The sequence below is a fragment of the Bos taurus genome, chromosome 14, assembly GCF_002263795.3.
Source record: "Bos taurus isolate L1 Dominette 01449 registration number 42190680 breed Hereford chromosome 14, ARS-UCD2.0, whole genome shotgun sequence".
Taxonomy (NCBI): Eukaryota; Metazoa; Chordata; class Mammalia; order Artiodactyla; family Bovidae; genus Bos; species Bos taurus.
In genome coordinates, this window is record NC_037341.1 from 13,488,564 (window position 1) to 13,553,815 (window position 65,252).

The 65,252-nt window shown below is 40.7% G+C and overlaps 1 long non-coding RNA gene across 1 annotated transcript; it reads left to right on the forward strand.

Annotated features, from left to right (window-relative positions):
• The first annotated feature begins 17,481 nt into the window (after window positions 1–17,481).
• On the forward strand, window positions 17,482–30,085 carry LOC112449611 (uncharacterized). The gene is made up of 3 exons (XR_003038208.2): window positions 17,482–18,063; window positions 27,930–28,160; window positions 29,042–30,085. It is a non-coding gene; the product is annotated as an uncharacterized lncRNA (long non-coding RNA).
• Window positions 30,086–65,252: the final 35,167 nt, after the last annotated feature.

Consider the following 65,252-nt stretch of genomic DNA (forward strand, 5'->3'; position numbering starts at 1 on the left):
TAGACTTACTGTCGGGATTTCCCTGTGCGGCATCTGTGCAATGAAGATGAAGAAGGGAAGGTCAAACACAAGCACATTGGGGCTAATATTTTTTAAAAGAAAATGGACAGGGAGGTAGGAGCTCTGAGCTGTAATCTTGGTACTAATCAGTGAGCTGTTTGATCTTAAATAAGTGACAACTTTTCTAGCCGTCATTTTCATAATTTGTAAATAATGAAAAATGACCTCTATTGTTGATTGGATTTAATAAAGTTCAGTTCAGTTCAGTTCAGTCACTCAGTCGTGTCCGACTCTTTGTGACCCCATGGACTGCAGCACGCCAGGCCTCCCTGTCCATTACCAACTCCCAGAGTTTACCCAAACACATGTCCATTGAGTCGGTGATGCCATCCAACCATCTCATCCTCTGTCATCCTCTTCTCCTTCTGCCTTCAATCTTTCCCAGCATCAGGGTCTTTTCCAATGAGTCAGCTCTTCATATCAGGTGGCCAAAGTAGTGGAGTTTCAGCTTCAACATCAGTCCTTCCAATGAACACTCAGGACTGATCTCCTTTAGAATGGACTGGTTGGATCTCCTTGCAGTCCAAGGAACTCTCAAGTGTCTTCTCCAACACCACCAGTTCAAAAGCATCAATTCTTCAGCACTCAGCTTTCTTTATAGTCCAACTCTCACATCCATACATGACTACTGGAAAAACCATAGCCTTGACTAGATGGACCTTTGTTGGCAAAGTTAATAAAGTTATATACATTATATATATATATATATATAAACTTTGTTAATAATGTTACATATATATAAACTATATATATATATATACAAAACTGTGTAACTTTGATATCAGGGATATAATAGTGAGCAAAGAAATACATAATAAGTCCTATTATTGTGCTTACAGTCCTTTAGGGTGAAAAATCTTAAACGACTAATCCTGCTGTGTGTGTGTGTGTGCTCAGTTGCTTTAGTCATGTCCAGCTTTTTGTGATCCTATACACTGTAGCCCCAAGGCTCTTCTGTCCATGGGGATTCTCCAGGCAAGAATACTAGAGTGGACTGCCATGCCCTCCTCCAGGGAATCTTTCTGACCTAGAGATCAAACCTCCATCTGCCAGCCTGTCTTGCATTGAAGGCATATTCTTTACCCACTGAGCCACCTAGGAAGCCCTAATCCTTGTAATAAAGGTGTAACTATATTCTGAGCTCAGGGCTTGACAGTAAAGGAGTGTGGTTTCGATGAGAGCATAACTAAAGGGTACTGACTTGGTACAGCGGAAAGGCAGGGACGAGCTTGTCTACAAACTATCCTTTAGTTTGAGATCTTAAAAGAGATAGCAAAGTGAGAGAGAAACAATGGGTTGTGTCAAACTGATTTGAAAACAGTCTGTGCAATTTATCCCTGGGGTCTGAGGAATTGGTGGCTTTGGTAAAACTGGAAGAGGCGCCAGGGTGACTGGAACAAAGACGATGAAATTGGAGCAAGCGTTTCTGGAGGCAAAAAGAGGAGGAAGCAAAGCCAGGATTCAACAGTTTTACAGCATTATTGTCAGAGTTTTTGTTTTTCTTCCCAGTTGACAGGAGGAAATTTCAGTTTTTTTTCAGTTAGATGTTGCTGAAGATTTAAAGGGGACCACTGTATGCAAAATGCACATTTTGTGGACAATTAGAATAAATGTTCATTAAATGAGACCTATCTGTCAATTCAGTTCAGGGTTGGAAAAATCTTTATCTAAAAAAAATTTGACAATTGGGGAACTATTGTTTAAGTGGAAAAAATTTACTGCCTTGATTAAAAAATGTCAGAAATAGGTCTAGAATTTCATGAAAAGAAATTCAAGCCAATGTAGGTATCTGTCTATCTGCTGCTGCTAAGTCACTTCAGTCGTGTCCACTCTGTGCACCCCATAGATGGCAGCCCACCAGGCTCCCCCTCCCTGGGATTCTCCAGGCAAGAAACTGGAGTGGGTGCCATTTCCTTCTCCTGCAATGAATGAAAGTGAAAGTCGTCAGTTCATGTGTGTCCGACTCTTACGACCCCATGACTGCAGCCTACCAGGCGTCCTCCGTCCATCCGGATTTTCCAGGCAAGAGTACTGGAGTGGGGTGCATTGCCTTCCTCCGATTTATCTGATCACAACCCATAACTTGTAAGCAGTGTTACCCATCCAAGGATCATGTCCCTCTTGATAAAAAGTAATGAAGTCAATACATGGAAGGCGTGAGCATCAACAGTTACCCTGGGCCCCTTGATGCTCTCCTCCTGCTTTACACCTGTTGTACTGCGCCTTGTCCTACTTATGTGTTCACCCCTTATGCGGCATTCGTCTTTGTGATTCCTGGAAACTCTTTTTGCTCTTTTGGGGTTTTGCACAGTTTTGATTTTCGATCTTTTACCAAATTGACCCTTGCTGTTTTTCCTGTTGCCTAAAACTGCAATTTTCTCTGGCAAGTCTCTTCACTGCCCAGCACCTTGGTCTAGGGTCCTCTACCTTTCATTTTTTAGCCCTACCACATCTAACAACGGTCGTACAAGAACGATCTGCAGATTAGTCATTCCGTGAGTTGATGTCTGTGCATAATATAGTGGCATGTCGCAATATTGACGTAATATTGGTTGGCATAGTGGCTTTGCAGATTGGAATCATTTGTGTAATTCAGTTTTGGAAAGCCTAATTTGAATAATAGAAGGAGGTTGAACTGCGCTCAAACTAACGGTCATTAGCGAGATGAAGCCTCCTGCCAGCGAAAACTGATTTGCCTAGGCATATCGTTCCTGCTACATTCAAATTGTTTTACAGAGGTCTAGGGAAATAGTTATGAAGTCACTCCCTCAGTGGTGAATAGTTGTAAGTGCTTAAGTGTCACACGGTCAATACTTGCTTCTAGCCACGTTTTTTCTTCTTGACTTTTATGTTCCTGATCATTGTTCTTCCACCAATGAGTACAGGACACTCATGGGTTGTTGAGATCCCTCTATAAACACTCTACCTCAGGACAGCGTGTTCTCGTTTTTTAGCTTCATACTTCTCTTACTTAAAGGTTCAATGAATAAAAAGTCAGGGCCTTCTACTATTTCCTTTAAACTACGTTTATTTTTTTAGCTGCATACATTGGAATCTGTGCTCTTCTCTTCAAGCAACTACACAAAGCTTGTGATGCAAATTATTTTCGAATTATGTCCTGCATGTGCTAACACGAGGTGCACAGGGATTTTTTTATTTTTTTTTTTTAAGCTTGCGTTGAAAGATTTTTTTTTTTTTAAAGGTTAAATTTCAGAACCCAAGGAGCAAGAGTATTACTGGTTGGTGTTGTTTGGAGTTTTTTACCATAGACATTTGCCCGGAATTTCTTTGTTTTTTCTTTTCCAGTTTATTTTTTCAAAGTTTTGCATTGCTCCGATAATATTCTCTCTCATATACATTCTCTTAGGCCTTCGTATAGTGCACTACATTCTTGTGTCCTGACATCAAGTCGAGCTATCTATGGGACCTCATTAGTGATACGCATGGTCTTGATACTTGTCAGGAGCTCTCTGTCGCCTCTATGTATATCTCTTACTACACAACATCTCGTCTTGCTGCGTGTCTGGTGACTTGGCTTCGTCTCAATTCCTTACTCTAAGGTGCACAGACAGACATGAATGGAAACTTTAGTCACTAGTACACGTGGGGCGCTTGGGCAATTACACGGTTATTTTACCATATTCTCGTGCACCGTCTGATACTAAACATATGTGGGAGAATGAGTTCCTAAACTACCTGTCAGAAACGCGTGTGGGGTAGTCTCGATCTCGCTCTTCTTATTTTCCCTCAACACTTGCACCTTGACTCACAAGGTGCGATTCTCTCAGGCCTCTTTTGCCGTATCTGCTGATGCTTCATTATCAACAGCTGTTAGATGCGCTGCCTCTTAGGTTTACGTGTATTCAACTAGGTTCTCGTTAGAATTTGTGTTTGCGGCTACTATACATCTCCACCCACTATCCACTATGCGCAATTATTATTCTTTTTTAGATGATCAAATATGTGTGCATACTCAGTCTAGTCAGCTCGCTGGTGATAAATATAATACACAAGGATATGTAGGCCCATAGTGAGACATTGCTCTCGTTTTTATTTGTGATGTGGAGATTGACTTGTGTCTCACTGATTGTCTACAACATACACCCTCACATGCTCCATCTGTGCATTTTCTCTCCTTTATCCTATTGGTGCTCGCCATATTGTCCAATGGAGGTCTCTCTTTCACATATATTTTGAATAACCTATGATACTATATCACGTTTACCTGCGTTATACAAATTAAATATACAACATTATCATGTGCATAATACTTTGTGCTTATTTAAATATCAATTGGAGATATGCAGTGGCCTTTTGACACTTACTCCAGTAGGTTTGAGTCAAGGACTGGTTTACTCTCGTAATCTAGAGAGATGTTCACGTCTATCGCAATTGATCTCTCTCTATTATTTTACTCTGTCAGCTGTGTGGAGGGTTCATCACTTCCTAAACTTTTTTCCTTGCCAAAACCCATTCTAAATATTTTGCTTTTCCTTATTGAATAGTGGGTCACTTTTCTCTTTCCCATTTTCTTGGACCTTTTTGCTTATTGACTTCTGACTTACCCCTGTATAGTCTGAGTGCATACTCTACTATAAACCTTTCTTAAGGCTAGAGTGCTGCTGGCAGTTCCACAGGTGGTGCTCTCACTCTAAAGAGATTCTCTCTCCTTTTTTGTGACTCGTGTGTCAGCTCGTGTCGCGAGTTGGATGAGGGAGAGCTGCTTAAGTGGTTCTCCTCCCTCGGACCTCTGTGCAACGTGAGGTATCCGAATGTATTACTCCATTAGTACTCTCAAATCAACCAGGAGTGTTGCTGCATTTCGCTGTCTAGAACATAGTACATTTGAGTGCTAGTTTACTTGTTCTTAATCTCTCTTGCTCTCAAACTATATATATTATCATTGGGAAGATTAGGCGTTTTAGAGATTGTGTAGTATAGATCGGACTGTGTATAGTTTCACTATTCTTTTCATCACAGCTCTGTTCAAATTACGAGTGAGACCACAGATCTGTGGAGCTCTCATATTAGCGCAAATAAGAACTCTGACACAAGGATAGACTAGTGTGTTGGTGTTGAGATGAAGGGAATATCTCAGAGAGTAGAAAGTGTGGCCAGTGGGAATGTTAATCCTCGTGTAGGAAGGGGTTGTGGATAGATTATAGTGAAGGTTGTCCAGTGAAGATGCCATTTTTGATTTTCTTTTAGAGGGATAGTTGGCGAGTCACTGATACTTTAGAGATAATCAAACCAAAAGCCATCTCTGGATTTAAAAAAAAAATACACACTTTATATCTCAAATTTTGTCCCGGGAGAAGAGGCAGATTATCTTGGCCAAATGCTAGATGCTAATGGCCTTGCTTTTGAAGTAAATACCACATTTCCAGGCAAGTCATGGTTTTCTGGCCATGTATAATTGTGTAGAGGAAGTTTGAGACGATCTCACTCAGCGTGAATCTTCGCCAATAGCACTTTATTTTATTTCTTCCACCACGATGGTTACTTCGTTTTCAACTAACATACTAAAGCACAAGAGTCCCTGAAAATTATAGAAAATTCTGAGGTTGGACCTTTTTTCCCATTCTTGAGAAGGCTAATGTCTGTGTGATACTGTTATAGCTCTTGATGTGGGAACTATTAATTCTTTGCTATCTCAGTGAAAGCTTAGTGGCTAATAGGTAGCTTATAGGTTGTAAATTAGAATGTAACTATAAATGTATTGGGTATTTTGATTTGGAATCAAATGACTGTGGGGCTGTGTCCAGCTTACTAGACTAATAGAATCTCATTCTGTTCCTCAATTCCATCACCGCAAAAGACATCTCTCTAAATCCTGTCTCTTTACTTCTCCTATGCCTACTAGGTGTCCAAGTGTACAACATATATCTAACACTTAGTCTCCTCAGTAGTCAGTTTCGTCATGTTTGTGTTTGCGCTTTTGTATGTACATGTTTTTTGTGATTTGTCGTATGGGTGCGGATCCTAGTTTCTTCATGTTCTTCAGTTTTATGGCCAGGACTCTCTTTTTCAGAGGGACGAGAGCTTGGTTTCTTGCTCTCTCTTCCGCTTATAAACCCTTTTCCAGTGACTTCCTCCAGGAGGTTGATTTCAGTTGGATTAATTCGAAACTCCTTCATCTCTCTCTGTGTCTCCTGTATACTGTGAATGGTCTTGCTGCTGATTTGGCCTCTGTTACACTTTCCCACCATTTTTACTTCCATGTCTGATACCACCATTTCCTCCAGCTCTTTTTATTCACTCTTATAAACCCCGAGGCATTACAGTGGCTTTTTCTTGGGAAGTACATTTGCTTGAGGGTCTCTCGACATCGCTCACTCTCTCAGAGTCAGTGGAACTGATATAACCTTCAAACCTGATGAGACTCTGTAAACTAGTGTGCAGACAGGATCTCACCCTCGCCAGTGCGTGAACTAGTTACCAGCGTGCTCGTTCTCAGGCTCAGGACTTTGGAGCTTCTTGTGTGGCGTGACTGCCCTCGAAACCCACGGCGCCCTGAGTTCACCCTCCTGCCCTTAACCTGCTTGTGTATTCAGGGGCTAGCGAAGAATATAGCAAGCTCACTGAACACAGACAGTCCTAGTGGGTTCAGAATAGCAAGGTGATGTAAATATCGACGATATTTAATAATTGACAGAAAATAATGAAACTACATATCAGTCTTAATTATTAGTTGTAGATGACTCTCTTATTCACTCGGCTCGAAGTGTTGGTGTGTCAATGGTATCAACCTCCTTTTAGGCGCCCTCTCCACACAATTCTATACTATTATCTCTCATTATCCAATATGATTTACTTGCATTCTAAGAGATTGGTTGAATTTTAAATACTGGGTACTGTATTATGTGTCATACACACAGCTCACACTAAATGAGTGGGATTTTATCATAAAGAGAACAAATAGCGATACACTCAGGAAGAGAACTTTAAATGACAATAACCATAGAAACTTATTATAGATAGTGCCTGTCAAAATAAATCATAATACACTCAAGTGAACATTATTGAGTTAAGTCAGTTTAAAAATCAAAGCACAAGGATTCAATATAGAGTATTACAAGTCGCATCTAGCGATTAAATATAGACGATTTAATCCCCTTATTTTTGATAAATAACTTTCCTTTGTTATTATCTCCAATTTAGAGGAGGAATCACACCTTGTCCCTCTCTCTGTCTACCCATATTCTATTTTCCGGTTCCTCAGCACTAAGTGCAGTACCATTTCGGCTTCTTTCTCAATCCGCATGGTGATTCAGCCTGCAATCCACACTCGTTTTCGACTTTTCTCCACATCACATGTGACAGGTATCATAAACTCCATCATCAGGCACCAGTTTGTTTTTCCCCATTGTTTTTGTGAGCATATCCTCTCGCCCAAAAGCACCTTGCACAGTTGCATATGTAATAATTGTAGAGCCAAGTCAGATAAATCTGCTATGTTGATATGAATGCATTAAAACCTCAATGATCTGATCGTTTCTGACCTTGAACTCACTACAATGTCCTAACAGATGCGGAAAAAGCATAAACTATTGTTCTAGGCCCCTTTTAAGCCACGAATTATAAAATCATTAATGATTATATATGCATTTCTCTCTCGCGAAGAAAGCTTTGATTAATCCCAAAGATGATTGTGTGAGGCTACCCAATTGGTTCTTGAAACTGGGAGATTTCCTCCACCCAGAAGGACACTTTTGGACAATGTTCTGGAAACGTTTTTTTGATTTGTTCACAATTTGTGGGCGTGGTACAACTGGCATTCATGTGTGGAGGAATCCAGATGCTAGTTTAAGTATTTTCTACATTCACAATTCAGTTCCCCACAATAAAGGACATAAAAAAGTAACTTATCCAGGCCTCTACAAATACGATCACTCTCCGTGTGTGTCCCTCCGTAAAGACTGAGGAAACTCCTGGGGTTAGAAAGATATCAAAAGAGATTTATAGAATTTTTTACATATGGATTATATAAATATTTGATTACTAATGCATATTATGTTTGAGGCGCAATATGTGTGAGAAAACACATTAATCTCAAATTGGATTCGTTTGGTTGTATTAACTTAAATAAAATGTGCAAACGCTACAGAGAGTAGAAGAGCGCAAACAATGAGCTTCCTGGTTTTATAAAAATCAAAAAGACGACCTGACTAGATGAAACTGTCAAGGTAAATAAATTCCTTTCCTCAGCAAAATTGAGAGATAACAAAGAATTAGACAAATAGTAAAGTTTAATTTTGAATACCATGAAGGGTTGGGAAGATCCTCATTGAGTGTGCAAATGAGAGTTATGTAGAAAGATATGAGGATATAAATTTTGATTGGTCTCAATCTATCTCTTCTACGCATCATATAAAATTAATCATAACATAAAAGAGAATTTAGTACATATTATATAAGTACTGACTACAGACCTGTGACCATGTAATAAAAAAGGACAGATGAGCCTAGTGGGCGACTATGATACTGCATAACAGGGAAATTAAGAATTCCTAAGTGAGTCTATGATGTGACTAGTTAAGCAACATTTACAAATCTTCACTACGCCCTCCTTACTCCGCTCCTACTAAGAGGGATACAAATTAGAGGCCCCTAGATCTCTTACCGTGTGCTTTATCAATTTATTTTACTCTGAGATATCTCTACAATTTCCTATCAATACGCTTTATCTCGCTCCAAGGAAAAGAACGTAAAATACAGGGAAATATTTCAAAGGTTCACTGCCATCGCGTTTTTAGTGAGAGTATGTCTAACACACACCGCTTCGTCTAATTGCTGAGTGTAAGAGGCTCGTAAGATGGGAATAAGTGTAGCATCTCTCCGACTCTAAACTTCATTTTATTATATTAAGAACAGCCAAGTTTAATCTATTTGACACAAATATACAGTAATTAAATGTGGCCAACTAACAAATGATGCTTTATTAAATAGGTAGCATTCCTCACATAGTTACTCTACAATGATGCTTATGAAAATGTGTTCCTACGAGTGAATAGATTAAGAGATGAGAGTCTTTATGATATTCAAGAGTGCTCCTTAGTATGCTGTAAAAAAATAATTTTTTAAATTGTGTGGAAAGTTTTTTGACAATAGCTCTCTTAAACACCTATCCCTTATTCTCAGTGACCTTTCTATAATTCTTTCAAACTACCAGTGTAGTGCAAACTCGTGCGCTGTCACTCAAAAGAAAGTTGACAGCGGCATCGTATGTTGTTTTTAGTTTGATTAAGTCAGTGTCTGGAACTCTTTGAAGCTTTTATTGTGAACCCCATGCTGACTGTATAGTGTCCTTGACAGGGCTTCTGTTTTTTCACTCACTGCGCCAGCTATATTCTCTCCAAGGTGCAAGAGAGCGTGAGAGATACTGGAAATGGGAGAGTTGCTCAGATTTCCTTCTACTGAACGTGAAGGATTCATTTCCTGTACTCCTCTCTTTATGGGTGTCGAATCAACACCCGTGTCCTCCCCCTGTCACTCCAGATCTGTGTTTGTGTGCATCTCTCTTGATCCACATCACATCCCCCAGGGGGAAGGCCCCAGAAGAATGGTCCTCACCACAGCTTCATCAGAAGGAGTACCAGATAACCTACTACAATAGAATGATATCTTTGATGATAAAATTCATAAATCACATCATGTGTTTCTTTTAAATAGGAGTGAGGAAATACTTTATTGTTTAAAATCGCAACCACACACACACACACTACACACTACTCATAGCAAGGTCCAGATCTTTTCATTGAGAAGCCGGTTTAGTAAGCTAAGTAGGGGATATGCAGAGAGTATTGTTAAGCAGCCAAAGAACAAAGGAAAATCAAACTAGCAAAAAAAAAACCAATATTGTAATAGAAGTCAGAGCTTATTTTTTTGTGACCAGGATAATGGACCTATCACAAGCTTATGCTCGTCTGCGGCCAGTACAGTGAAACACATCTGCTCTATCTTCATAGTCGACGTCTTAATCTATTTTTTCATAGATTTTATTTTTGGCGGTGAGCCGTTACCATTGAGTGCCTGCTCTACGGAGGTGTATATAATAGGTACCTTGCCGTGCAATGTTGGGGAGACCCCGGGTTTTTGATCCCGGGTGTTAGGGAAGGTCCTGTGGGAGGAAGGAAATTTGCGCACACCCAACTCCGAGTTTATATATCTCTCGACCTCATGGAGTAATTCACTCTCATTGTGCAGACGTGGTGTTCTGACTGGGAAGTGAGGAAGTAGGACAGAGACACTACGGGAGGTTGAGGCTACGGAAAGTCACATAGGATCATATCAATAGAGTTGGAACACCGGAGGCCAAGAAGCTCTCGCCTTGGAGCAACGCTCAGGTCTTTTCTACACTCGTTCAACTTCATCTTTTTCACTTCTCAGAGATCTATGTCTTTTTCCTCTTACCATGAGTTTAGAGTAATGTTTTAGGTTTCTCTTTTATAGTGTTTGCAGGCTCAGCTTTTTTTAGGTGTACAGGCTCAGCATCCTGTCTCCCTCGTTTTCGTATGAGACACATAAAGGTCATCCTCTCAATAGGAATTCCCCAATAATCATCTTTTCTTGCCCTCACTGCACCAAAGTACGGTTCCCTGCACCAGCAGCATCAGCCAGGGGCTTATTTTTAGAAAAACCAAGAAGCTCGTGCGACCTAGTCCTTACTAATATCTGCCCAGCCAGCGTTGATGCATCGCTTTTGCTAAACACGAGGGAGAGTTGAAATACTATAGCATACGATCACATTATATCATTAACACTCTCATTATTCCCTTGAAGAGGCCGTGAAATCTTTTTTTTTTGATTAAGAGTACTACATTTCAGGGTTCATGCCAGATGCTCTCGTCTCACCTAGCTTTCTCCAGACTCGGCGACGTTGGAAAATAATATCTCTAAAATGCGCGGCTCCAATAGTGTGATCAGTAATTGATCCCCTTATTGGAGGAATGTATCCGGAGCCATATAAGGCATGTGCATGTTTATTAGGTTAAATCATTCACAAAGAGATCTGAGAGGTTAAGTTACTCCCAATGTCCCTCTAAGAATATAATTTCTTAGACATGGGATGTCTTAGAAAATCACTGGAACCAGACGAAATAATAGTTAGGGTATACACGTGAGTTTCTAGTTTATTATTGCCAGGGACGAGATATAGTCTCATATCTAGCTCTCTGTTTGTTAGAGGCTATTGCACACAAAGGCACCTCTCACTCTTGGAGAGTCATTTTGTCTCTTTCTAGCAAATAAGAGTTAAAGTATTAGCATATATAATAGATCACTTTCCTATCTCTAAGAGAGAAAAACTCTGGTAGGGACGTCTTATATTATATTGGGTGTAAAAATGACACATCAGAGAAGATAGAGAATTGTCTTTGCGACGTTTTCTACGCCTACTCTTTTCTTTTAAGCCAAGCGATTTCGCTTCATCTTCATGCGAGAATATAAGGAATTTGCTTTTATAAAAAAATTTCCATTCGATAGTAGCGAAGCGAGTGAGAGTGAGCTTATAGAGAAGGCACTGCTTGTGATATACTGTCGTGCAGCAATGAGGAAAAAGACTGGTTAATAAACCAGAGTGAAAACTGTCTTTTTCTGTGGGTGAGATAACTAGTGAGTTTTATTTCAACGACATAAGTAAATTCTATCCATTCTGAACCCTGAATAGTAGTGTGCTACGCCGTGGGAGAGAGTGTTCACAATATATGCACTAAATGTTTAAATTTCAGAGCGAGATATCGCAAAATGAACTTGATCTCTCAAAGATCATTTGTGTGCGATCCATGTAAGAGCAAGACGAACCCTACAGGCGTACACAGAGTGTGGCAGAAGGTGTAATGGAGGGCAGTTTGGTATGAAACATGCAACTTTAAACACCATGCATGGACTTTGTTTACCAGCAAAGCTAAAAACTAAAATGAAGCAGATGTCTAGTGGTGGTCGGATCTAAATAGGGTTGTGATCGTCCGTTATGTGTTAGAGAGCTAAAACCACACAACCTGAAGACCTCTCATGATAGCGCACAGGCCTATGTGATAAATGATTTGCACACATATTTATCTCTTGGTTTCTCAATCTGCTGCTACCATGAGCTCGAGCTTATTATGTGGCTCTCTCAGTCATCTCTCAACTCACTCTCTCTATTATCCCATGGTGTGAAAGAAGTATGCTATAATGTTATTTAAGTTAAGCCTTTCGCTCGAGAACATCTAGATACTTTTGAAGTAGTGGTGAGAGAAGAACTCTCTATGAGTGAGTGCATGAAAAACACATTTTCCCAATGTCATGAGCGTTGGTTCTATAAGACAACCTTCTGTGTTTTGTATTTCCTCTTCTTCTTTTTTTAAACAAGTCGATATTTAGTGTGAGGCAGGCTCATTGAGTCGTGTGCATATCGCTCAGCTGAGAGGCGACGTTGGAGCGTGCATATGGCATCCATCTGAGCGAAAGGACGAATGGCAACCCACTTCGTCATGTGAATCTCTTGCCATTGGACGCATACTTCTCCCCTCCAGTGGACAGACAGGAGGCCCTGGTGGTCGTGTCTTGCTGTCTATGGTAGTCGCACCAAGCAAATCGGCACAACTTGAAGCCACGACCCCTCTTACGCCAATCGGCCAGCTCAGCAAACAAGGCAGCAGGAGAGGCATTGCTAGGAGCAGTGCCAGTGTAAATGAGTACATGAGAATTAGGGTTGTAGAGGTCAGACAATTTTCTGTGTTTTATCTCAAGGCCTGTGCTTATTTAACTAACCTGTAGTGGCCTGTTAGTGAGTGACTTCTGTTGTCAGTATCAACTCAGTTTACCACATTTGAACTCTCCATTCGATGTATGGTGGCACCTCACTTCTGATTTTCTTGACTGGTGGGGACCTCTCAGACGAATGCTCTCGCTTTAAATCCTAGGACGGAACGAGTGTCACAATTGAATTTAGCATCATGTTTGGGGCATGATGCGATTCCGACAGGAGACAAAGACAAGCTCAGTGCGGTGATGGTTCCAAGCGTACATGTCTCTTCGTGGTTGCTGCGGCTGATTAATCCACTCGACGAGAGCGTTTTCGTATTCCTTCGAATGCTCAAATACACAGTTTTATGAGAAACTCCGGATGCTCGCCCGTATTATCCTTACATGGGGTTATTAGAAGCGGTAAGACCAGTTCCCAGCTGTGAGCGGAAGAAGTACATTGCCAGGCACTCAGTGCTAGACCTGTTCTTGATTGTGAGAAGAATTAAGCAATTGAACGATAGATGTGCCCCATGTCCGTCGTAATACTCCCCCTATCCCCTCGCACTGCCTGTCTCGAATCTTTGAGTGTAAGTGGCTATAAGCTCCTACATCCTTGATGAACGCCACGGTTGGCGTGGTGGGAGACGATGCAGATGATAAGGGGGTCACCTCTCTGCATTTGGCACTCTCTCGAGTGCTGTTCACTCATTACATGGGTGGTTATGGTCCACTATGCTTTCGTGGATTCCGAAAACTTATGAGCCTCTCTTTGCCGCGAGTATAAACCCCGAGGAGTGTAATATGATAGGTGCTGGGCTTGTCATCGCCGCCATGTTTGGGGTGCATAAATTCCACACTATATATCAATGTCTAGAAATTTATGTGCTTTATCAACGTTAATGCTATTTATTACTGTGTGTGCGCATTTTAGCTCTCTCGAGCACATACGAGCGGCGCAAATTCGGTTCATATTCAAGATTAGGGCAAAGCAATAATGTTGAGCAAGTCCCCCACTCAAACTGAGCGTTTCAGTAAAGAAAGAGAGAACACCTCCATCTCCTGTTACTCCAGGCCAGAAGGTACTCGGCTTCCGGGATGTAAATCTGAATTTTTCCTGTATTCGGTTTATTGGAAACCCTGTTGGCTTCTCTTTTATAAAAACGGAGAGGTTCCTTATTTGCCTGGGATGGACTCCAGGTCTATTCGTGTGTTTCTTTAATTGGATGAATTATGGCCTTTGGCGGTTGCCTTGTAACCCACAGCTTCTCAGAACTACTAGCGTGTTGTTGTGAACCAGCCTGGCCGTTATGAAGTGATTTTATTGAAAAGTGACTGGTTCTTTTCCTTCGTGGATGTGGCGACACACAAGTTTCCAGGCCACCACGTTACACCGTGTCGGGGCTCACGAGGGGAGACGGAGTGGTCATTATCATTCACTGGGGCATGAAGTGACTTGCAATGGCATAGACACTCGCCACCCACATCGGTATCGCTCATCGTCGTTTTTTATGGTTCCTGGAAGCGTGCACGATCGCATGGGGCACCCCGAGAGGGCGCTTCTTTCCTCCTGGCTTGGAGGTTCCGGCAAGCGCCTGCTGGGGCGAGGCGAGGTCATAGCGGTGGTGGTTGGGGATTGAGCACTAACTATGGGACCATGGAGACCAGGGATTACTGAGTAAAAACAGGCATTCCTGAGGAGGTGGAAGAAGGCGCACTCAGGAGAGTGAGTCGTCTAAGTGGGGCTCTACACGGTAGGAGGTCGTTATTGCACTTCTCGATGTGTAAGGGTTCCTGCGTGCGCGAAGTCTAAACAAAATATTGCTGACCGTGGTTTGTTCACAAAGGCCCTATTCGCCAATCCATTATGTAACCCACGCTTCCTTACAGATGTGAGGTTCCCTTGCAAGACCGTTGTGTGTAGCCTCTGCTTTTTTTAAACATTTCAAGAATATTTATGCGGCATCCATTCATTACTCTCCAGTTCACTTATACTATAGACTTTCAAATTCTAGTGAAAACAGTCTTTCACTTAATAGGCTCTTGTTGGTGCGTTGCACTCAGGCCCGCACTGCCTGAGTGATGGCGTGTGCCGGGAGCTCATCTACCTTCATGAGCAGGATAAAAGCTGTGAATCATCATGCAGAGTCTTAGTTTGGTAGGCATGTAGTGAATTCCCTATTGATAAATAAAAAGATTTGTGGTAGTTATAAGCTGGTAAAAAAAAAAGCCATTTCCCGAAAGAGCCTCTTATTTTAAGCTGTATTTAATTTAAAATTTTAAGAAATAGGCCTTCCCGTTTATCTCACACTGATTGCCACTAACTCTCTCCACTCTTGCTCGAGGGCACCGAGCATACAGAAAAGCACATGTGTGCCAAGAGGGGCAAGGCTTCAACTAGTATGTATTTTAATACAACATTTTTTTTTTTAAAAAAAATCAAATTTTATACAAGTTTAAAATTGTTTCTCAGAATAAGGCAATACGTTACCTCATAAAGGTGTTTTAGGGATATTAAGAGACTGTGAACACAGGTATGGCAAATTCAAAAGCCCTCACGGGAACAAGAAGAAGACAAAGTATCGCATCGACCCTCCCTGGTGTCTGTGGAAGCTAAACAGAAAAGTGATGATCACTGAACTTATTTTTACAAAACAGAGACTCACAGCGCTCAGAAACTAAACTTATGTTTTGCCATATCAGGAACAGCATAGTTAAGGAGTTTGGAATTGGATATGTACACCACTGTTTGTATTTTTTAAAATTGAGTGCGGAACCAGGTAAGGACCTACGGTACAGGCAACATGGGACCCTGCTCATTGTTATGTGGCAAGCCGGGATGGGAAGGGGAGGTACGGGGGAGAATGGATACATGTATATTGCATGCTGGGAGATTCCCTTCACAGCATTTTGTTAAATCAACAACATTGTTTAATCAGCTATAATCACAATATAAAGTAAAAAAGTTTTAAATGTTTTTAAAAAAACAGCCTCTTTCTGTCTTCTTAGTCTCTTGTTTTAATGAAATTTTCCCCAATGTGTTGCTTGAACTGTTGTTGCCAAAGAAAACGCACACTTCAACCTATCTCTGAAAAGAGATGTAGCTATGTAAACCTGCTAATCATTGCATTAAAGTAGAATGTTCAAAAGAAAAAACAAAAGTCTGCAGGAAGCCAAGACAACTTGTATACATAGGAGAATGGGCTTGAATGCCATTCCGCCAACAGCGGCAGGGGGTAGGGCCTGTGAAGACAGTTTGTGGAGAGTGCATCGATACTATAATGCACCTGTCCCGACACAACTAAGGCAAGGCTTCGTTGAGTAGGCCCTCTGCATATCGAAGTAGGGAGAAGCACTGCTTTGAAGGCTGGGTTCGTGCCTGGAGGATGAGTGAACTTCATGGCCAAGGAAGCGATGGGCCACTTTATGTAAAAAATAACACGCCTGTCTTTTTCCAGGTAATAAGAGCGTTGAGAGTTAATTATGATTTCTCGATTTCCACAGTTTTTAATGTTTCTAACCACCAGGCCAACATGGCTTTCCTAATTTCCCTAGGTTCATGAGCCCCTCTACTTGGGTTTTACATAGTCAACGCCCGGCCTCTTCTTACTGGGTTGATAGTGTGACCCGGGGCAGATTCCCTCAGATTCCTCATCTGTCTTGATGAGATAGCGATCGCGGAACTTAGAGGGCGGGGAAAGTGAAGTAGTTGCCCTCAGTCCTGTCAAACTCTGCGGGACCCCCATGGACTGTAGCTACCAGACTCGCTCGTCCATGGAATTTTTCCAGGCATAAAGTAGTGGAGAGTTGGGTTTGCCCATTGTTTCCTTCTCCACTGAGGGAGATAATGATAACTCATTAATTAATAATAAACCTCGTTCTTTAATGAAGCTGTTTTTGTGTGGGGTTTTTAACTGTTTCTTTTTTTTTTTAAACGTGTAGTTAGATATACGTAAGTGCGTCAGTAACAACGCCTGTTGCGTTGTAGGTCAGAGCTCCAGGGTTCCATAAACCCCGCTGGGGGCTTTCACTTGTTGGCAGTGAGGCGCAGAGAGGTAGACAAGGCCCCACAGACTTAGAGGGGCCGACCACAGCGTGGCCACTGCTGGGGCCTGGAAGCGTTGGGGGGGTTCTTCAAACAAAAATAATGAAACGATGGGGGGATATGAGATACAAGATCTGAAGTGTGAGGCAATTGCTAGTGCAGCTTTGCCATTTGTTGTTAAAAATAAGGAAGTAGCCATTTGAATGGACGGAAAGAATTGGGTGAAATTTTTACTAAGACTTGAAAGTTAAAAAAAAGAGAGGCAAGATTCTGCATTCATCAATGTTGTAACATGCCCTACGAAATACTAAAGCAAGTCCGCTTACATTTTTACACATGAGAGAGAGATATATCACTAGTGAACCAGCGTAAAGTATAATATTCTGTATATTCTCGAACTGAGAGCACAGTGTATCATCACGTGGTCGACCTCAGTGATGTGTTAAGCTAAAAGCTTAGTGCGTCTTGATTTGAATGTAGTGCCTAGCACCTAAGTACATCTTAAATAAAGAGCTAACTATTTCTTATTTGTTAAACTTGGAGATATGCTGAGAGGTTAGTGAGCTTGTTTCTTGTTTATGGAATCGGGAAGTTTTAACGGCTCCACAAGGGTTAAACAAATTACACAGAGATTTATTTCATGTGATGTCTTTGCAAAATTATCTATTGAAGCCATACACTTACAGTTTTCAAACTCTGTTGTATATATATAGAGCCAGGGGCTAGAAGTACAGATGCTGAGGCTCTTCCCCAGACATTCTGTGTTCGAATCTTTAGGAGCAGGACTCAGGAATCTACATTCTTAACACAGTTCTCCAGTCTTCCAGTGAACTGCCAGTTTGACGAATACTGTTCTAAATGTTTACCAGTCTTATTCCAAAGTATCAATGTTGATTCAAGTATAAATTCATCTAAAAAGCACAAAGTCTACCACTGGAAATAGACCAAGGAACAGCAAGTATGATTCATGGGTCAAATCTGACTCAACAACTGTTCTTACATATAAAGTTTTATTGGAACACAACCATGTTTATTTGTTTACAAATTATCTACAGCTACTATATTCATTAAAAAAAAATTTTTTTGTTACTTTCTTGTTAAAACTGCAGAAAGCAGCTGTGACAGAGACCATATAACCTGCAAAGCCTGAAACAGTCACCACCTGGCCTTTGTGGAAAAAAGTTTGCCAACACCTGATATAAACAGATATCGGGGACTGAGGGACCAGGAAAGTGAGTAAACTAAGAGAGAGAGGCAGGTTGAGCCGCTGGCTCCTGCCAAATTGTCAAATCCCTTCTTTGCTTTCTTCTTTTTTTTAAAGTGGTGGATGCACTCTGTAATTTTTGCAGATTTACTGAAATATAATTGATATATTATAATGTGGATGTACAATGACATTGAGAAATGGGAAAGTAATATTTAGAAGGGCAGTGATATGTTTGACATTTTTATGTTGAATTTGAATTAATAGAGAAACAGTTTAAAGTAAAAATGTCAGGGGGCATTTGGAAAACTTAGATTCAGTTCAGTTCAGTCAGTTCAGTCAATGACAAACCCATCCAGTACTCTTGCCTGGAAAATCCCATGGACAGAGGAGCCTGGTAGGCTGCCGTCCATGGGGTGGCAAAGAGCAGGACACAACTGAGTGACAACCCACTCCAGCGTTCTTGCCTGGAGAATCCCAGGGACAGCAGAGCCTGGTGTGCTGCCGTCTATGGGGTCGCACAGAGTCGGACACGACTGAAGCAACTTAGCCTCAGTAGCAGCCAAGGGGAAATACTCTCAGCTGTTACTAACTAACATCAAGGTGGGTGGATGCCAGCTGTGACAAAAGCCCTGCAGGAGTAGTTCATGGGACAGGAAACATGGAGAGACTGTAGTGTTCAATATAAATTCAAAACTGAGAAGCTTTGTATGGTCTCTAACTGTCGCTCTGCAAAAAATCTGCACACAAAAATAAGAACATGTGTGACAATGTGAGCCCAATGGGAGACACATCTCTTACCTCTCATTTGAAAAGAAATTGAAACCCAAGTTCCCTTTCTGTCTATCAGCCTCTTGTCCTCTTTCTTCATTAGAGAATTACACCACATCCCATGCTTCTCTTTCCTCCCTAATCAGTCTTTCTGACAAACTAAACTGAAAATTTTTATTTAATACCTGTTTTCATTAGTAAAATTCTTCTCATAATTCTTTGAAAATTCATTCTCCCACACAGGAACATTCAACATTTTTGTCCTCAACTCTAAAAGTCAGGGGCCTCATGTGTACTTTGGTTTTCTTTCCACTTCTCACAAAGCACTTTACTCTGAAGAACATACCTATTCTCGTGGACTTAACAACAACAACTTATCTTTATCTGATTATTTAACATCAGAAACCCCAAACTGACAGTTTAGTTCTGTAAAATATATTCACTACACAACTGACAATTTATAAAAATTCGTCTCCATTTCACATCCCTCCCTACGTAACACAAAGATCTCCTAATGCATTGAGGCAAGTGAGGTAGCACTCACTGGTTAGTACCTGTAAACAACTATTTTCACTATGAAACACAAGAGCAAATCTATTTCAGAACAGAATTGCACTTCTTGCAAATGATGCAGGATTTCATGATGTCAAAACACAGTTCAGATACTTAGAAAAGCGCTCGTATGGAAGAGTTAACTCTAGTGAACAAATGAAGATAAATTTACAAGGCTGATGACAGAATGGTGACTTCAAAGACTTTACAGAAAATTACTTGAATATCAAAAAATTAGGAGACTTAGAAAAAAAATGATGAATCCTCACGTATGTTTTGCAAATTTTATGTTTTGCCCTCTTTATAACTGTGCCATAGTGGTAAAGCTGAGAGCTTCAATAGCCAAAACAATCTTGGAAAAGAACAAGGTTAAATGTCTCACACTTTCTGATTTCAAGTTTATCACAATGCTATTGTAATCAAAACAGTGTGGTATGTGTATAAATATAGACAGAACAGTGGAAAAGAATAGAGAGCCCAGATATGAACCCTCACAATCACAGCCAAATGATTCCTGATAAGGAAGCTAAGACCATTCAATGGGTGTGGGGGGGGGGAGGGGAACGGGGAACCCTTTTGAACAAACAGTTGTGGACAAACTAGATATCCACATGCAAAAGAACAAATTGTACCCTTACCTTACACTGTAGACAAAAAGAAGTAAAAATGGATCAAAGATCTAAATGCAAGACCTCAATCTAGAAAAGTCTTAGAAGAAAACAAAGAAGAAAAGCTTCATGACATATTTCATTGTAATTTCTAAGAAATTTCGGGGTAATTTTTTTTTTTTTTTTACAACACGTTTTTCGGATCCTTGGCTAACTCTGAAAATCAAATTGACCAAGACAGAGTAATAGGAGAAAGTATATATTTTTACTAACATAAGTCTTAAGAAACATGGGAGCCTTCGTAAGAAAACCAAGATCTGAAGAAACAGTGAAACCTGAGTGTTTGCACACCAGATTTGATGAAGACTGGATAGTCATGAAGAAATATAATAGGCCAAGGAGCATGAGGGGAGTGTAGTATTCTGGGGGAAACTTAGCAAGGCCTATTTGGAGTCTTTCTCACATCCTTTTGTCTTTGGAGATGAGGACGCACCTTTGCTTCTATAGGGAAAGCACTTCTCACTTAAGAGTATTATGACCTACTTTAGGGGTGAAGGGTGAGCAGAGGGACAAAGTAACCTTCCTACTTCTGCTGTTTTCTCAGAGTCCTTCAACTTAAAATATAAAATATGCCAAGGTGTCATATTTTAGTGTAGCATGGTCTGAACTCCATAAGATATGACACCGAAAGCACAGACAAACAAAATTAAAAGAGATTAATTGGATTACAATTAATATTGTAATTATTAATATTGTACAATATAATATTGTAATTACAATCCACAAACGTGGATACACGTTTGTGCATCAAGGACACAATCAGTAGTGAAAAGACAACCCAAGGAAGGGAAGGAAACATTTGCAAACCATATATCTACAATGAGTTAAAATATAGAATATAAGGGCAATTTCTAAGATTTAACAACAGAAACAAAAGGAACATAATAAAAAATGAGTAAAGGATTTGAAAGAAGTTTCTCCAAAGAAGATATACGAATGGCCAATAGGCACATGAAAAGATGTACCACTTCTCTAGTCAACAGGGAAATACAAATCAAAACCACAGTGACACATCCAGCTCATACCCATTGAAGTAGCTGCTATAAAAAGAAAACAGAAACAAAAGAAAAAGGAACACCTGTTGACAAGGATGCTAAAAACGGCAGTCTCTGGCACTATGTTCACATGTGTTTCTTCATGGCGGCACTGGGTCTTTGCTGCTGGATGTGGGCTTTCTCCAGTGTCCAAAAGTGGGGGAAACTCTCTGGATGCAGTGTGTGGCCTCAGCAGGTGCAGAGGACGGGCTCTAGAGCACACAGGCCCAGTAACTGTGGCCACAGGCTTCACTGCCCCACAGAATCTGAAATCTCGCCAGACCAGGGGTTGAACTCGTGTCCCTGCACTGGCAGACAGATTCCTAACCACTGGACCACCAGACAACTCCCCTTTTGCACTATTTATAGGAATGTAAAACAGTGTAGTCACCATGAAAGAGCATGGTGGTTCTCAAAAATTAAAAATCAAATTTCTGTAGGACAGAATGGATAAATAAATCTGAGCAAACATATAAAGGAAATAGTTTATGGACAATCCCATGAAGAAAGTTCTGCTGTCTGCTACAGAAAGGGGTAACACGGAGAGAAAAATGGCAGCAGTACGCTTTCGACATTCACTGGGATGGAGACTGAATGGCACCAACTGCAACTTGTCCTGGAGAATCCCATGGACAGGGGAGCCTGGTGGGCTGCTGTCTACGGGGCTTGCACAGAGTTCGGACCTACTGAAGTGACTTAGCAGGCAGCAATCCAGTAACAAAAAGACAAATACTGTGTGTTTGACCAGAGCAATCTAAGTTTTCTAAATGCCCCGGACATTTTACTGAAAATGTTTCTCTATTAATTCATAGTCAACATAAAAAGTCACGCCTATCATTGCCCTCCTAAATATTACATTCGCTCTTCTTAATGCCATCGTACATGCCACACCAACTTAAGTGAAAATACTGCTGTTATTCTGTCTTCTTCCATTTACTCACCTGTCATTTATGTGTCCAAGCCCTGCTGATTTCTCTTTGAAGGCTTTCATCTGCACTCCCTTTTTCTTTCTTTCCAAGGCTTCTTTTGTTCTGACCCTTACCACTCATGCCTGCTGCTGCTAAGTCGCTTCAGTCATGTCTGACTCTGTGTGACCCCACAGATGGCAGCCCACCAGGCTCCGCCATCCCTGGGATTCTCCAGGCAAGAATACTGGAGTGGGTTGCCATTTCCTTCTCCAATGCATGAAAGTGAAAAGTGAAAGTGAAGTCGATCAGTCGTGTCCGACTCTTATCGACCCCATGGACTGCAGCCTACCAGGCTCCTCCGTCCATGGGATTTTCCAGGCAAGAGTACTGGAGTGGGGTGCCATTGCCTTCTCCATTAACCACTGGACCACCAGGTAAATCCGCAAGACTATTAATCTTTTAAGGAAGCTCTGCTTCGGCCAAAACACTATATTCATCTTCCGCAAACTTGCTTTTGCTTTTCCTATCTCTTGGCTTTTACATCATTACCTCTTCATGTTTTCTACCTCTCCAAATCCTATTCAGACCCCAATGCTGCCTTTCTTATGAGCTCAAGACTAAGTGTGCAAACAGTAACAAGGTGGAGAGCGCCGCGTAAACAGGTGACGACAACACAGGGGCATGTGTGCTACAGTGGAGGTTTGGGAGCAGACGCTGAAGCCAGGAGAGGTGAGATTAGGGCTGAATATGGGGAATAAAGAAGACAGGGAGGCTCGTGCGGCAATGGGAAAGCAAGGTCAGGCTGCCCGGGTGCAGTGGTCTCTGCCCCCGTTTTTTGCATTTGTACTTGTGTGGTCTTTGACGACTTCTCATATAAATGTTAACTGGTATTCTGTTCCTTTTCTGAATTTTTTCAACTTTTTTTTTTCTTCTCAACAATTCCACTTCCAATTTACTCCATCTTACTATGGACTTCCTGCCTGTTCACACGCGTACCTACTTCATTCCTGACATGCGGTACGCCCTCTCCAGTGCTTTCAGTATATTCATCCACCCACCATTAAAGTCCTATCTTCCTGTTACTGCCTATTTTTAAACTTATCTTTTGGGACCTCCCTGGTGGTCCAGTGGCTAAGACTCTGCGCTCCCAAGGCAAGGGGCCTGGGTTTGATCCCTGGTCAGGGAACTGGACCCCACAGGCCACAACTAGGAGTTCAAGTGTCCCAACCTAAGATTCCACAGGCCACAACCAGGACCCGGTGCAGTCAAATTAATAAATAAATATTTGTAAATAATCCTTACCTTTCAACACATGGCACAAGGATTTTTGCATCCACTAATTTCTACTTGTTTGGGTTTGCCTGATGGCTCAGATGGGAAAGACTTTGCCTGTAATGCAGGAGACACAGATTCAATCCCTGGGTCAGGAAGATCCCCTGGCAAAGGAAATGGCAATCCACTCTAGTATTTTTGCCTGGAGAATTCTGTGGGCAGAGGAGTCTGGCAGGGCACAGTCCATGGGTCACAGAGAGTCAGACACAACTGAGCAACTAACATTCTTCACTTATCTTTCAACACATGGGGCAAGGATTTTTGCACCAACTAATTTCTGCTTGTTTAACAATGCACAAGAGAATAAATATGGTTGTTAAATATGCCTATATAAAAGGGGATTCATTTTGGTTTCACACTGTTATTGCCTCATCACATACTCAAATCACAGAGAAGGCAATGGCACCCCACTCCAGTACTCTTGCCTGGAAAATCCCATGGACGGAGGAGCCTGGTGGGCTGCAGTCCATGGGGTCGCTAAGAGTTGGACACGACTGAGTGACTTCCCTTTTACTTTTCACTTTCATGCACTGGAGAAGGAAATGGCAACCCACTCCAGTGTTCTTGCCTGGAGAATCCCAGGGACGGGGGGTGCCTGGTGGGCTGCCGTCTATGGGGTGGCACAGAATCGGACACGACTGAAGTGACTTAGCATCAGCAGCAGCAGGATACTCAAATCATTTCTACTTGAAGTATACAAAAGGGGAGATATATTTTGGGTGACAGTATCTTTTGACTTCAGGATGCTGTAGAAGATTTGGGTTGCTCTTTACCCACCACTGTTTTTCCCACCACCACCACTCTACTCTTTCTGAGCTGGTCAATCATATGGCGCATCGAGTCAGACCGCAATCCAATCTGCTCAATTAGGATATCTCTTCCCTGGCCACAGTGACTGACTGAGGCATGAAGACATGACACAGGCCCCAGCAAATCAGAGCCACCCTCGGATGTTTCCCTGAAGCCATTGTGGGCGGGCGAGGGGGAGATTATCTGAAATAATAAGCTATCTAGATTATCTGAAATAGCTAGCATCATGTGAAGAAATGTGGGTAGCAATATTAGACACTGTGTGGAAAAAGTATGAGTAAGAATAAAGTTAATACAGAAAACAGAGGTGGGACAAAGGAGAAAAAGCAAGAGAGAATGACTTTTCTCTCCTTTGATTCGGCTATGTCCAAAAGTAGAATGTCCATCCTGAAACTTCTCAGTTATGTGAACTTTTTAACTCGGACTTTGCTGCTTAAAGTTAGTTTCCATTCAGCGTGTAACTCTTGCAACCAAAAGCATTAAAAAAAAATCCAGTTATACAGACATATATCAACTGAAACATTGATGATAATAATATCTTAAATGAAAACTATCATATATAGTTTATCTAGTTGCTTTTGATTTTACTAATATATATATATATTTACTGTATATACACACACACACACACACACATATATATATATATATATGTACAGGCATCCTAGGTGTCGCTAATGGTAAAAGAACCCATGCAGGAGACGTAAGAGATGTGGGTTCGATCCCTGGGTCAGGAAGATCCCCTGGAGAAGGGCGTGGCCATCCACTCCAGTATTCTTGCTGGAGAATCCCATGCACAGAGGAGCCTGACGGGCTACAGTCTATGGGGTCACAAAGAGTTGGATACGACTGAAGTGACCTAGCACCAGTACACATATATATGGCAGGCCATAAAACAAGCCTCAACAAATGTTAAAGACCTGAAATCATACAGGGTGTATTATTTAATCATAATGGAGTCAAACTAAAACTCATCAACAGTAAACAACAGTAGGAAAAATCTCAAAATACTTAGAAATTAAGACACACACTTTTAAATAACACATGGATTAAAAAGGAAGTCTCAAAGCAAAATTCTTTTAAGAATACACAGAACTGAATAAAAATACAACATATCCAAATATGTGAGGCCTATCTTAAGCCATGCTTAAAGGATAATTTATAGTACCTAAAACATCAGAGATGATAATAGGTATCAATAATCTGGATTCTTATCAAAAATAAATCAATAAAAACCTAGAAAAACAAGAGCAGTATAAACACAAAGCAAGAGGGAAAAATAAAGTATCAAAGATAAGAGCAGAAATAAATACCATTCAAAACAGGAAGACAATACAGGAAAGTCAGTGAAACAAAAAGCTGGTTTCTTCAATAAAGCTATAAAACCTTTATCAGGACTGACAAAGATACAAGATGAAAACACATAAATCAGCAACATCAGGCATAAAACAGAGGATATTACTATAGATCCTGCAGCCATTAAAAGGATAATAGGAGAATAACGCAACTTTGTGCTTATAAGTTTGACAACATTAAAGAAATGGACTAACTCCTTAAAACCCACAAACTACCACCATTCAGTCAAGATTTAATAGGCTGGTAAAGGTTCCTATAACCACTAAAAAATTTTAATTTGTAATATGTGTGTGCTAAGTTGCTTCAGTTGTGTCCGATTCTTTGAGACCCTAGGGACTATAGCCTGCCAGGCTCCTGTGTCTATGGAAATTCTCCAGGCAAGAATATTGGAGTGGGTTGCCATGCCTGCCTCCAGGGGATATTCCCAACCCAGAGATCGAACCCACGTCTCTCATGTCTCCTGCATTGGCAGGCAGGTTCTTTACCACTCACACCACCTGGGAAGCTCCAATTTGTAATATAAGGCTCCCCCCAAAGAAATCTCCATGCCCAGTTTCAGTAAAGAAATTTGCCAAACATTTAAAAAAGAATTAATACCAAGTTTACATAATCCCTTCCAGAAAAATAGAAACCCTTCTCAACGTGTTTTTATGTGGTATTACTATGATAAATATTAAACCAGATAAAGGACTGTACAAGAAAAGGAAAACTGCATACGAATATTTCTCATAAATTGAGATACAAAAATCTTTAGTGAAATATCAGTAAACTGAATCCAGCAATGGATAAAAAGAATTACATGTCATGGCCAACTCCAATGTATTCTGGGTATGTAAGGTCTGGTTCAATAGTCAAACATCAATTAATGTAATTCAATGTCCATAGACTATAGAAGAAAATCATACGATCTTATCAATTGATGCAGAAAAAGCATTTGACAAAATCCAATACTTATTTATGATAAAAATTCTCAGCAAATTAGGAATAGAGGAGAATTACTTTAATTTCATAAATAAAATGCACCAAAAACCCTGTCACTAGTATCATTATTTTAAAAGTGAAAGACTGAATACTTTCACCATTAAGATCAGGAACAAGGCAAAGATACCTATTCTCACCATTCTGACTCATCATAGCACTGGAAGTTCAAGCTAGCCCTCTTCAGTCTGTCTAAAACAGGCCTTATATTGGCAATAGGGTTGGGAGCCTGGGAGTTAGCATAGGAAAGAAACACACATGCATTTGGAAACTAGTGAGTGGGTAGAACATCTGAGCTGTGTGGACTATAGAGGTGTAAACGGGTGGGAGAGTTGAGCATGTACTAGCAAACTGGAAGTGTGTGTTAGTCGCTCAGTCATGTCCGACTCTTTGTGACCCCATGGACTGTAGCCCACCAGGCTTCTCTGTCCAAGAGATTTTCCAGGCAAGAATGCTGGAGTAGGTTGCCATTTCCTTCTGCAGGGGATCTTCCCAAACCAGGGATCAAACCTAGGTCTTTCGTACTGCAGGCAGATTTTTTTTTACTGTCTGAGCCACCAGGGAAGCCCAGCAAACTGGAAAGACCAGAATTCTTTCTCCCCATCATTAGGTAACAAATAGGAGACACAAAGCTAGTGTCCTGGGTTACAAGTCCCCCCACCCCCAAGTCTCCAGCAAATTGCTCAATGAATCACAGCAGCAAAACTCCGTTCTGTGCAGCACAGCAAAAACGGTGACTCTTTGCACCTAAAGAGCAATTTTAATTTTATCAGGCCAGCTGGAGCTTGTTTTTGAGTCTGTGGAAAGATAGGAAGCTTTCAAACAGGAAGTTGGGATCTGGTTACAGTGAGAAATCTGTAATTTTGTTCATGACTTTAGAGCAGAGGAATGTTCTGCTGGGAAACAGCATTGCTGCAACAAAGTCTAAATTTTATGTATGTATGTATATGTGTGTATGTATGTGTGTGTATATATATATATATATGTTTAGGCCAATTTGGCTGCTTAGTGCTGGTTCTTATTCTCAGAGTTTGAGTGTTATCTTTGTTTTGGCCTAAGAAAAACTCCGTTCCCTTATTTAGTGAAGCTGTCTTCTTCCCGGGTGGCTTAGTGGTAAAGAATCATACTGCAGTGAAGGAGGCATGAGTTTGACCCCTGGGTCAGGAAGAGCCTCTGGAGGAGGAAATGGCAGCCCACTCCAGTATTCTCACCTGGAAAATCCCACGGACAGAGAAGCCTGGCAGGCTACAGTCCATGGGGTCTCACAGAGTCAGACACGACTGAATACACACATCCTCTTCCCTGGGACAGTCTTCAGGATCCCCTCTCAAGTTTAAAGCTCAAAACTCTTAACTGGATCTCAACACTCCTAGTTTTTTCAGAAATCTCTAAACTTTCCTCTGCCTCCTCTCATATTTCCAACATCAAGTCCTGGCATTTTTGTCTCGGAAATGGTTCTTAAATGCATGATCTGTTCCCCATTAGGATAGGCACGACCCCAGTTCAGATCCTTACCATCTCTTCTCTGCACCCGTTTCCTGCCTCATCTCCTGACTCAGTAAGTCTTTCTCCACCTTGCTGCCAGCGTGACATTCCCAGGACACACATTTGATTGAAGCATTTCCCTGCTGACATCATTCCTGCTGGTTTCTCCTCCTCAACTGTGCCATTCAAATGTGCTCCAGAGGCAGGGGCAGCCAGTCTGTTCATGATAAGGTAAGTGCAGAAACGGAGAGCAAGCATTTGGAGACTATAAACATTTGACATCGCCATGATACCTGAGCATGTGATGAGTGGACTTGTGTCACTGAACAGGGTAAATACAGGATGCTTCCGAACCCACGTGATGAATCACAAACCCCATCCTTCTTTTGGCCTGTGACATATTGGGGAATAAAAACCAACAACTGCCTCTTGCCATAGATGGTTCAAGAAGCCCGGTGCTACACGATAAAGTCCAAAGACTACCCCAAATCCTTCATGATCTGATCTTTGGGTTTCTTCCAACGTCTTCTAGACTTCTGTACCTAACACCCCTCTTCTGTGAGGCACCTTGACAATTCTTCTAGTGTTATGCACATATTAATTCTTCTTTCTGACACACCATTCCCTGCCTTGTCTATCTGGAAGCTTTCTCTCCTCTTTTGAAAATAAAGTGAAAGTGTTAGCCTCCCAGAAATATCTGACTCTGCAATCCCATGGACTATGGTCCACCAGGCTCCTCTGTAGTCCATGGAATTCTCCAGGCAAGAATGCTGGAGTGGATTGCCATTCCCTTCTCCAGATTTTCCTGTACCAGGGATTGAACCTGGGTCTCCCTCGTTGCAGGCAGATTGTTTACCATCTGAGCCACCAGGGAAGCCCACTGTTTTGCTAAAACCACTCCTATGAAGGCATTTCTGGTGTCATCTTGGGGTCACCAGCGCACATAGCACATAAACCTTCCTTGTGCCCTTCTGCACTACCCAGTATACAGTCACTCAAAATTTTTTTTTTTTCTTTGCAATGCCAAATTCAGGATGAATAGAATAAGACAAAATTCCTACCATCAAATGCTTGCCAGTCTCATGAATTTTCTGTGTATTGTCTGCTTGCAGTGGCCATGTCTGGAGCATCTCTGAGTCTCCAAAGCCTCTGGGCTGTGAACATATGAGGGACTGAAGTTGGAATTAAGACTGATAATGATGGATGAAATGGCTTCCCTGGTGGTGCAGTGGTAAAGAATCTGTCTGCCAATGCAGGAGACAAGGGTTTGATCCCTGGTCCAGGAAGATCCCACATGCCAAGGGGCAGGTAAACCCATGTGCGCCAACTACTGAGCCTGTGCTCAGGGCCTGGGAGCCATAGCTACTGAGCCCTTGTGCCACAGCTACAGAAGCCTGCGCACCCTAGGGCCAATGCTCCACAGTAAGAGAAGCCACTGCCAGAAGAAGCCTGAGCGCTGCAACTGGAGAAACACCCACACAGCAACGAAGACTCAGCACAGCCAAAAATAAATATATAAATCATATTTTTTGCATCTTTAACACTCTTGGTTAATCTGTCTGGGCTTCCAGTTCTCCTTTTATCACATGTAGGATTTGAACCATAAGATGCCTGCATTGCCTTTTAACCTCAAATACTGTACTCTAGGGGCTGCCCAGGTGGCGCGCACCTGGTCAAAGAATGTGCCTGGCAGTGCAGGAGACACGAGATGCCGGCTTGATCCCTGGGTCTGGAAGATCCCCTGGAGGAGGAAATGGCAGCCCACTCCAGTATTCTTGACCGAAGAATCCCACGGACAGAGGAGCCTGGTCCATAGGGTCACATCCTACACAGTCCATGGGATCACAAAGTGTCGGACACAACTGAAGCTCCTGAGCACATACACACGTGCATTGTCCTCTAGAGGCAGAGAATTCACATCACCAGAACTCACTTCCTCCAGACGCCCCTAGAAGATGGTCTTTATTACCCCCTACCCGTGCATCCTATACCAGTTCCTCAGACTCTAAACACAAAAGTTGACAACCACAGGAATGTACGTAGTTCTGTTTTCCTGAGACTTTTCATCAGGTCTTTCTTGATATCAACATCTTTTTGGTGATAATGATCTTTCAGTTGCTTGTAGCCAGGTGAATAAAACAGAAATAAAACAAGAACTTCAAACTTGGATTTTTTTCTCCTGACGTCTTCACTACGTGTTGTTGGGAAATTGAGGTGACAAGAAAAGGCATGTTTCAACAAAAACAGGGCATACGCTCACAGGCCTGGCAAAGACCATCTGATAGTCATTCACATATGAAACAATAGATCTGGAACACCTCAAACAAATTACACTGGAAATGAGTTGGTCTTGTGGGTAATCCAGTCCAGGAAGTTCCCATTACATCTACTGAGGTCAGAGATCTTTCTCTTCTCTCCATTCTATCAGATTTCACAGAAATACAGGTTAAAATATATTTTTCTTTTAGATCAATTGTTCTTTTGTTGTTTTCAGATCAGATCCAAGTCTCTTGTATCCACAAGACTTCCAAGCAATAGATAATTCTTTCTAGACCTTATCCAACATCTGATTCTCGATTTGGAATAAACAAGTTCTATCAGATGAAATTCTTCCATTGCTTATATTTGATATTGTTAATGAATTGATTTGACTCCTCTTCTGTGTCACAGCAGTGTCATGATCAGTCATCATTTTCCACTGCGTTGCTGTCTGGAAAAATGCACAGCATGCTTTAAGAACACAGTCTCCTTTCTGAGCCTTCCTCTTGTCCAAAACACATATCCCAGCCCTTTCATGTCTGGCTAGAACTAACACACCCTTCAAGTTTCAAATTAGATACCACTTCCCTGGCACCCCTTTTGTGTTTCCCAAGCTGGGACAGATAACATTCTTTCTTGTTCCCATAGTATCCTTGAAAACCAGTGTTTGAAAGAAAAGGGATAGGAATGCAAATGTCAAGTTATACCTAACTTGGTAGTGAGCAGAGCAACTAGAATGCCTTCATGTTGAGGTGGTCTACCCGAGTTCGGTCTAATTTTTAGAAGAAAAAAATTTTAAATTAGCAAAGACTGGAGAGCCTGGCATCTTTATTTTCTCAGACGATTCTTCTCAGAAATACTCAACTGAGTCAAAATAGCTACTAAGATGGTCAAAGATGCTGCAAGTATAATTGCTCTACAGTGGGGGAGTTGTATCACTGGGAATGCCACAGTTACGTAAAGTCCTTAAATAGTGTGCTGTAGAGGCTTTCTGAGGAATCAGACATGAATTCATCCAATACATCACTTCTCTTTTAGGGTACCTCACTTCTCTTCTCCCCCTTCCCCCGCAAAATAACTCCCCATGATTTTGGCATGTGATTCTGGGATAGCAATTCTTCAACCCAAGACCACAAGAGAGAATGATGGAGCTACTGGTCTCTGGGGCAAGCCTTGCAGAGATCTCTGTTCCTGCAGAGCGCCACTGTGTCCGTCCTCAACTTTCAGATTCCTTTCACTTTAATTGACAGTACAGACCTCCCCCCCACGCTCCCTCTCCTTCCCTGGTGCCATATCCAGGGGCCTGCTACAGCATTAGTGTTTTCAAAGCAATATTCCCAGCAGGAGTTCCCAGAGCAGACTACACACCCAGGAGGAAGGAGATAAAGGTCTGAAAACTCAATTTTAATTGCATTTGGATTTGGGAAGCCTGTTTTGACTAACAAGTTACACTGTAACGGCATGTCTCTTCTGATTTAATGAAAAGGGTTTTTTCTCCCTCCTTAAGAAAGTGAAAGAGGGAGTCAGATAACTCCAAGACGCCCCCACCTCTAACCCCCAAGCAATAATTTGATTCACTCTGGCTAATTTGAATGCGGAGACTGCGACAGACACCAAAAACCTACTTTCAAAGGACTCTGGCGCCCTCTGCTGGCAACTGGTGCTGAGACCAATAACACAGAAAGGTCACGGAGTATTAGTGTTTTCTACTCCACTCCATTCATTTAATGAACAAGGTGGGGATGAAGAGCCTCACTCAGTGAAGCTTGTTAATAGGAATTGTATGCGGCCCAAGGACACCGTACCATGTCAGGAAACCTCTTTTTTTGAATACTATGCATATCTTCCCTAGGTATGGCCTTCTACAAATTATTGATCCCCTCCAGTCTCGGTTTCCCATCTCAGCAAGAGGACAACAGATCCAATGACCATTCTTTGAACTGCGTTATTTACCTGGTAGTATTTTGCTGGCATTGCCTTCCTCCTACTGATCATTAAGGTTGTTGGGATAATCAAGTTATCAGGGCTGATGGGTTCCCGTTTCTTACTTACTATTCTATGAGTTAGGCTAATGAGAACATGGGCAGTTCTTTGGTTGAAGTTATGGAAATAACTGCTCCTGCAGACATCTCATCTGTGCCTATATTCATGGCAAATTATAATCCATACAACTTGGAGACTAACTGAAGTGTAGTTACGGCGTCCACTACCAACTGTCCTGATCAATTTTACTAGGATATCACCTTTTTCCTCTGGAGAACAACTGAAGGCCCTCTCTTCTTTTTGTTTCTCTAATTCGGCATCTGTTCTGCCTCTTCCTCATCCCAGAAGTAATATGCTGATGACAGGGAGCTCTTGTAATCTGTGTAATCTCCTTGTGTAATTGTACGCCTGAGTTTGAACTAATTTGGCAATGCCAAACCTGGATGAATTCTGAACTGTCAGAAGGCATGGAGGTCCTCCAGTGTGAACTTGATCTGATAAATTCCTTTTGCCTGTGAAAGCCACTACAAAAATGTTGGCTCTGGTAAAAAGCGTTTTACAGACCTTCCTGGCGATAGGCAAGAAAAGTGTAATAGTTGGATTGGGTATTGGTGGAAAAACTTTTTCTCCACTGTACAGAATTCTTTCCCTCAAATTATTAAATGTCAGATATATGTGGGCAATATAAATTGTTCTTAATATAGGATGGGGGCTTCTCTGGTGGCTCAGATGGTAAAGAATCTGCCTGCAATGCAGGAGACCCAGATTCAGTCCCTGGGTTAGGGAAGATCCCCTGGAGAAGGAAATGGCCTCCCACTCCACTACTCTTACCTGGAGAATTATATGGGCAGAGAAGCATAAAATATTGTTCTTAATATAGGGTACACAGAGAGCAAGAGGGATTGACCATGGCTCCACAAAGCTATTGTCCAGCAGAAAGGATGGTTGTTAGCGATGTATCATTGGATTATTTTTTCCTTGTCACCATAAACCATTCCTACTGTTTGTAGTAACTATGTTGTGGAGCTGGCCGTAAGCTAGTTCCCTGTGATTTTCTATTAAATATTTTGAATATGCATCAGATCAGATCAGATCAGTCGCTCAGTCGTGTCCGACTCTTTGTGACCCCATGAATCGCAGCACGCCAGGCCTCCCTGTCCATCACCGACTCCCGGAGTTCACTCAGACTCATGTCCATCGAGTCAGTGATGCCATCCAGCCATCTCATCCTCTGTCGTCCCCTTCTCCTCCTGCCTCCAATCCCTCCCAGCATCAGAGTCTTTTCCAATGAGTCAACTCTTCGCATGAGGTGGCCAAAGTACTGGAATTTCAGCTTTAGCATCATTCCTTCCAAAGAAATCCCAGGGCTGATCACCTTCAGAATGGACTGGTTCCATCTCCCTGCAGTCCAAGGGACTCTCAAGAGTCTTCTCCAACACCACAGTTCAAAAGCATCAATTCTTCAGCACTCAGCCTTCTTCACAGTCCAACTCTCACATCCATACACGACCACAGGAAAAACCATAGCCTTGACTAGACGAACCTTTGTTGGCAAAGTAATGTCTCTGCTTTTGAATATGCTATCTAGGTTGGTCATAACTTTCTTTCCAAGGAGTAAGCATCTTTTAATTTCATGGCTGCAGTCACCATCTGTAGTGATTTTAGAGCCCAGAAAAATAAAGTCTGACACTGTTTCCACTGTTTCCCCATCTATTTCCCATGAAGTGATGACACCAGATGCCATGATCTTCGTTTTCTGAATGTTGAGCTTTAAGCCAACTTTTTCACTCTCCTCTTTCACTTCATCAAGAGGCTTTTGAGTTCCTCTTCACTTTCTGCCACAAGGGTGGTGTCATCTGCATATCTGGGGTTCTTGATATTTCTTCCAGCAATCTTGATTCCAGCTTGTGTTTCTTCCAATCCAGCATTTCTCATGATGTACTCTGCATATAAGTTAAATAAACAGGGTGACAATATATAGCCTTGACATACTCCTTTTCCTATTTGGGTTAGGGTTAGGGTTAGCATACACATATTTTAATGACTTTGAATATACACACAGAAATCAGTAGTAAATTATAGACAGCTGTCCCAGATTGTAACATAATATCCCCTAGATATTATATGAATGTCCCAGATATTCTAACTCCCAAGTCCTACTCCACTGGCGTCTTCAAGCTTTGGTGTTCAAAACATTTGCCAGAGGGAAGAGTCTAAAACTGAGCATTCGTATATCTCAGCCCCTGGATTTCCGATTCTGTACGTGCGATGTAAAGTCCAATATTCTGACGCGTGTGGCCTACAGACAGAAGCCTGAGAAATACTGCAGGGCAGCATGGAGGTGTCTAACTATTCAGCAGTACTTTTTCAACGACGATTCTGGGAGCCGCATGTGTATTGGGTTTACTGGCTATCTTCTGTTCAGGCACCCCATGTGGCACTTGACCATGGCGACTCAGGATATGCATGTGCTCAAGCTCCTTTAGTTGTGTGGGACTGTTTGCAACCCTATGGACTGCAGCCTGCCAGGCTCCTCTGTCCACGGGATTCTCCATTCAGAATAGTGGTTAAGAGCAAAGAAGGCAGACCCTCTGGGTTCACCTCGCAGCTCACTTCACCACTCTGTAGCCATGTCTCATTCACAAAAGGAAGATAATGATAATACCTTCAACAGTAATTGTGATGATAAGAATGACAGACAGCAAAAAGCCCTACGTGAGTTTAGAAGAAACACCTCCATCCTCCTTGAAGGATTTATCCACTGCCTGGTGAACAAACAGATGTCTGGGTTTAGGTGAGTTGGGATTCCAAATTTCCAGACACCCTGGATTCAATGAGAGCAAAATGGGAAGTTGTGGCTTCTAATAAGCTAGACAGCATATAGATCTCTGGGATTCCCTGATAGCTCAGCTGGTAAAGAAGCCATCTGCCAGTGCAGGAGACATGAGAGACACGGGTTCGATTCCTGGGTCGGGAAGATCCCCCGGAGAAGGAAATGGCAATCCACTCCAGCACTCTTGCCTGGAAAATCCCACAGACGGAGGAGCCTAGTAGGCTACAGTCCATGGGGTCGCAAAGAGTCGGACGTGGCTGAGCAACTTCACTTCGCATACATGTGTGTATCTGCATATACATACACAATATACACATACATGCTTGTAGATGTAAGACTACATAATTAAATGAGACAGTAGAACATGTATGGACTTCATGTTCTGGCAAGATAGATAGAGCACACCTATCAGAAAATGAGAGGAGACGGGAGCATGTACAGAATGTAGGTTAAGCTTGTATTTGAGGTAAAAGTATTATTTCAGTCCAGATGCTGGGGAAAAGAAGAGGGCATCAGCTAAGTTAAACAGTGTCACAGGACAAACTCAATAATAAACTCGATGGATAATACCTGAGAAAAGGAAGACACTAGGGAAAAGGAAGGCACTAAAATTCATGCAAAATTGTGAATACAAAAGCAAATCATTACCACAAATGAATTGGATTGGGTTGTGCGTGCGTAGCCATGTCCAACTCTTTTGTGACCCCATGGACTGTGGCTCGCCAGGCTCTTCTGTCCATGCGGTTTTCCAGGCAAGAACACTGGAGTGGGTTGTCACTCTTTCCAACCCAAGGGTCGAACCCATGTCTCCTGCATCTGCTGCATTGGTAGGTGGATTCTTTACCACTGAGTTACCTGGGAAGCCCATATCACAAATAAATACACATTACTAACAAAAGTTTTATTGAAAGAGAGCAAATTAAACATATAAAATACTGTATCTTTTCTATTTAATTATGCATAATTACATATCCTACATATGCAAATACGCAAGGCTTCCATGGTAGCTCAGATGGTAAAAAATCTGCCTGCAATGAAGGAGACTCAGGTTGATTCCTGGGTTGGGAGGATCCCCTGGAGAAGGGAATGCAACCCACTCCGTTACTCTTGCCTGGAGATCCCATGAACAGAGGAGCCTGGTGGGCTACAATTCGTGGGGTCACAAAGAGTCAGACAGAACTGAGCAGCCGAGAACACACACAAATGAGCACTGGCTTAACATAAATCACCAGCTGTGCTAGCCCCTAACGGGACAGTCATCCTGTCCTTTGAAAGTCTGTAGTCAAGCACTGATTTCTCCTCTTTAGCTATGAAAGTCCTAGATGGCATCTTCTTCCAACAAAAGGCTGTTTCATCTACACTGAAAACCATTTTTGCTTCATTCATTCATTCATTCATTATCTTAGCTAGGTCTTCTGGGTAACTCGCTGCAGCTTCTATGAATGTATCAGCACTTGCCGTTTCACCTGACACTTTTATGCTATGAAGATGGCTTCCTTAAAACTCATGAACCAGCAACTCTTTTGGTTTCAAGCTTTTCTTCTACAGCTTCTTCACCTCTCTCAGCCTTCACAGAACTGAAGAGTCAGGGTCTTGCTCAGGCTTTGGCTCAAGATAATGTTATGGCTGGTCTGATCATCTGTCCAGACCACTCAAATCTTTTCCATCTTAGCTATAAGGCTGCTTTCCTTTCTTATCACCAGTGTGTTCACTGGAGTAGCACTTTCAATTTCCTTCAAGAGAACTTCTCTGTGTTTACAGCAACCCTGTGTTGAGCAAGCCTTCGGCAGACGGGTCAAAAGGCTCAGCTTTCAATCTGGGTCAGTTTGCACCGTGCTTTCCCCTCTAAGCCTTATCATATCTAGCTTTGGATTTAAAGTGAGAAATGTATGAGTCTTCCTTTCATTCAATACTTAGAGGTCTGATAATTGGTCCAATATCAAAATTGTTATATCTCAGGGACTAGGGAGGCCCAAGGAGGGGAAGAGAGATGGGGAAACAGCTGGACAGTGGAGCAGTCAAAACATATATTTATACATATTAAGTTTGTCATCTTATATGGGACCCCAAAAATTACAACAGTAACATCTAATATCACTGATCACAGGTCATCATAGCAATTAAAATAATAACAAAAAAGTTTCTAACATTGTGAGAATTACCAAAGTTTGACACAGAGACAGGAAGTGAGAAAAACGCTCTTAGAAAAGTGGCACTGACAGCCTCGCTCAACACAGGGTTGCTGAAAAACTTTAATTTGTAAAAAGGGTGATATTTATGAAGTGCAATTAAGTGAGGTATGCCTGTGTAAAAAAGTTAAAATTAGAACCACTGCCTACAACAGAATATATTGTATAAATGAATAAAAGATTTAAGTATGGAAAAAAATGACATGAGTTCAAGAAAAACACATAAGTAGGTTTTTTTCACAAATGGGGGAAATATTTCCTAATTATACCTCCAAATCCAGAAGCAAAATGGAAAATGGTTGGTAAATTTGATTGAATAAAAATTCAAAACACTTGTCAAATGCCAAAACACAATAAGCCAAGCTAAAAAACTAGGGGAAAAAAATATTTACAAACTTGTAATTTCCCTATTGTATAAACAACTTGTAGAGAGAGATAACAGAGAAGGCAATGGCACCCCACTCCAATACTCTTGCCTGGAAAATCCCATGGATGGAGGAGCCTGGTGGGCTGTAGTCCATGGGGTCGGGAGGATTCGGACACGACTGAGCGACTTGACGCTCTCTTTTCACTTTCATGCATTGGAGAAGGAAATGGCAACCCACTCCAGTGTTCTTGCCTGGAGAATCTCAGGGACGGGGAGCCTGGTGGGCTGCTGTCGATGGGGTCGCACAGAGTCGGACACGACTGAAGCGACTTAGCAGCAGCAGCAGCAGAGAGAGAAAAGGCCAAAACCTTACCAAAAGGGGGTGGAGGTAAGCAGCGATCTTGTTGATTCACAAACCCAGAAGTTTGCTGGGTAAAATCTGAAACCTACCCCCATACAGAGAGGGTAAGGAGTGCCTGAAGAAGCAAAGACAGGGGCATCCACTCCAAGCTAGTAGGTGGCGGGTTTAATAAGTAAGGGAACTTACACACCAGACCCGTTTGGGGCAGACACCGGACAAGTAGACCTTGGCATCCACCCACCAGAATCTTACAAGTTTATGTAGTGGCTTTAACCGGGTTTGGTCACGGACACTTGCCAGAGGGTCTCAACACACCCCACTCTCTCAAGGCTGCCTCCTGAAAAGAGCCCCCTCAGTGGGAATGGAGGGCAGAAAGTACATCCCAAGGTCTGGGGAGGGGAGGAGCCTCCAAATGCCTGGCCCAGGGCTCAGGTCAACTGGGAGTCACATCCTCTCAATCACTTCCTTCAACAGTTACCAAGTGTTCACAGAAGAAAAAGAAATGCAAATGGCTTTCAATTCATTAAAAGATCCTTATCCTTGCTTATAGTAAGAGAAATAACAGTTAAAACTACACTGACTGACAAAGCAGACTGTGGGAAGACAGTTTTTTTTTTATATAATATTTGTTTATTTATTTGGCTGTGTTGGGTCTTACTCACGGCATGCAGAACCTCTTTTTTTTTTTTTTAGTTGTGGTTTTTTTAGTTTTTTTTTTTTAGCCTGTGGAATCTTTAGTTGCCGCGTGTGGGATCTAGTTCCCTGACCAGGGACAGAACCCAAGCCAGGCCCCCCAGCATTGGGTGCACAGAGTCTTAGCCACCAGACCACCAGGAAAGTCCCAACAACGTCATATATTGATTCTTGATTTTGTTTTTAATGTTTTTAATGTTTAAAGTACTATGAAGGAGAATTTGGTGATATTTAGAAAAATCACACGTGTACTTAATCTGTATCCCAGTTATCCCACTTCTAGGAATGTATTTCAAAGATACATTGACAAAACTTTACCCAAGACTGCAGTAGACTATGGAGAAGGCAATGGCACCCCACTCCAGTACTCTTGCCTGGAGAATCCCAGGGATGGGGGAGCCTGATGGGCTGCTGTCTCTGGGGTCGCACAGAGTCGGACACGACTGAAGCGACTTAGCAGCAGCAGCAGTAGATTATATTTCTCTCCAGCCTTCCTAGTACCCACATTCTGCCATGGCCTCATCGCAGGTGCAGCGATTCTTCATCTTTGATGTTGGGCTTGACCTGGAGGCTTGTTTTGAAATGATGCCATGTCAGTGGAAACGACAGTGTGCTAGCCCCAAAGCTAAGCTTTAAGAGACAAAAACAATAAGTGATTATTTTTATATTCAGCTAAGTCTTGGTGGTTGTTTACTACATGGCATTTTGTAGCAAAAGCTGATACAAAGGAAACATTGTTTGTTATAAACAGCATGTCATTGGAAACAACCCAAATGTCCATCGATAGATGACTGAATGAATAAACCAGGGACAGACTACACAAAGGATTATTATGCTTTATGCTTAAATTTTTTAACAGCAAGAGTAACTGCCATTTAACTAGATCAATTTAAAATATTCATATGCAATTATTTCTGCTGAGAATCTTCAAATTCTATGTATCAGTTCAGAGCATTTAATTTTTCACAGTAACATTTGTGTTAATCAAGGCACCAGCCCCAAAGCACTGCTCTCAGCCTTAGTAAATCAGATGTGTAAAGTATCAAATCTGGATTGCTCTTCCCAGGAAACTCCTGAGTTACTGTGGGCCAGGAGTCTCAGACTTTGCTCATCAAAAATGATCTCAAGCTCCTAATGGCCACCACGCATGAATGAATAGGGAAAGATTGTTGGAGGTATAAGTTGCTGACTGTGCATGGCAGCTGACTAGGTTTTTCCTTGATTGCTGTGGGGAGCTGTATATCATGACACATAAGATGACAGGTTCGAGGTCAGACACCTGAGCTCTAATCCCTGACATTCTGAAGTATGACCAGCTTAGTTATCGTAAAACTCAAGTCTCTTCTCCATCAATCAAGGTTAATAGTACCTACCATTGAGCTTTGATGAGGATGAAAAGAGGGAGCAAATATACAGATTGTGCACAGTGTCTGAAAGATCATAGACACCCAAATATATTTGTACATCCCTTCTCATCAAAAGTATGGAATTGTGAATGTAAATGTGGGCTCTGAAATCTTTTTTATTTTATTTTATTTTTAAACTTTACAGTATTGTATTAGTTTTGCCAAATATCGAAATGAATCCGCCACAGGTATACATTTGTTCCCCATCCTGAACCCTCCTCCCTCCTCCCTCCCCATACCATCCCTCTGGGGTGTCCCAGTGCACCAGCCCCAAGCATCCAGTATCGTGCATCGAACCTGGACTGGCAACTCGTTTCATACATGATATTATACATGTTTCAATGCCATTCTCCCAAATCTTCCCACCCTCTCCCTCTCCAACAAAGTCCATAAGACTGTTCTATATCCCTTAATATTTTCAAAGAAATTTATATAAAGATTACAACACTCATAAGGCAAAATTCACTACGTCTGGCATCCTATAAAAAATGACCAGGTGTGCAAAAGCAGCATAATATCTACAATGAGGATATAAATCAACAAACCAAAACTGACTCAGAAATGACAGAAAATGGAATTTGTTTTCATAACCTGAGAGACTTTGATTTGAACTTGAGGCTAAAGGCTTTGGCTTTAAGATATCTTTGTTGGGATATTTGGAAATTTTATCTCTCTGGAATTCAAGATCAATAACATCTCCAATCAATTTTTTGTTAATCAACCCAAGATTTTCCCTATGTTTGGAACAGTAAAACAGATCTTAAGGCATCTCCATCCACAATAGTGCCTGAAAGTCTTGATTCATTTGTTTATGTATGACTACATCTCAGTCCTTGAGAATCTTGAAGGCCACATTTTATCTTAAACCTGCAGAAAACTAGTCTCCATTGTATATAGTAATGTTAGTGACAACCAACCAAGAAAGCAGCGTCATAGAGATGTGTGTTCAATAAGACCACTAGATGGCGCAATATCTTCACATTTCATTAACAACACTTAAAGCCCAGAAAGGAATTTAGTCCTTTATGAGGGACTCTTACGGGAAAGCTATCCTAATTTGTCATTCCAGCTGCCTGCCTTACTTGCTGATGATCTTGTGAGAAGGAACTGAGTCTAATACATCTTTGCTTTGCTTTAACTTGAAAGAGAGAGCTTTCTAATTTTTTTTTTTCTTTCTGTTGATGCTGTGGTGAGAGTTTGAGTATTTTCAAACACAGATCATGAGATGAATTTTAATTCTCCCATTCCCCAGCTCTGAACACGGGCTGCCTGCCTTCCCATCAACCTTGACCCAGATTCCAGCATTCTGCAAGATCTAGGGTGGCTTCCTCTCCTGTCACAAGCCATCACTGATCTTTCTAGTCTACGAGCATCTATTTTTTCCTAAATCCTTGTAATACTTTTGTTAGTTCCTTACTAAACAAGACAGTATAACATTGGGCAAGTTACCTAACTTGAGGCTCAGTTTGTTCCTCTATATAATGGAAACCGCTATAGTATATCACTCATGTCTAACACACAACAAATTCTCATAAGCATATTTATTTATGAGTCTTTAGTATAATATTAGGTATGGTCAGTATTTCCTGAACATGGACAACTTTCCAAGCAACTGCTTACTGATATAGATGGAACAGTGAACACAGTGTATGCAAGCCATGGTCTCACAAGCCTTACAGTAGAGGAAGGAAGAGGGGGATAAATCATCCCAGCAAGATCTACATGGACTATGGGAACATGCAGCAAAGATAACTTCTCTTGTCAGCTAGAATTAGGAAAGTCCCTTTCAAGAAAGTATTATCTGAACTTAAGCTGATAAAAATAGCAGTGATTAGCCAAGTAAAGAGAAGAAGGGGGTGGGGCTTTAATGTAGTCTGTGCAAGTGCAAAGGCACCAAGACCAGGGCCAAATGGCTTCACTAGTGAACTGCACCAATATTTATTTTTTTAAAATGCAAAAAATAGATAAATAAATTAAAATTTTAAAAATAATGCCCAAAATTTACACTCTTTCAAAAAATAAAACTTTTTTTATTAAAAAAAAAATTTCCAAATCATTCTAGTATCACTCTAATATCAGTAAGACTCTAATAATAAAACCAAACAAAAACATTACAAGAACATTGCAGACCACTGTATCTTATGAATACACAAACGAAAATTCTCAACAAAATACCAGTAAACCAAATCCAGAATTTATATAGAGAGTTGTAATGACCAAATGGAATTTATACCAGGAATACAAGATATGCTTAAAAATCTCAAAATCAATTAATAAAATATATCATTAACTGAATTAAAAGAAAAAAAAACTACATGATCATCTCAATAGGTGCATTTGACAAAAATCCAGTACCTGTTCACGATAAAAACACTAAACAAATAAAAATAAAAGGAAACTTCCTCAACCTGATAAAGGACATCTATTAAATACCCACAGTTAATATGAAACTTATTGGTTAAAAAAAAAAAAAAACAACTGAATATTTTTACGATAAGATCAGCATGCATCACTTCTATTCAGTACTGTACTTGATGGAAGTTCTAGTCAGGACAATTAGGTGAGAAAATGAAACAAAAGTCATACAACTGGAAAAAAAGAAATAAAGCTATCTCCTTTTACAGATGATTATCTTGCATATAAAAATCTTAAGGAATCCATTAGACACCTATTAGAACTAACAAGCAAGATCAGAAAAGGTGCAAGAGAGAAGGTCAAAACATAAGAAACAATTGTATTTCCTAAACACTTGCAATAAAAATCCAAAAACTAGGAAAATAATTTGCTTACTAGAGTCAAAAATAATAAAATGTATAGTAATATATTTAACAAAGTACAAAATATCATGCTGTGAAGACTATAAAATGGTGTTTAAATCAATTAAAAATAAAGAAGTTCTAAATAAACGGAAAAGCATCTTAGCTCTATAGATTGGAAGATTTAATATTGTTAAAATGCCAACACTCCCTGATCTACAGACTATGTATAATCTCTGTCAGAATTCTGGTTGGTTTCTTTGTAGAAATTGACAAACTGATCCTAAACTTAATATGGAAACTCAAGAGACACAAGATAGCTTGAACAATCTTCAAAATAAAGAGTATAATTGAAACTCACACTTTCTGATTGCAAAACTTACTACACAGCAACAGTAATTAAGACACAGTATTGTTGGCACAAGATACACAGAATGGAAGTGAGAGCTAACTTATTTTATATATATATAATAGGTACATATTTTTTCAATTAATTTTTGACAGAGGCATCAAAATCATTGATTAAGAATATTCTTTTCAATAAATGATCCTGGGATGACTGGATACCCACATGCAAAAGAATGAAGTTGGACTCCTACTTCACACAAAACTTTAACTCAAAATTGATCAGAGACATAAATCTAAGAGCCAAAATTACAAAAGTCTAGAAGAAAGCATACAATTAGCTTCTTATGACCTTGGATTAGACAATGATTTATTACTTATAACACCAAAATACCCCCAAAACCGAAAGTAGATTAATATGATCTTGCCAGAGGACACTATCAAGAATATGAAAGGACAGATCACAAAACAGGAGAAAATATTTATAAATCAGATACCTGCCAAGGGAATTGAATCTAAAATATATAAAGAATACTGGATGCTTGGGGCTAGTGCACTGGGACAACCCAGAGGGATGGTATGGGGAGGGAGGAGGGAGGAGGGTTCAGGATGGGGAACACATGTATACCTGTGGCGGATTCATTTTGATATTTGGCAAAACTAATACAGTTATGTAAAGTTTAAAAATAAAATTAAAAAAAAAAAGAATTCTTACAACTCAACAATAAAAAGACAATCCAGTTAAAATATAGGCACAGGAACTGAAGAGATATTTTTCCAAAGAAGACAGTATCTGAAAAATGCTCAAAATCATTAGTCATCAGCTCAGTTCAGTTCAGTCGCTTGTGCCCGACTCTTTGCGATCCCATGAACTGCAGCACGCCAGGCCTCCCTGTCCATCACCAACTCCCCGAGTCCACCCAAACCCATGTCCATCGAGTCGATGATGCCATCCAACCATCTCATCCTCTGTCGTCCCCTTCTCCTCCTGCCCTCAATCTTTCCCAGCATCAGGGTCTTTTCCAATGAGTCAGCTCTTTGCATCAGGTGGCCAAAGTATTGGAGTTTCAGCTTCAACATCAGGGGGATGCAAATTGAACTACAATGGAATACCCTCTTTACACATGCTAAGACAGCTATAATCAAAAAGACAATAAGTATTGGCAAGAATGTGGAGAAATCAAAACCTTCACACTTGAGTGGTAGAAAATATAAAAAATTTAGCTACTTTGGAAAATAATCTGGATGTCTCTTAAAGAATTTCACATAGAGTTACCATTTCACGCAGTATTCCACTCGTAGCTATGTAATATACCCAAGAAAAATTAAAACATATGTCTACACAAATCTGGCATACATATCTTCAGAGCAGGATTACCATACTAACCGAAAGGTGGAAACAACTCAAAGGTCTAAGAAATGATAAATGGATAAGTAAAATGTGGTACAACCTTACAACAGGATATTATGTGGCCAAAAGAAGAGAAAAGTATACAGTTCTGATACATGCCACAATATGAATGAACCTTGAAAACATTATGCTAAGTGAAAAAAACCAGTCACAAAAAGCTCTGCCTTGTATGGTAGCATTTATATGAAATGTCCAGAATAGTCAAATTTATAGACACAGAAAGTAGATGAATCGTTGTCTGTGGTTGGGAAGATGGAGGGGTAGGGGAGCAGAGATGGCTAAAAGGTACAGGGTGTCTTTTGTAGGTAATAATAGTTCTAAATTATACGATGATGAAGGTTGTTCAGCTCTGAAAATATCCTAAAAACATTTAATTTTACACTTTAAATGGGTGAATTGCGTGACATGTGAATTATATCTAAAGAAACCTGTTAAAAATTATTGGTCATGACCAACTGACGGGCTATGTGTGACCTGGTACTCTGAAGAGCACTTTGTTAAGAATTAAGAGAATTCCAGTTTGCCTAGGGCCCAGGGAACCAATGGACTACTGATAAGCAGAAGGCGTCAGTGATTTTTGAAGCCACACAGCTAGAGAGAATGGAGTTTGGAAACTAGATCTGTCTCTCGTGTGTGTGTGTTTAAGCATTATGATACATAACTGTAGTTTGTAAATAAAAACTCTTAGGTGCGAATTCAGGCTCACCAGCTTGCCAAGAATGTGAATCTCAGGTAAGCATCTTAGAAAGTGGGGAAAACTATATTCATTTCCTGTGCTCTTTGTGTGGAATAAATGATACCATACAAAATACCAGTAATCTAGCAGGCAAAATAGAAAATAGTCGATCTTGTTGCTGAGCAAATTTGGATGATTGTTATATAGTTGGTGGCATGTTACTCTTTGAAAGATGACTTCAAATTCTGACCAGAGGAGATGGGCGTGGTGAATGGAGGTTGTCAAGGCAGGGGAAAACGTGATAAGCAACAGTGGGATCAGAAAAATGTAAGGGCTGAGAGAACACTGAGTGCATCCTGGCTGAGCACAGTGTGAGCCAAGAACACAGGATTAGGCCCTTGAGGACAAGCTACAAGTGGATCTTTAATCAGGCAACAGAGTGGAGCCACGGAAACTTTCAGGCTGAGTGAGAATATGTTCAGATTTGTGTCTTAGGAAAATGCATCCATCAGTATCTAGCATAGAGTAGATACTCAACAAATGTTCTCTAGATGACTGGCAGCAAAGTCAAACATGCTGTGAAAAAACAGAAGCAGCGAGTAGAGAATCCAGTTAGAGGCTGTAACACACTGTTGGTCACACACTCAAACCCATCACCCCACCCCATTCCTTTCAAACAGAACTTGGCTTTCTCCCTCCTCCATGAAGGAATGTATTTCAGAGAAGTTTGGCTCCAGCACCAGGGAATAAGAAAGCAATGGCACCCCATTCCAGTACTCTTGCCTGGAAAATCCCATGGACGGAGGAGTCTGGTAGGCTGCAGTCCATGGGGTCGCTAAGAGTTGGACACGACTGAGTGACTTCACTTTCACTTTTCACTTTCATGCATTGGAGAACGAAATGGCAACCCACTCCAGTGTTCTTGCCTGGAGAATCCCAGGGACGGGGAGCCTGATGGGCTGCCGTCTGTGGGGTCGCACAGAGTCGGACGTGACTGAAGTGACTTAGCAGCAGCAGCAGCAGCAGCCAGAATAATTCAGGCAGTCCTTCCAGGGGTTAGTTTCAGCATGGGTGTGTACTGGAACACTTGCCTAGGGAGACATAGCGGGATTCTGCTAGAGAAACACAAAGAAAACAGGAGGAGCCCTTTTCATGCCTCTGGATATTTTCGTGTCTGTGTATGATGTCTAGGCATTTTCCAGGCGGCGCTAGTGATAAAGAACCGGCCTGCCAAGGCAGGATATGTAACAGATGTGGGTTCGATCCCTGGGTCAGGAAGATCCCCTGGAGAAGGGAATGGCAACCCACTCCAATATTCTTGCCTGGAGAATCCCAGGGACAGAGGAGCCTGGCAGGGCACAGTCCATAGGGCCACAAAGAGTCACACGACTGAAGTGACCTAGCACACGGGCACGATCTCCAGAATGGCTACCGCCATCCTCCAATCAGGCTGAGGGTAAGGCTGACCAATCAGGTGTACAGAACCAAAAGAATGCAGAGAAGTGGCCCCATGTCTACTGGCTCTGGAACCACTTCAGATTCTTTATTACGGAGAAATACATGGACTTATTATTCAAGCCAGTAGGGTCAAAGTTATATAATACTTAAAGCCAAACACTTGTTGATGGATAAGAGACCATTACAGCTCTCCAGGCAAAGGGTAATTAAGGCCTGAGTAAAGACAGTGTCCTCAGGAACAGAATGAGTTGAATACATTTGAAAGGCAATTTAAGCATAGAGTCAGATTCTCAGATTTAGCAAATAAAACTAAAGGCACGCAGTTAAATTTGAATTCCAGAAAAACAGTGAATCGTGTGTGCTCAGTCGCCTATAACACTTTGCAACCCCATGGACTGTAGCTGCCAGGTTCCTCTGTCCTTGGGATGGATTATCTTGGCAGGAATACTGGTGTGGGTTGCCACTGCCTCCTCCAGGGGATCTTCTAGACCCAGGGATCAGACTCACATCTCCTGCATTGCAGGCAGATTCTTTACCACTGAGCCACCTGGGAAGCCCAAGCAATAGTATGTGTTGGGCAACATTCAAGACATACTTATGCAAATGTATTATTTGTTGCTTCTCTGGAATTCAGATTTAACTGAGTGTCCTGTGTTTTTGTCTGGCAACTGGAGCGTAGAAACTTCAAGACTTAACTATGGATTTGATGTGAGAAAAACATCAGCAAAAAGAAGTTACAGATGCCTCTGAGGTTGTTAGCCTGAGTCGCTGGGAGCCTTGGGATACTACTATATATAAGAAGGAGAAGTAAAGGCATTTTGTGGAGAGGATAAACATTTAATTGGGAATTTTTAGTGAGGGAGATAGTCATCACGTTATCTTAGACTAGTAATTCTCAAGCAAGGGTATTCTGCCCCCAGGGGATATCTGGCAATATCTGGAGACACTTTTGATTGTCACAATTTAGGTGGGGTGAGGGGGGGGAGGCAGATGCTATTGACATCTACCGGGTAAGCATCCTGAGATGTTGTTGAACACCCTGCAACACACAACAAAGAGTTATCCCACCCAGAATGTCAATAGCAGCGAAGTCAAGAGACCCTACGTTAGAGGAAAGGGTAAAAAGGATGTTTTCAGAATTTGTATATCGTCTGCATTAGATTTTGATAATCTGATTTCTTTATTTGTTCTGCAAGCATTTACTGAGCATCTAAGATGTAGGAGACTTGTTGGCACAAACAAGAGGAGGAACAAAATACAGTAGGGTATTTCCAGAAGCTCAGCCTACCAGGGGACACAGATGTGTAAAAGTGTCTGGATAAAAGCAACTGATGAGTAAAGTGGGCTTCTGGTGGCTCACTGGTAAAGAATCTGCCTGCCAATGCAGGAGACAAGGGTTTGACCCCTAGGTTGGGAAGAGCCCCTAAAGAAGACAATGGCAACCCACTCCAGTATTCTTGCCTGAAGAATCCATGGAGAGAGGATCCTGGTGGGCTACAGTCCATGGGGTCGCAAAGAGTCAGACACGACTGAGCCACTAAACAACAAGAATAAAGTAAACGGAAGAAAATGTGCTTTTATGTAAATTTGAGAAACTGCAATAAGGTTGCTGCTTCCCCAAAACATGTCTCCAGAATATTAGTCTGGCAGATACTCGGTCTATGAGGCAGACAGATCTTTCTTTATCCCAGAAAAACATGCAGCTATATACCTCCACCACAGTCTGGAAGAACATTACTATGGATTGCATTCTAGGCTCAGAAGGGCAGGAAGAAGCACCTGTGCCTAGCATCCCCCTAGTGCCGTCGTATGCCGACTCACTTATTCACAAAAGCAGAGCGAGCTATTACCATAGGCACTTCACAGGTGAGAAGACTGAGACTCAGAGAAGTTGCATAATACACAGAGTATGTCTTTACAGATCCTAGCACCCTCCCTTTCAGACTGTTTTCCCTTATTAATGCTTGTGGTTTTACCTGCTTTTGTTAACTAAGCCTATGTTCCAAATGTCAAAAAATAATTGTTGGGGAAAAGAGAGCTAAAATCGTGCAGTTATACAATCAGACTATTAATGGAATAAGATTGCAAGAATATTCCAATAATGATGGAATATTATTCAGCACTAAAAAGAAAATGAGCTACCAAGCCATGAAAAGACATAGAGAAATCTTAAATATGTATTACTAAGTAAAAGAAAGCCAATTTGCAAAGGCTAGACACTGTCTAATCCCAACATTGTGACATTGTGGGAAATGGTACCACTATGACAACAATAAAAGAATGAGTCGTTGCCAAGGCTTATGGGGAGGGATGAATCAGCAGAGCACAGAGGATTTTTAGGGCAGTGAAACTATTCTGTCGGATAGAATAATGGTAATGCTAAATGCTCATGCTCAGTCACGTCCAACTCTATGTGCCTCCAGGGATTGTAGCCTGCCAGGATCTTCTGTCCATGGGATTCTCCAGGCAAGAATACTGGAGTGGGTTTCCATTTCCTCCTCCAGGGGATCTTCTCCACCCAGGGATTGAACCCACGTCTCCTGTATTGGGGGATGGATTCTTAACACCGAGCCACCTGGCAAGCCGTAGAATAATGGCAGATACACACTATTATGTATCTGTTTAAAGTGAAAGGGCTGCTTGAGGAGTTCTGTTTGAAAAAATGGTATATCCCCCTTCGGTGTGTCCCTCAGTCTGTGGATCCTTTGTATTTGTCCGCTTTTTCTGATGAAGCCTCAGCCCTCTGTTTTGTGAAAGGATATTTTCCCTTGAGACTTCACACATTCACACATCCTCTCTAGAAGCATACAGCTAAGAGGCAGTGGGTGGAACATGGGCAAGCTGTGGATTTTGAACTCTCCTGATTGATGGGTGAATATAAGTGTAAAGTGTAAGTCCCGTCAATGGACTAAACTTCAGGTTCTTCATCTTTAAAATGGAGCTGAAATTGATAATTATATTTAATTATTCATTATCATCTGACTATTGTGCTAGAGAGCAAGGTCCACAAATTCAGGAATAATGTCTATTTTCTTCCATATCGCTTCCGTGGTACTGGCACAGAGCAGATGCTAATAACGCTGTATTAGGGGAATGGACGGATGAATACATGATGGAATGACACTGCCTGGCATGCAGGGTGATTGTGAAGCCTGAACAGCCAGTGTAGAGAATAATGCCAGGTGTCTCCTTTCTATAGCCCTGTGAATCTGTCTTTTCACCGGAAGCAATCCTCAACTGCCACCAGGAGAATTACTCCTGGCAATTAGAATAACCATAGGCATCCAGACAAAGAGAGATTTCAGGAATATGACTGACCTAGAGAAATAACACAGCTGCTCCATGTTCCCTGAACAGCATTTACAAAAGTAGCTTCTGTTCTTTGCTAATTGCACACTGGAGAAAGCATGTCAATTTAAATGTAACCTGTTTCAGCCAAGGGATAGGCTATATCTAGCTCATGTCTAACGGAATGATTCCCAAGAAGCCTCAAGCCTACTGATTCAATTAATCGAAGAAAACTTCTGAAGTTGAGATAGGCTTTATTTTAGACCCTGTTATCATTTCCCTTGATTCTAAAGAAGGCAAAATGAAGAACAGAAGGAGTGGCGCTTGGCTGGAAGAAAAGAAGCCTATGTCTTATTCTGACTCTGTCCACGAGCTGTGTGTACTTTGGGCAAATTGTGTCCCCTCTCTTGGCTTCAACTTACGAATTTAAAAAACCTATAAATTAGCTACATCAGTAATTCTCCAGAGTACATGTTTGGAGAAAATACTGGATTAATATTCTGATATAATTTTATACTTGGAAAAACAAAAATAGCCATCATTTTAAAATAGCAAACTATATATTTTGATTGGTGGAGGACTATGGCAAATACAGTGACTATACATGGAGCCTGTTCTTAACCATCACTCCCTCTCAATTCCCAAGGAAATATGCCACCATTTAAGGAGCTCTAGGTATGTGGTGTGTGTTGAATATATGAGTCTCAGGTATGTTGTTGTTTATCACAATGTAGAAGAGAGTAATTAATTGAAGCACTGATTGTGTGATTCTGATCCTTTTACCATCCCAGATCTCAGTGTAAAACATCTCATTTGAAATGATGAAGATGATTATTAGGATTTTAAATATTGAGTTCTTGCTCATGCATAAGGTATTTGTACTCACTCCTCAATGGCCACTAGATAAATTGTAGGAGAATATCTCAATTACATTCTGCATCATTTCTCTCCTGGATTTACAGGGTGGTGAATGTTATTAGTTATTAAACTCACAAGTCAATTTGCAAGTAATGAGATAATCGCTTTTCATGACAAAGGCCGAAGTTGATGGACCAATAGTGGGGTAGCCTCAGTTTATAGTTGTCATCAGGAATCTGGACACTTATAGGGCAACACACTCTGCACACACTTCTCACATGTGGGGAGGAAATTCGTATTTATTAACTTTCAAAAGTGAGGCTTTGTCTTCTGATTTAATACTTTAGGTGGTTCACATTACTCACCCACAGTAAATGCTTACTGAGTTAACAAATGAATTAATCAGTTACTTACAGTCAGTACTTTATAGATGAGGACACTGTGGCTTCCAGCGGCAGTCCGAAGTAGGGCTAAGACTCAGGTGTGTCTCGTGTCAACGCCCTGTTCTTCCTTGTCTCTTCACCTCTTGGGTCCCAAGATCGGTCCTTGACTTCCCAGGAGCATAGTACATAACACATAGGCTCCATGTGGCTCGAGTTATTTTTAGCTAAAATCACCTTCAAGATTTGAGTTATATATCAAGCAAAAGTTTATAATCTACAAAGATATCTGTAGAGATGACAGGGCAGTGAAGCAAGCAAGAAGAAAAAGAAGTAAAGTAAGTAGATGAATATTGATCATCTCAGTTGGAGCCCTAACAGTGGCTTGTCAGCCCTCTCAATTCCATAACACCTCTGCTTTGAAAGCTTAGTGATGTTCTTCTGTAAGATGAATCCTTTTATGAACAGCATGTAGCTACAGATATTGAGGATGGTGTTGGTGACAAAACAATAAAAGCAAAATTAATCTATTAAATATAAGGGCAAGAAACTGAATTCTTGAAATAAAGTAATACCTTTCATGAGCAGGCTTACACTTCATTGGCAATCTGACAGCAGCTTTCTCCTAAGGCTTCATGAAAATTAACCCTCTTCCATTCCCAGGTGTAGAATATTTCAGTGGCTTTAATTATTACTCAAAAGCCATAATAGAAATAAATTACTGGGTTTGAAGAACAAATATGGGAGCTTATGGAGGAAATGGATCCTACTTGATAATCCAGTTAGTTAGGAGATAAAACATCACTCTCATCCCATTGCACTCCTCACCATTTGTCATTTTCTGGTAAAACACACACATACATACATACACACACACACACACACACACACACACACACACACACACACGTGGGCTGTGTGTCAGTGCTAAAGAATCCACCTGCAATGCAAGAGATGCAGGTTTGATCCCTGGGTCGGGAAGATCCCCTGGAGGAGAAATGGCAATCCACTTCAGTATTCTTGCCTGGAAAATACCATGGACAGAGAAGCCTGGCAGGCTACAGTCCATGGGGTGGCAAAAGAATTGGACGTGAATGAGCAACTGAACAATAACAACACACATAAATAATACATACATAAATCACAGAACTACTTTTTAGTTGCTCTGAAACTGATTTTCTGGTGCTGAATGCAATGTAGTATTAAATAACATTTAGAAAATAGACACATAAATAATTCAATAAAATCAACAAGAATGCAATGATTCAGAGATAACCACTGTTAGAATGTTGTTAGACTCAACAGAAACTTGGGCAACAAATATAGGTAAGCAATTCACAGAAGAGAAAAATTCAGTAAGTATTAAACACATAATAAAATGTAGTCAGCCCCACTGGTTGTTCAGGAAATTGAAAATAAAACAATGCAACAAATATAAAAGCTAACATGAGAGACATAGCTGAAGAAAGCGTCAAAGAAGAGAAACATAAAATCAAGGACATTACCCAGAAGGTAGCATACACACACGTTGTGAAGAAATAGAACGCATGTAAAACATCTGCTCTCCAGAAAATACGGAAAACACGCCCTCTTTTTCTCATGCTTTCCTTCCCTTTCATGTGCCTTCTCTGAATGATGTAGCTGTGAAGCCGTCAGTGTAGACAGAGCAACTAGACAATAGTGAGCAGGACTGCTGCATGGAGCATCAGAACAAGAGCAAGGAGAGCTGGGGGTCCATGCAGGACGAGAGGGGAGGCGACTCTGACAGTGAGATCCCAAGCAGGGTGAGGGAGGCACGCCTGTTGAGGAGTGGCTTGGTATGGAGTGCCAGAACCTGAGCAAAGTAAGGTCTTCTTTGTAAGAGGGACTTGATGAAGAGAAGACTTGTCAAAGAGAGTCAGACCAAAGCAGGGTCAGGAGGAACGGCCTATGTTTGAGAATGGCCTATACTTGAGAATACATGTACATATACATATCTCATATATCTCCAAATGGGAGATAGCTGTATTTAGGTGAAAATTTTAAATGGCAGAATAACGTGAATATGATATTACTTCTGTAAAAGACTGATGTCTAACAGAATATCATTAGCCCTAAGCATTTGTGCATGTGAGCATATACACTTGTTCTTAATGCACATCAATTTGTTAATGTGTTATCTTGGGAGACAGAAATGAAAATGTTATGGGTCTGGGGTAAACAACAACAACAAAAAAACCCAGCATTTTTTCCACTAAATTATTTATCATATGACTTAATAATTTTACTTGTGAATTTCTGAGATGACACCTTCACTTGTAGAATTTCTTGAATATTTTAACAAGCTGGAATATCTCAGGGAACCACTGCTTCATAAAGTCAATTTTCTGAAATAACTTGCTATTCCAACTCCCAAGACATTACTATTCTCAAGACCAATTCGTTTTAATCTTTTTGCTACCATTTTACATAGTGTAGATCATACGGTACACAAAATTTTTACTTCCTTTTCCTTTGTAATGCTATATTGTTTTACCATTGGAGAGATTTTCATGGAATTCCAACGTAAATGTTTATGCAAAATGTAACCAACAGAATCCTAAAATCACAATCTTAAACGTAATTAACCTGTAAATCATGCCCTTGTGTAATTCACACCAAAAGATTTAAAGGGACTGACCAGAGATGGTGGATGTCTGAAGACAGGTGGAAAGCCTTCATGCAGAAAAGGAATTTGAAAACACAAGATCAAGGCAGCTCTGGTCAGAATGAAAGGACATAAGAAATGAATTCAGGATACAGACTCTAGCTTCTATTAAGAGAATGATCCGACTGATTAATCACAAAGACTTGAGGATGAGATGCAGTTCTACAGAGTTCAACCACATTTCTGTTGTTTAGTCACTAAGTCGTGTCCAACTCTCTGCAACTCCAAGGACTACAGCCCACGAGCTCCTCTGTCCATGGGATTTTCCAGGCAAGAATACTGGAGTGCGTTGCCATTTCCTTCTCCAGGGAATCTTCCCAACTCAGGGATCGAACCCTTGTCTCCTGCATTGGCAGGCAGATTCTTTACCACTGAGCCACCAGGGAAGCCCACAGAATTTTGTAGAAGGAAGCAACACCTGTCATTATGTAGATAGATCTGGACTATGGTTACTGAGACCTATAATAAAAAGATTTATGTTTCCACATACAGTGAGCTGTCTTCACTGTGTCACAACCAATCCCTTATTCATAGAAATGGTTATCCCCTGAAAAGAAAACTGAAAGCCTGTCATAGTCCGTTCAGGCGGCTATGGAGGAATACCATAGATTGGGTGGTTTAAACAACTGACATTCTTTTCTCACAGTTCTGAAGGCTGGGAAGTCCAAGATCAAGAAGCCTGCAGATCTGATGACTAGTGAAAGCCTGCTTCAGGATTCTTGCCGTATCCACACATGGCAGAGAGAGAGAGCAAGGCCAAGCTCTCCTGTCTGTTCATATGAGGAAACCAATACCACGCATATAGGCTCCACCCTCGTGACCTAATTACCTCCCAAAGTAATTACCTCCCACCTCCTAATGCCATCACATCGGGAGGTAGCATATGGATGTTGGGGGGGACACATATAATAAAGCTACTCTGATAATTCATCTGGAAGCTGAATAAACCCTTAAGTGAGTAATAATTAGTACTAGCATTTTAGAGTTGTTTACTAGTCTCTTGCATCCATTATCTAGTTTCATCTAGCTTACCCTACCTGTGACAGTTAGGTACCATTATCTTAATGTTATAAAGAAATTAAGGCTCAAAGAGTTGGAGTGATTGCCCAAAGTCACAAAGTTAATTAGTGAGAGAGCTGGGATTTACATCCAGATGTTTCGTAGTAAGTTCCTTCTGCTGTTCCATATATTTTTTCTCCAGTATTAGGCACTTGATGATAAAAAACAAAATATTATGTTTAACTTGTTGCCTATCCATTCTTGATTTTGTTAAATTTGAATTTATTTTGTAGTTAGAGTATCTCTTCAGGTAATTTCTTAAAAAAAAAAATACACAGGTGGCATATCTTTGTTTTTGCACATCTGAGACTGTGTTTCCATTGTCACATACTTGAAAGATAACTGGGATGTATGTAAAGACTTTGAATCCAAACCTCCTCCATTAAAATCCATCAGTTGTCACTCCTTACATCCTAACTTCTGATACACTGGAGTCTAAGCCAGACTGACATGTGTGTGTGTGTGTGTGTTTAGTACCCTGTTTATCTTTTTAAAATGTTCCCCTTACCTGAGCACTTGTCACAGTTTTCTTTGTTCTGACCCATCATAAATTTTGCCAAGGTATGTTTCTGTCAGTTCTTTTCCCCTGACTTCATCAGAGCAGCAAGAACCCTTTTGTCTTTACTTTCTAATCTAATTACTTATCAGGATTTTAAAAAATTATATTGTTGATGCCTATGTTGTAGTTACTCTGATTTTTTCCTTGTTAACACTAGTTACTTTTAAGTAAAATTCCTTTCTCTGTCCTCCATATTTATCTTTTCTGTTATTTATCTCACTTTTATTTTTCTGAGAATTTCAGAACTCCTCCTAAAGTTTATTTCTTTAGAAGACAGACATTAATTAAATGTTACTCTGTGCCACACATTGTCCTAAGTGTTTAGAATACAAGACTGAATAAGAGAAACAAAAATCCCCACCTTTGTGGAGACTACAAAAGAAAATAGAATATTTCAGATATTTGTAAATAATCTGCAGACAAATAAGGAAGGTAAGTGAGTGCTAGGAGTGTGGAAAGTTGCATTTTTAAATAGGAAGGGAAAGCAAGATCTTACCAAGAAGGAAAAGTGAAAGTGAGAGTGTTAGTTGCTCAGCTGTGTCTGACTCTTTGTGACCCCATGGACTATACCTCACCAGGCTCCTCTGTCCATGGGATTTTCCAGGCAAGAATCCTAAAGTGGGTAATCATTCCCTTCTCTAGGGGATCTTCCAGACCCAGGGATTGAACCTGGGTCTGTCACATTGCAGACAGATTCTTTACCATCTCAGCCACCAGGGAAGCCCTAAGAAGGAAACATTTGAGTAAAGATCTGAAGTAGGTGAGGGAGTGAACCAAAGAGATATCTAAAAGAAGAACAGACTGGTTAGAACAGCAAGTTCAGTGACCTTGACTAGCGTGGTTTCAAAGAAGAGCAGAGACCGGTGTGCCTGGTCTAGAGTGAGCAAGAGTGAGCAAGGGTAGGGAGAGGGGAGGGGTTGAGGGGAGTAGCAGGAGAGGAGGCCACTGGGGTAATACAAAGGCAGATCAGGTAAGGCCATGTGAAGAGATGGTAAGAGTAAGAATCTTAGCAGTTGCTCTAAGAAGACAGGCCAGTGAAAAGTTACAAGCAAAGAAGTAGAGTGAGCTGACTTTTAAAAAGTTTTTATTCATCTAGTTAGCTACTTTCTTGGCTGTGTTGGGTCTTCTTTGCTGCACATGGCCTTTCTCTAGCTGCAGTGAGCAGGGGCTAGTATCTAATTGTGATGTGCAGGCTTCTCATTGCAGTTCCTTCTCTTGCTGCTGAGCACTGGCTCTAGAGAATGGGCTCAGTAGTTGACTCACAGGCTTAGCTGATCCTAGGCATGTGAGATCTTTCTAGATCAGGGATTGAACTGGTGTCCTCTGCATTGCAAGGAGGATTCTTAATGACTCTGCCACCAGGGAAGCCTGATTTCCTTTTTAGTAGAATGGCTCTGTCTGCTGTGAATAGGGCCAAGGGCAGAAGGAGAGACACCAGTGAGGTTATTGCCATAGTCCTGATGAGAGGTGATGGTGCCATGAACCAGAATGATGAGGGAAGAAGTGGTGATGTGGTTGAACACTTAATGTACCTCAAAGGTAAGGTACATTAAAAAACCAATAAGACTTTCTGATAGATTGGAAGTGAGAATGTAGATTCTTGTCCTGGGCAACTGGAAGGACAGAGTTAAATTTTAAAACAGAGAAAATTCTAGGAGAGGTAGAGAAAGGAGCTCAAAAACACTGTTTGAAGAATGTTATCTGTGTAATTTTTTTCTTGGGGAGGGGTGGTTTCTTTTTACTCAAGATTTTATTTGTAATATTCATACATGTTAACAAACATAGTTGTAGTCCACTTATGTTCACTGACCTACAGAAGGGTTGGCAAACTTTTTCTGTAAAGGCAACATACATATATATATATATTTTTTTTTTTAACTGACTTTGAAGAACAGATGGTCTTTACTGCAATGACTCAACTCTGTTATAGCATGAAACAAGCTATTAGCAATATATAGAAGAATGAGATTGACTGTATTCTAATAAGATGTATTTGAAAAAACAGGCAAGTGAGTCAGATTTGGCCCATGGGCTATAATTTGCGGAACTGCTTAATCTACAGTACCTTATTGAGTACCACAATTTATTTATTCTGCTGTTGATGAGCATTTGAGTTGTTTCAAGCTTGAGGTTTTTACAAATGATGTTCCTAAGAAACTTCTTGAGAATGTCTTTTTGTGACCACATGCTGCTATTTCTATCTTATATAAATATAAGAAGTAGAATTTTTGTGCTATAAGGCATATTAATTTTCAATTTTTATAACTCTAATAATTTAACTTAACTCCAGTGATTTAACAACTATAACAATTTAACTTCCACCAACTGCCTATGAGAGCTCATGTTTTTTCACAACTTTGCTATCAATTCAGTATTGTCAGTCTTTTAATTTTAGTACTCTGGTGAGCATTTAGTTGTACTTTGTTTTTATTTCAATTTGTACCACATGATTACCAACGAGGACGAACACTTCCACATGGTTTTGGCCACAGAAGACTTTCCTACGGGACTGGTTAGAGAACAGTGTACATATTCCCACTGGACTGTCTTTTTTCTCATTGTTGTGTAAAAGTTTCCTATAAATTCTGTGTATATGTTGCGATTATGTTTACCCACATGTTTACTATTTTCTGACATTCTTTATTCATTCCTGCATTCCTTAGCTTCCATGTGGCAGATATTTCATTGGCATTGAATCACTCCTTTTACTGTTTCATTAGAGCTGCTCTGCTGGTGATGAATTCCCTTAGTTTGTGTTTGTTTGAATCTCTTAAATTCACGATAATTCTTGAAGGGATTTTTTTCTGTGTTAACATTTTAGATTGTCTCTCATTTTCTTGCAGCACTTTAAAGATACCATTCCTTTGTCTTCTGCTTTCTATAGTTTCTATTGATAAAATCGGCTGTCTGTCTTATTGTTGCTCTTCAGAAGATAATATGCCTTCCCCACTTTCCCTTTTTCCTTAAGATTTTTATCTTTGTTCTTAGTTTTAGCAGTTTTTTATGATACTCTTCAGTATAGTTTTCTTTATATTCGTCCTTCATGGTGTTTATAGGACTTCTGGAATTGATGGCTCAATTTCTTTACTATTTTTTGGAAATTTGTATTGCTTTTTGCCTTTTTTCCCCTTTCTCCTCTCCTTCTGGGTTTCCAATTGTATGCATGTTAGACTTCCTTATTGGACGCTTATGTATGTTACACACTTTTCTGTATTTTCATTCTTTTGTCTTTATATGCTTTATTCTGGTATTTGTTGTTTTTCTTGATATTATGTCTTACCACCTTGTATGTGTATACGTGTGTATTTTTTAAGCTTTGTAAATATTTTGTCCATTTTCTTTTTCTCAGCAGCAAGTCAGTTGGAACTATATAAGCTGTCATTCAGGAAGAATGATTTCTGACTCTTCCTTCATTTTTTTTCCCCCACAAATTATTTTAATTATGCAACTGAAGTTTTGGTTTTGCTTTTTTAGTTTCCTTATCATCTTTTACAACACTTATCTGTATTTTCAGCTTATCCTAATATTTTTTCTCTCAGCTGATGTTACCTTATTATGATGATCTGCTTCTGTTTCCAAGAGGCACTATTTCTTTACTTTTATATCAACTGGTTTCTAAAATTGTGATAATTTTATTTCTATTAATTAGAAATAATTTTTCTTTCTATTCTATTTATAGAAAGAAATAAATTTTCTTTCTATTCTTCTGGACAAAGTTCCCTTTTCTTTATCCTGCAATTTTCCAAAAAGTTTTTAAAACTGGTTTTTCACTTTATTTGTTATTTAAGGAGAAAATCTTTCCAAACGTGTTGACAAAATTAGTAGATCACTATTACGCTGTTTCCTGTTAGCTACAATCTGGTCAAGTGTTAGACTGAGACCTATACCTGAATGGCAACTTGATATGCACAACTTTTAGGCAATTCTTAGTAGGCTTTCCTTGAGTATACTTTAATTAGACTAAAAGATAATCTCTTTGAACATATAAAAATATAGAATAAGAAGCATTATACATCCTAGTATATGTACTCCATCATATTCTTTCTGTTTTTACCTTGCTCTTCCTACTCATAAAACCACTTAGAAATATTACATTACCCGCTTGCAGCAATACAGACTGTTTAAGAGTGTGTTTACGGTAGTCCAACTTTGACCATTCTATCAACATTTGTAAATGTCATTTTCTTTATTTGTAAAATAGGGATACTAAAGAATTGTTCTTGTAAGATCATTACTTGAAATGATGTGTGTAAACTTAATAGCAGAATTGCTGGCACATATAATTAAGTAGACATTATCCATTATTAAGAAGAGGTGGCAAGAATACACAGAAGAACTGTACAAAAAAGATCTTCATGACCCAGATAATCATGAAGGTGTGATCACTCACACTCACCTAGAGCTGGACATCCTGGAATGTGAAGTCAGGTGGGCCTTAGGAAGCATCACTATGAACAAAGCTAGTGGAGGTGATGGAATTCCAGTTGAGCTATTCAAATCTTAAAAGACGATGCTGTGAAAATGCTGCACTCAATATGTCAGCAAATCTAGAGAACTCAGCAGTGCCCACAGGACTAGAAAAGGTCAGTTTTCATTCCAATCCCAAAGAAAGGAAATCCCAAAGAATTCTCAAACTACCGCACAATTGCACTTATCTCACACGCTAGTAAAGTAATGCTCAAAATTCTCCAAGCCAGGCTTCGGCAATACATGAACCATGAAGTTCCAGATATTCAAGCTGGTTTTAGAAAAGGCAGAGGAATCAGATCAAATTGCCAACATCCACTGGATCATCAAAAAAGCAAGAGAGTTCCAGAAAAACATCTATTTCTGCTTTATTGACTATGCTAAAGACTTTGACTGTGTGGATCACAATAAACTGGAAAATTCTGAAAGAGATGGGAATACCAGACCACCTGAGCTGCCTCTTGAGAAACTTATATGCAGGTCAGGAAAAAACAGTTAGAACAAGACATGGAACAACAGACTGGTTCCAAATAGGAAAAGGAGTACGTCAAGGCTGTACATTGTCACCCTGCTTATTTAACTTCTATGCAGAGTACATCATGAGAAACGCTAGGCTGGAGGAAGCACAAGCTGGAATCAAGATTGCCGGGAGAAATATCAATAATCTCAGATATGCAGATGACACCACCCTTATGGCAGAAAGTAAAGAAGAACTAAAGAGCCTCTTGATGAGTAAAAGAGGACAGTGAAACAGTTGGCTTAAAGCTCAACATTCAGAAAACTAAGATCATGGCATCCGGTCCCATCACTTACTTCATGGCAAATAGATGGGGAAACAGTGGAAACAGTGGCTGACTTTATTTTTCTGGGCTCCAGAATCACTGTGGATGGTGATTGCAGCCATTAAAAGACACTTACTCCTTGGAAGGAAAGTTATGACCAACCTAGACAACGTATTAAAAAGCAGAGATATTACTTTGCCAACAAAGGTCCGTCTAGTCAGGGCTATGGTTTTTCCATTCATCATGTATGGATGTGAGTTGGACTATAAAGAAAGCTGAGCACCGAAGAATTGTAGCTTTTGAACTGTGGTGTTGGAGAAGACTCTTGAGAGTCCCTTGGACTGCAAGAAGAGCCAACAAGTCCATCCTAAAGGAGATCAGTCCTGGATGTTCATTGGAAGGACGGATGTTGAAGCTGAAACTCCTATACTTTGGCCACTTGATGCGGAGAGCTGACTTATTTGAAAAGACACTGATGCTGGGAAAGATTGAGGGCAGGAGGGGAGAAGGGGATGACAGAGGATGAGATGGTTGGATGACATCACCAACACAATGGACATGGGTTTGGGTGAACCCCGGGAGTTGGTGATGGACAGGGAGGCCTGGCGTGCTGCTGTTCATGGGGTCACAAAGAGTCGGACACGACTGAGCTACTGAACTGAACTGAACCCGTTATTTGTAGACATAACTAGTAGTACCAATATTTTGGCTGTTAAGTTGCTGTCTCCTTCTTCCTGCTCTGACCTTAAGCTGGATAGAAATGGTTTGATGAACTTGGTGTCCAGGGAACAAACTATTTGTAGTCTGAAGACACTATCCATGCATTAAAGAAACTGATACCCAGTTTTCTTACAGGTACAGTTTCCTACCTTTGTTAACGATGGACAATGGAAGAAGCAGAAAGCAGTCTAGAATGCCTGTGGGTGTCAAACATAACAAAAATGAGTGCATTAGGCTAATGCAATTCAAAGGGACTGGTAAGGACTGTGGAAAATCTGAAAGCACCTGCCTAGCATTTTACAGGCATCCATACTTCAGTTCCAGTTAGTTGATACTCCCTGGAAATGTGGGATGAATGATTTCACCATGAGGTAGCCATCGGTATTTGTAAGTGAAATCGTATTTTATATTTATGTAAATTCATTTTTTAAAAGACCCAGGATATCAAATAATCTGTATGGGCTATCTAAGGTGTATATGACTTATGGTATGCTATTTTGTAACTTCTAACCTCCAAGATAAAGCCCACCACCTTGTCAATAGGATCTCGTGACTTGGCTCCAGAAATCTTCCTAAAAGTTATTTTCCACCTCTTCTGATTTTAAGTTTGCTATCTGGTAATACCAAAATGCTCCCAGGAATCCTCTGACTGCCTTCTAAGCTCTAGGCTTCCCTAAGTGGCCCTAGTATAACTTTAATACCATTCTGGGCTTACAGCCATCATAGACCTTGCAACACAATTTTTCAGCATCTGTTTCCATCATCCTCATTCACCCAAAAACTTCTTGGGGCTGAAGACCATGTTGTGTCCACCTCTCTTCCCAATGCCTAGCACAGTACTGGACACATAGTAGGCCCTCAGGTAACATTTGTTAAATTGGATTGAATTTTTTTGGAAAGGGACATAGTAAGTGATATGATCATTCTTTGCAGAAGTTGAAATGTGATACAGAGGGCATGAGTGCAGAACACATATTATTCATCATTTTCTTTACTCCTTATTTTTGGGTCTGAAGAACCAAAGGCCTGGAAGATCTCTAAGGCAAAATATACTCGAGAAACTTCCAATAGTCTGATTTCCCTACATGTTATCTGATTACAACATCCAAATATCAAAGGTAAAATTAGTATAAGTAATAGTGACAATAGCTATTGTTTATGAGGCTGCTGCTGCTGCTAAGTCGCTTCAGTCTTGTCCGACTCTGTGCGGCCCCAGAGCTGGCAGCCCACCAGGCTCCCCCTCCCTGGGATTCTCCAGGCAAGAACACTGGAGTGGGTTGCCATTTCCTTCTCCAACGCATGAAAGTGAAAAGTGAAAGCGAAGTCATTCAGTAGAGTCCGACTCTTTGCGACCCCATGAACTGCAGCCTACCAGGCTCCTCCATCCATGGGATTTTCCAGGCAGGAGTACTGGAGTGGGATGCCATTGCCTTCTCCCATTTATGAGGCTACAGCACCAATTCTTTGCTAAGTAGTTTAAAGGAACTATGTTTTCTTCTATCTTTATGCCATCCGTAAAAGGCATATACTCTCATTTTTCCCATTTACCGGATGAAGACATAGAGACTTAAGAGAGAACATCCATGGTACTACAACTAGAAATCGGTGGATCCAGTATCCACACCCACGTCTGATTCCCCTTCACTTCTTGATACTTCTCACCAGTGTCAAGTGACATCAGTGACCTATGGATGATTTTCTTTTTCCTAAAGACCTGAACTTCAGAAGGAATCTACCCTCCTTTGTGACCTTATCACGAAAATTTTGAAGAGGTAAAGAATCAGAACAGGATCAGAAGATAAAAAAGGACTTCATTTCCTTGCTTTGATTGCACCTCTAAGCATTCTTTTGGTATACAGATCCTTTAAAAAAAAAAAAAGAAAGAAAAGAGGCACTCTAACTAATAGGGAGGTTTCTGAGAAATCACCTCTCCTTGCCTGTGACTAGAAGACAAAGCAAGGACCCTGGAGTCATGTATTCTTGAGTTCAAATCCCTACCCTGTTCCTTTATGAACTGATTCCATTCTTTCAGGCTTATTTTCCTATATATAAAATAGAATTCATAAAGCTCTTCTGGGCTCACAGGTTTGTTATGAAAATCAAGTGAGAAACGCAGGGGAAAGTGCTTTTGGAACTGTAGAGCACCAGGCACACAGGAAGACTGGCTACTGTTTCGCAGAAACGACATCCCCAAGTCATTTTATGAGAGACGTGGAAACTGGGGTCAGGACATAGGCACACACTGTGTACCGTGGCCCTGCTTTGATACAGTGCAGAGGTTTAAGTAGCCAGCAAATCAGTGGGAATCAGGCTATGAACACTGGACAAATACAACATATTAATATGGACCTTTACTTTGCCAGAGACCTATAATTACACCTTATAATATTATATATATATATATATATTTTGCAGTATTATAATAAAATGCACATCCAATATATATTTTGCAGCATTTTAATAAAATGCACATCCATAAGCAATGAAAACTGAGAAGGAAATAACAAAAGAGATACTGGAAGGGAACACATACCTTTATGAGGATAGGGGGAAGAAATTCAGTATGCTTTTTATTAATACTTATGTAGCACTTGCCCAAACTCATCTTTGTAAGAATTCCGGCCAGGTAGATATGATTCTATCATACTTATGTCTATACAATAGGGAGGAAATTTCCACTCAACTGACAGGTGGTCCTGAGAAAACAAGACTGGGTTCTCTTTCCTTCCTGAGGCATTATGCGTACCAAGCCCAGCCTTCCTGATTTGAAGCTATGCTTTGTATGAAAAGCTGTTCTACAGTACAAACCAATCTCTCTCACCTTCCACCCCCTGCACAATCATTTTACCAGGAAATAAACAACTCACTTGTTATCAATTTATCATAGATTGACACTGAGAGAGTGCCCTGGGACCACGGGACTCTGTGCTACAGAATTAACAGATGTGCTTTCAGTAGCATTAAACAGTGCAAAGAGCCTGTCTCGCCAAAAACTCTCTCATTAACTATTAATTAAATAACTATAGATGCTTCACTGCAATAAAGAAACCAGTAGGTAAGTGAGAGAGACACTCCAGTAGATGAAAGCATGTGCTCATTAAGCAGGAGAAAGACAATCTGTAACATTTAAAATGAGAATAATACCGGTAAGAATAATATTTATTGAGTATTTACTATATATCAGTCAGCATACTAAGCACTTGCATCGACTATTCAACTCTAAGAACAACTGGAGAGGCAAGCAGTATTATTACCTCAATTTTACAGATGAGGAAGCTGAGTCAGAGAAAGGTTAAGTAAAAACCTCACAGCTGCAGAGGCAGGAAGCCTACAAAGTCTAATTTAAGGTAATCAGTCATTGTTTTTTTTTTCTGCTTTCGATTTTCTTTTTTTTAATCATCAAAGGTTTATAATGTATGATATTGATAAGTACAGAGCAAAATACAATTAAGAAGGACAAGTGCGCTACAATATTGTGTTGGCCTCTGCCACACATCAACATGAATCAGCCACAGGTATACATACATCCCACCCCTCCTGAACCCATCTCCCACCCCATCCCACCCCTCTAGGTTGTCAAAGAACACTGGGTTGAGCTTCCTGTTTTCAAATAATCCCTGGTGCTATTGGCCTTTCCTTGGCATAAGGACAGAAATTTTAAAAAATAATCATCCCACCGTTATTTGTAGACATCCAGTATACCAATCACTTTTGGTGGTTAAGTTGCTGTTCCTCTTCTCTCCCTGCCCTAAGCCCGGCCTAGACAATCGGTTTGTATGAACTTGGT